The sequence below is a fragment of the Nannobrachium achirus genome, assembly GCF_963921795.1.
Source record: "Nannobrachium achirus genome assembly, chromosome: 14".
In the NCBI taxonomy this organism is placed as follows: Eukaryota; Metazoa; Chordata; class Actinopteri; order Myctophiformes; family Myctophidae; genus Nannobrachium; species Nannobrachium achirus.
In genome coordinates, this window is record NC_137821.1 from 37865186 (window position 1) to 37937274 (window position 72089).

Below are 72089 nucleotides of genomic sequence, written 5' to 3' on the forward strand. Positions count from 1 at the left end.
AATTACATTTTAGTAAAGAAAGAGTGACAAGGGACCCACATCTCAAAAGGCCGGTATGCTCCTAATCTATACACTTTTTCTCCTTTACCCAAACCAGGCTTGAATGGAACATCCACAGTGTGGGTGTCATATCAATTATATTTAATGTTACATTGTACATATCGTCTATGTCGGGTGGAAACATTGCTTGCCCAAAACAATTACCTCTCAGGATTCAAATTCAAAAGTATCAGATCGCCAATCTCCAAACTAGGAGCTTGTGGATCTGGATATTTTGATGCTTTTGTGTGAGGCTGTAGTATGGGGTATTAATTCCCCCCCCCCCCCCCCCCCCCCCCCCCAAAAAAAAAAAGGTTAAAGTTAAAATATGGGGATACAGTACTTTGAGAGGTTTCTGCCCGACAGCAACGATACATTATTTTCGTTCTATAAATTCTGAAATCTGATTTGGTCCTCGTTAAGTCGTTACCACTGTGTCGCATGTAAAAACCCAACCACAAAAAAATGGTGTGAATCCAGGAAATATCGTTGGGGGTGCAGGAGCCGAACCTGTAATATTTGTATGGTCACAGTGTGTTCTCTTTTCTTTTTTTGTGCTTCAAAGTTTTTAAGAGTTCAAAGTTCTGAGTCAGTGGTCCAATTCCACTCTGGAAGTACTTGTACTGTATCGGTGGGGGGGGGGGGGGCGATCGCGCTCCGCATAGCAACAGCACTTTGATTGGCCCGAGGGAGTGGGAGGGGCTGAACTTATTGGCCATGCAATGAACCTTTTAGTCACTTTGTCACTTTATTCACTCTGTTTCATTTATTTTAAGGTTGTGCTTTTCGAGGGAAGTGGAGAGACATCCACCCTTTCACTCTGGTCTCTCCGTCTTTCTCTCTGTTTCGATGAATGAGTAATCTTCGTTGCTCTCCCTTTTTGGCTTAGTCTCTCTCTCTCTCTCTCTCTCTTGCGTCACCCGGATTTAGTTCTATTTCTGTTTGAGACTCCCTTTTTATTGTTCTTCTGCCGTGTAGGGGGAACAAAATCCTCCCTGAAAATGTTCCTCGTCTCTTCACTCTCCCCAATCCCATCCTCACTCTCTCTCTCGCTCACATGTCTTATTTTTTTCTTTGTCACATCTTCCATCTCACATTCTGTCCGTCCTTTTATCCCTTCTATCTCTGTCTCTTCGCTCTATATATCTCTCTGATTCTTTCTTTATCTCTCTATCCTCCCAACTCTTCTCCATTCTCTCTCTAATCTTCACCCTCCATTATTGTCTCTAGTCCTCTGTTTCAGTGTTTCTCAAAGTGGATTCCAGGGACTCGGGGGGTTCCTTGACCCATACAAGGCTGTAGCTCTGACAGTGTACAAATGGAACCAATTTAACCCGTTAGGGTTGTACACTGTCAGAGTTAAGGGGAGACCTTGAAATTTGAAGATTTGAGAAACACTCTGTCACTGTTCTATTAGCCACTCTTCACAGCTCTTTTGTCTTTCTCTCTCTGTGGGTTCCTTTAGGAGTGGTCTAAATTGACCCATACAAGGCTGTAACTCTGACAGTGTACAAATGGAACCAAATTAACCCGTCATTTTGTACACGGTCAGAGTTAAAAGGGGAGACCTTGACATTTGAAAGTTCGAGAAACACTGCCCTATTTGCCACTCTTCACAGCTCTTTTGTCTCTCTCAGACGTCCGTGGCGTTCAAGTGGGTGGAGATCACCGACTGCTCCTCGGACCCCGCCAGCCTTTTCTTCCACCTCTTCTTCACCTCTTTTGTCGTCGTCGCATCCTCGCCTCCTCCTCTTCCTCCCCTACCCCCTCCTCCTTCTCCCCGGTCCTCCCCCGACCCCGCCCCATCCTCCAGTACGGGCTGCGCGCTGTCCATCCACCCTCCTCCGCCTCCCCCACCGACCCCAACCCCACCCCCGCCCACTATCCCTCCACCAACGCCTCCTCCTCTGCTGCACTTGAAGACGTTCCTCACTCTCGCCGCGGCTCCGCCGCCTCCTCCTCCGCTGCGCTTGAACACGCCCCCTCGCTCTAATCCCCCCTCCCCTCCCCCGCCGCCCCCGGCCCGGCAGCGCCGGCGGCCGCTGCCACAACCGCTGCCGCTGCCGCCGGTGCCGCACTTGAAGACGGTGAGGAAGGCGGAGCGGTAGTTGCGGTTCATCCAGCCGTAGAGCAGCGGGTTGGCGAAGGTGGAGCACATGGCGACCACGTGGAAGGCGGTGTAGAGGAGGCGGAAGCCGCGCAGGTCCAGCACGGCGGGGTCGATGTCCGTGGCCAGCTGGAAGGCGTGGAACGGCAGCCAGCTGACGGCGAACACCACCACCATGGTCACCAGCATCTGGTTAGGAAGCAGAGCAAAGATGTGTTTTAACAAGCCAGAGATTGGCCCTTAGTGCTGCGCATAGAGAAAAATCTATATGTGCATACCGGTATGAGCCAGTGTTGGAAGATATTGTTTTACTTAAAGGATAGTTCACCCATTATTTATTAATGAGCATCAAAAACGATCCATTAATTTATGGAATGTCTGTCCGTCTGCCGTCTGTCGTCTGTCTGCACGCTGACATCACTGATACTAGAAAGTGTCGCCACCATGGTAACAGCCGCGTGCTGAAACAATGCCCAAATTTGGAGATCAGTATGCTGACATCACTGATACAAAACAGTGTCGCCACCATGGTAGCAGAAACAATGCCCAAATTTGGAGATGAGAATGCTGACTGACATCACTGACTGACATCACTACAGTGCCCAAATTTGGAGATGACATCACAGACCGGCGGGACACGATAAAAGAGAGTCAGACAGACAGATGGATACAACGCATATTGCACAGCTGTACATCACTAGTTGCGTTTCCATAAAGCTTATTTGAAAATAGGAAGCGAATTATCACTAATTCGCAAAAGGTTTAGACTAATGTTTCCATTAAACTGATACGATTCGTGGGAGACCCAAGGTCCGTCTGACCGACCTGCTGTAAATTACTTCCCGGGGGCTTGCACACAGTGCACAGAGCTATTCGGGCTGATTTATTCAGACCGAATCCGAGATGTGAGCATTGCACGTCTGACTGCTGTGACTCGCTGCACACTCATCTTGTTGCGTCGCGGATGCAACCTGCTGTGAGCTTGTAGATTGGCCAGTTTTGGCACGCAACACGGTGTGATGACGAAGGGTTAGCCAGGATTTACTGATGTGTGATGTGATGGACGAGGCTCACTTGCAAAGTGCACACAACATCGCTGTAAAACAAACATCCAATGCAAGGTACAGTAGTTGGGAACACAGCGACAGCGCTAACAAGTTGGTAGCTAGCTCCCTTCAGCCAAATCGACATTTTAATTCAAAACTTATTCGCTTAGTGTTTCCATTGAACTAATGTGTTTTAAAAAAGTGTTTCCATAAAAAGATGTATGCGCAAAAGCCTTAATGCGCAAAAAACGGCTTCATGGAAACGCAACTACTGGTGACTATTCTGCCCAACGGGCACCGGTCTGGGTTCTCCAACATTACTTCTGAGAATCCTACATTCAATCGCTCAAATACTGTGCACACCCCCGGGCACAGGACTAGGCTAGTATACTTAAAGTAGCAAAAGAAAAAGTACTTATTATACAGAATGTCCCTAGTTTTCGAATGTATAAAATGTACACAAAAATAGTTGGAAAATAGCAGATCTACAAGCTCACGCAATATGCGTCGTCGCTGGAAGAAGAGTATTCCTGCAAAGTGAAGTGTTTTAACGCTTCCAGTGCCAGCCCCTAGATGGCACCATAGAATGCCAGGCTTTCTCCCATAGGCGAGCGCTTTAGCATCCGGGGACTCACGTTGCAGTGACGCGCGTGCTCACGTTCGTGCACGTCATGGAAAGGTCCCGGATGAAAAGGGCTACAGAATAGCTATTAGCATTTTGTCATTTAAAAGATAATTTTTAGGCGATTTCGCCGTAAATAAACCTCGCGCCGCTTCCCTAAAAACACAATCCAGAGATATGGTTTTTCATTGGATTCGGCGACGATTCGCGGCGGCGTTCGCGGCTAACGGCCGGCCGGGGGCGCCCGGATTTGGAACACCCTGCTTGAAAATTTAGGCACAGGCTTCAGAAGGCCTCGGATCATTTTATTCATTTCATTAAAAAAGCCGAACTAATTCGGGATCGGCACACTGGACTACGTTCCGGAAGCGGCGCTGAACATTCGGTGAACATTGGGGGGCTCAAAAATGTATTTTAAACCATTTTTAATGGAATATATCGTCGGACCATGCTAAATGGCTAGCTGGCTAGCGTAGGACGAGCCAGGACCACCCACGACTCTACAAGCAGCTCAGGGTAAGTGAATTAATAAAAAGAAATTTGTATTGGATTGAAATAAAGCCGAACTAGTTCGGGATCGGCACTCAACAAGTTAAAAGCCAATAATAAAAGAACCTTGGTGGTCTTGCGGCGCCGGCGGTGCCGGTCGCTGGACGCCGGGGCCGGGGTGGAGGACGGCCGCGGGGGTCCGCCGCCTCCGCCGCCTCCGGGGACGCTGCTGCTGCTGTTGTTGTTGTTGTGGACGGGGACGGGGAGGGCGTCGGCGGGGCTCACGTGCGCCCGCAGCCAGATGCGAGCGTAGGCGAAGGAGATGATGGCCAGCGGCAGGAAGTACTGCAGGATGAGCATGGTGATGCTGTACACCGTGCCGTCGGTGCTGCTGCCAGGCCAGCTCTCTGTGCACACCTGAAACACAGGGGGGTGTGCTAGGGCATTCACGAGTAGTAATTTTTAGTATTCGAATTATTCGACCTCAAAGTATTCGAATAGTCGAATATTCGACAGGACTGGCCAAACTGTCAAATATTAAGTAAGCAAGAGGCGAACATTGTGAAAATAGCAGATCTACATGTGAGCATGTAGATCGCATGTAGATCGCATGTAGATCGGTTCTGCATATTTATCTGCAGAACCGAGTCACATTAAATGTAATACCTACAATTCCAAGTGCTTGTCAGGGTGGGGGTCCCCCAGTTCAAATATGTTTATTTTGGGGGTCACGGCCTAAAAAGGTTTGAGAAGCCCTGGTATAGAGCATTAACAAATTCATCCACCAGGGGCATTCACAACTCATTCTTATGACTTCCTATCTAGCCAAGCTTTATAAAGTATATATTTTTTTAAAGAGAAAACAATAAAAAATAAGCGATATTCGACTTCGGTGAACAACGTCGAATAGTGACTTTGATATTTGAATATTCGAATATTTGGTGAATGCCTAGGATGTGCAAAGAATGTTAGAGAGGCAGGGTCTGAATTTCTAAAAGGCCTGTTCCTGGTGGAAATATCGACCTCCAAGCTCACAACGCGTCGTGCTGAGAGCTTGGAGGTCGGCTATTTTCGGTGCTTGATGCCACACTGAACTAAGCATAATCAAGTCAATAGTCTACATCAGGGTGGGCAACTTTGATGATGGCGAGGGCCACTATATTTCCACCTTCACTCCAGAGGGCCACATTGCATATTGTTACGTCCTACTTTGTCATTCTAGTAACTGCGATGCGTTTTGAGCTTGTAGATCGGCTAATTTTGCTTCTTTTGAATCGGAATCCTGAATATTTTTTTTATTTTTTTATTGGAATTCTGAATGTAACATTTTGATTTAATTTCAAACGCATTTAGTTATATACTCATGTTAACTTTATGAACCTAAATACAAATACATTGGACATAAAAAAAAAACATTTTAATACTACTATGCTTGGCATTAAGCTACTAATATAGACTAATATAGAGGGAATTAAAGCAGGTAATGTTTGAATTGTAACAGCTGAAATCAATAATATATCAGTATTCCAGTATTAACCTGCAGGCCGCATTAAGTGAAGGACAATTCTAGAAAAAACGCGTGCATACAAACAGAGTAATTAACTTTAAACGCTTGCTCTCTGTGCACACCTGAAACACCCCCTGGAGGGAGGTGGAAAGTGATCAAGGACCCCTTAGCTGAGAGAGAGATGAAGCAGGGACCCCCTCTAAGTGTTGTATACATGCGTTATGCAGATTTTCATCGATTTGTTTAACAGCACTGTCATCAGTCTATGTTGGATTTGCGTTAATGTTTTTTTTTTTTTTTTTTTTAAGACATTTAGTCGATATTGGTAATCGTGACCTTTCACTCTGTACTCGTTTGCTCTTTTGACCTCTACACCAAACCTCTTTGCTGAAAATAGCCGATCTACAAGCTCTCGCGAGGCGTTGAGAGCTTGTAGATCTGCTATTTTTGGCTAAAGTTCTCCTCAGAATAGGGATGCGAAGGTTCAACGTTTTTAATTGAAAATAATTATCCTATCACACAAGGATTTGGCAGTGCCTGTCCCTCTGAGGACCCCATAGGGGTCCCGGACCCCCTGTTGAAGAGCCATGCTGTACATACAAACAGAGCAATTACCTTTAAACGCTTGTAAATGAAAAGTGTAAAATTGTAGAAACGCTGCTAATACAAACAGAGTAATTAACTTTAAACGCTTGGAAATAAAAAAAGTGGACATTGCAGAAACACTGGACATACACACAGAGCAACAGAGCAATTAACTTTAAACACTTTGGAAAAGAAAACGTTAATTGTATAAACACTGTACATAAAAACAGAGCAATTACCAATGTTAATTGAAGAAACACTGTACATAGAAAAAGAGCAATTACCTTTAAACACGTTTGAGAAAAAAACAGCTGCTACTTGTGCACAACGTCGCGAAAGCTTATCCCAAGCTATAACCTTTCCTCAGTGTTTTTTTCCAGAGGGATACCGTAATCATTCCCTGCACGACAAGCATGTGCATGGTCATGGCCACAGACGGTCGTATGGTAGCGCGCTTTCAAAGGATGAAATGGTTAGTAGAGGGCTATGCTTAAAAAAAGATTCTGTACGTCATACTACTGATATACAGTAGCGTAACACGGTAGAACACAACGCTGCCTTTCCTATGCGGCTAACTAATTCTTGTGGTTTTGTAAGTTAGATTTCCCTCAGTTGCAATGTACCGGTAACAGCTCTGTGTACACAGCATCAGTCTTACAGACATTATTTTGTTTTGATTGTATTGTTACACTTCTGCTTTGGCAATGTTAACATATGTTTCCTCATGCTCATAAAGCCCTTTGAAATGATGAATTGAATTGAATTGAATTGAATTGAATTGAATTGAATTGAATTGAATGGACAGATGAAAGGGAGGAGTGGTGTAGCCTTGCATAGCCAAACTATATCACTGCGTGGATAAGAGTCTGGTGCTTCTATCTGGAAGGTTTTCTTCCTTCCAAGGGGTGGGTTAAAAATAAAACAAATGGATCTGGACACAATTGGTTACACCAGACCAATACTGGGCCCTGATTGGTCACCCAAGGAAATGGATACACAATTGAGCGGGGCCAGACCCAAATCGTCTGAATCCAGACTAACTCGCTGTGCGGCTCGAAGTGTCGCGTTGTGAGCTTGTATATCGGCATTTTTTTTAAATGTCAACACAAAAAGGACACGACCCTCTATTTGCTCTGCTGGCTCACAGCTGAAAGTAACAAACTACAAAATGCAGCGTTGCATTAGTTCATGCAGGGCACGGAAGTCACAAAAGCTCAGCTGTAATGAGCTGCCAGTCTGCCGATTGCTTTCAATTAGCCAAGCTTTTCAACACACCAATCATACCTCTTTGGGAACGCATTCTTTTGTGCTTTAACTGTTGAAAAATAGCAGATATACAAGCTCACAGCGTGGCACCGAGTGCCGTGCTGCGAGCTTGTAGATCTGCTATTTTTGACCCGATTCTATAAATGTCTTCTAGATCCTTCTAGGGTTTTTTGGTGCTCAATGTCAGTGGTTCTCAAACTTTATTATGTGAAGGACCCCCAAAATGATATGCATTTGGCCACGGACCTCCATCTCAAAATATTTAGTTCCAGGGACCCCCCAGAAGCAAGATTTGAGTTACAAATGTTCACGACTTTTCAAAAATAGCAGATCTACAAGCTTGAGTGCCGCGCTGTGAGCTTGAATATCTGCTATTTTACGTGAGCAGTGATAGCTGAGTGGTTAGTGTCCACACCTAGGACTCCGGAGGCCCCAGAGGTCGCAGGTACGATCCCCTGCTCCAGCTATCACTGCTCCCCTCTCCCCCGCGCTCCTTGTGAGCAGCACTGGGTTCAGCTGGGTTAAGCTGGAGAAAAAAAGCAGCTGGGTTGGGCTGCGATACTGAATTTCCCTCGCGGGATGATGAAGGTATTCATTATCATTATTTTTCAATAGCTAAAGTATAAAATAATTAAGACCCTTACCTCGGGCCCTAGTAACTCAGTCCCACTTTCCCCCCCCTTGTGACGCCCCTGGCAGCCAGACTCGAGACAAACGCCACCGATTCAGAACCGGACCGGGAGTCACTTGAGAATGGACCCGAGACAGAGACGAGTCCGGGTCGGTCCACAAACTGTCCATCTGATTGTATTCCCTCTCGCCTTCTTAAAGATGTCTTTAGCTCTGTCGGTCCTACAATTTTATCAATCATTAACACATGTCTCATCACAGGTTGCGTCCCAGCTGTCTTCAAACATGCTGTGGTGCAGCCTTTAATTAAAAAAAAAAAATCTGGACCCCTCTGTCTTATCAAATTTTAGACCCATCTCCCAGTTGCCTTTTTTATCGAAGGTCTTAGAAAAGACACAGTTGCAGCAGTTTTTAACCACCCATGGTATTCACCAAAAGTTCCAGTCTGGTTTTAAACCAGGCCACAGTACAGAAACGGCACTTTTAAGAGTTTTTAATGATCTCCTTTTAACTGTAGATGACGGCTGCCCAGCTGTTCTGGTGCTTCTTGACCTGACGGCTGCATTCGACACGGTTGACCATAATATTTTATTATCTCGCCTCGAACAAAGTGTAGGCATCACTGGTACCGCCCTGCAGTGGTTCAAATCCTATTTAACAAACAGGAGTTTTTCCGTGAAGCTTGGGGAATTCTCTTCTAGTAAGGCCCCTCTCACCTGTGGGGTCCCCCAGGGCTCGATCCTGGGACCCATTTTATTTTTACTGTACATTCTGCCCCTAGGAGAAATCATAACAAGACATAATATTTCATTTCATTGCTTCGCTGATGACATTCAAATCTACCTGCCCCTCAAGTCAAAATACAACGACCCAGCTTACAACCCATTACAGTTACTGCAAAACTGCCTGGCAGATATTAAATCATGGATGGCCTCAAACTTCCTTAATCTCAATGACAGTAAAACTGAAATTATCACCTTTGGTCTACACTCTCCTATCCCCCCCCCTGACATCCTTGGTCCCCTTAGTCCATACATTCACTCCTCCGTTAAAAACCTCGGTGTAATTTTTGACACAGCTTTCAAATTGGACAAACAGGTTAGTTCTGTCATCAAAACCAGCTTCTTTCACCTTAGACTTTTAGCAAAAATCAAACCATATTTATCCCATAACGACCTTGAGAAGGTTATCCATGCTTTCATTTCCTCTAGGTTGGACTACTGTAACTCCCTGTATGTCGGTATAGATCAAGCACTACTTAGACGCCTACAGATGGTCCAAAATGCCGCTGCCCGCCTCCTCACCGGCAAAAAGAAACGTGACCATATTACACCAGTCTTAGCTTCACTCCACTGGCTCCCTGTCCGCTTCCGAATTAATTTTAAGATTCTTATGTATGTTTTTAAAATTAGGAATGGGACGGCACCCCCATCACTCGCAGAACTCATTTCCGACTACTCCCAAGCCAGAGCCCTGAGGTCCGCTGACCAGTTACTGTTGACTGAGTTAGCAACAAACAGAACAACTAGGGGTGACCGGGCCTTTGCGGCAGCTGCCCCTAGGCTCTGGAATAACTTGCCTATTCACATCCGAGCTGCCCAGTCAATATCTATTTTTAAATCCCTCTTAAAAACGTATTTCTTCTCCCTGGCTTTTAGCGACACTTGACTTCCTTTATTGGTAACAATGCTTTTTCTTTTTGTGCTTATTTCATTGTATGCTATTGTTTTGTTTTTATTGCACTGTTCGCTCTTTGTTTTTAACTTGTACAGCACTTTGGTTGACTTGTCATGTGAAATGTGCTATATAAATAAAGTTGAGTTGAGTTGAGTTGAGGTCCTCAGGGTATTCCGGGGGTCGGGCTTACCCAACAAGCTCTGAAGTGCAAGTGTCTGTGTGTGTGTGTGTGTACCTGTATAGTGTGTCCTGGTCCCAGGGTGAAGGATCCATACTCTCTAAAGATGGCTAGCGGGCTGGCCAGGATAGCACTCACAACCCAGGTCAGTGCGATCACCCCAAAACACACGTCCTTACGCATCCGCGTCTCCAAGTGGTACACGATACACCTGCAACGCACACACACACACACACACACACACACACACACACACACACACACACACACACACACACACACACACACACACACACACACACACACACACACACACTTGGGCATTAACGACTTGTGATTTTTCCAAGTCGACTTGCTATCAGTAAGCGTTGAGTCGACTTGTTTGATGGTGTAATTACATTGATGGTGGGGGGGGGGGGGTCGGACAAAAACGGACTGAATATGATTTACCTCTGGACTCTGGACATAGTATAGCCTAAAGCGATCCTTTCTCCCTTAATGTACAGCTTTTGTTCAGTTCAGCTTGTCAATCAGTGGGACAGAGTGCATGTAACAGCGGTGTATGTGACTCGCACATAAAAGACAAGTTATTTAATGTTTGGTTGTGCTCGGGTTAGGTGCTCTGAAAAATGTAATGCGTTGTAGATCGGCCATTTTCAGCATGCAATATTCTGTAATATTGTGTAAAATCATTTTATTCAAAGGACCATGATTAAATCAGTGGTTAAGGGTCAAGGTTACACATGAAAAAGTCATGGAAATGTGTGTTAAGACATCGTTATCTCCAATGCCACACTCCCACACAAATACAACATTTTTGCTTGCCTTCACTGCAAAAACTACTTCGAATTAACTAGAAATACCACTGGCATAAAATACATTTAATATAGGGCTAGGTGATACTGATACATAACCGATTGAAGAACTACCACCCAGTGTGTAATAATGCATTCAATATGAACTAGTCAAGGCTTTTAAAATATAATAACAATGCCTTGGATTTCAAATGGCATATTGACTTTATCAAAAACTGTTTACGGTCAAAGAACCATCTGTCTCTCTGACAATGTTAGTTAGACGACGATCAACAAGTCATTTGGACTCATCTCTCTGAATATTAGATGTTCAAAGCCATCACTGATGTAGTTAGAAAAAATAATAACACCCTTCATGCCCCTCCAATGCACACTCATAACTCCAGAACACGCTTTTCAGCGGTGCCTGCCACTTATTGCGGTCCAAGAGTTCACCAGTACATTAGCCACTTAATCCCATTATGGTTGAGGGGGGGCTCTCTCCATTCCGACATGTCGCCACTCCGACAGTGACTTCCATAGAGGTTAAGGTTAGGGTAAGGGTCAAAGGACCATGACTAAATCAACAATTGCTGTCAAAATGAACACTGTTAAGTGGTTAAGGGTCAAGTTACACATGAACAAGTCATGGAAATGTGTGTTAAGACATCGTTATCTCCAATGCCACACTCCCACACAAATACAACATTTTTGCTGTAATTTTTTCCACCAAGAAAGAATTGAAATGATTGACTTGCCTTAACTGCAAAAACTACTTCGAATTAACTAGAAATACCACTGGCATAAAATACATTTAATAAAGGGCTAGGTGATACTGATACGTAACCTATTGAAGAACTACCACCCAATGTAATAATGCATTCAATATGAACTCAATGCCTTGGATTTCAAATGGCATATTGACTTCATCAAAAACTGTTTACAATCAAAGAACCATCTGTCTCTCTGACAATGTTAGTTAGACGACGATCAATAAGTCATTTGGACTCATATCTCTGAATATTAGATGTTCAAAGCCATCACTGATGTAGTTAGAAAAAATAATAACACCCTTCATGCCCCTCCAATGCACACTCATAACTCCAGAACACGCTTTTCAGCAGTGCCTGCCACTTATTGCGGTCCAAGAGTTCACCAGTACATTAGCCACTTAAATCCCATATGGTTGAGCGGGGGGGGGGGGGGGGGGGGGCTCTCTCCATTCCGACATCTCGCCACTCCGACAGTGACTTATTGTCGGAGTGGCAACACTTCCATAGAGGTTAAGGTTAGGGTTAGGGTAAGAGATAGGGTTAGTGACTGTCGGAAAGGAGACGTGTCAGAATGGAGAGATGCACCCGTTGAGCGGAGTCCCACAGGGCTCTGTACCAGGGTTGTGCAGAGAATGTTTGAGAGGCAGGGGCTGAAATGTCTAAAAGGGCCTTTTGGTCGCGTTGTAAGCTTGGAGGTCGGCTATTTTCGGTACTTGATACCACACTAAACTACCCGTAATTGCTGGACTATGAGCCGCACCTGAATATAAGCCGCACCAGCTAAATTTAGAACAAAAAACGAATGTTTACATATATAAGCCGCACCCGACTATAAGCCGCAGGTGTCCTTCCTGCTTCCTGCTAGAGTGCCCCTGGTGGCCGTTAGCTGTAAAAATCTTTATATAAATCCTTGTTAAAGACCATTGTAAAACTAACTAACTGGCCGTTAGCTGTAAAAATCTCTATATAAGCATCACCTTTGTATAAGCCGCAGGGTTCAAAACATGGGAAAAAAGCTGCGGCTTATAGACCGGCAATTACGGTAAGCATAATCAAGTGAATACTGGAGATGTGGCATACGTACAGCATGGATTTCTACACAAGGAGTGCAATACTTTCAACATAAGATGCTGCATTGAAGTTCAGGAGAGTTTGGACAAGGCAATTCTCTTGAATGCTGTTTCAGGTATGGCATGGAAAGAGAGCATTTGCATTTCTTTCTTTAATGGTTCTGGAGAGGGCACTTTTTACAGACGGGTAAAAGGGCAGGGGCTCAAGCCCCCTTTGATGTCTATGTGTGCACGTGCCTGCTCTGTACTAGTGTGTTTTCTGTTATTATGGGGGAACGCTTTCGCTGACAATAGCAGATCGAGCTCACAACGCGTTGCAGCTTGTCAATTTACTATTTTCTCCGCGACTCAAGGTGCTAATGACAAAATCATTTTGCCACGTTTTTGTTAAGATACGTAAATGTCATCTGGGACGACACTAAGGTTTATCGTACACAGTGTGGTTGCCGTTTAGTAAATAAACAGAAGATATGTATGTGTGTGTGTGTGTGTGTATGTGTGTGTGTGTGCGTGTGCGTGTGCGTGTGCGTGCGTGCGTGCGTGCGTGCGTGCGTGTGCGCGTGCATGTGTCTTTTTCCTTTCTGACAACCATGTCAGAAATATCTGTTGTGACTCATTTGCATTTATTTTGCTCACAACCCACGGAATCCCCCATGGCATTTGGAGACTCACTGAAGGCTGATATGTTGACAGACACGTGGCTGGAAAGGATATAGGGGCTGCGCATCAAACACACAGTGAGTTAGGTTGCTGCATTGTAGGCATGTAACAATTTATCGTAAACCGATTAAAATCGTTTCAAACTGGTGACAATTTAAATCGATTAAAGAAATTACCGTGATGCAAACACCAGAGGGCGCATACAAAACAAAGACGAAAATACAGGATCTTTGTAAGAGAATTGAGAGAAAACACAGTATTGGGAAATAAAATACTGGATTTGTGTACAAGAAATAATAGCAAATAAATAATAATGTTTTGTTTAATGTTACTCCAGATATGTCAGAGGAAGGTCTAGATGACTGAAACGTTGTTTACATTTGTCTACATTAAACTTCTCTTTAAAAATGGAGTTGGCTGCTTCTGCCAGACAGCGACGACATAATCGTCTATTTGTGATAACCACCAGTAAGACTCCCTAATCGGGAGATAAGCAACCGTCAGGTCGCATACACAAATTTTAGAAGGCAATGCAATCAGGAGGGAATATGGGAAATGGGACAGATCCATGTTGATGACATGAATTTAGAGATACTGTGTACCGATTTGCATGATTTTAGTCCAAAATCTGTAGGAGCAGTGTCCAAAAATGTGTTTTTAAAAATCGGCCTGATGGTGGCGCTAAATGGGAAAGATCCATGTTGATGACATGACTGTAGACATACTGTGTACCGCTTTGCGTGATTTTAGGGCAAAATCTTTTGCAAGAATCGGTCCCATGGTGGCACTAGAAGAGGGGCATGTGAGAAATGAGGGGTGCAGGTTGTGGTTTGGCAGCCAAGGAGTGTGTGTGTGCAAAGTTTGGCATGGATAGGGGCAACGGTGGCGGAGATATGAGTAGGGGAAAAGTGTGATGTGACGGAGAGACTGACATACTGACTGACAGACAGCCAGTGGAGGTTTTGTTTTTCGCACCTGTCCGTGCGTCCGTCCGTCCGTGTGTGCATGCGTGCGTGTTTGCATGCGTGCCGCGTGCGTGCATGCGTGCGTCCGTCTGTTACCAGCTAATCTCCGGCGCCGTTAGCCCGGTGGCTGCCAAACTGTGCACACACACTCCCTGGATGCCAATTCTGAACCACTACCCCACAGATTCTGTCCAAAAATTACGCAAATCAATAGACAGTATCTCTACAGACATGTGATCAACACAGATCTGTCCGATTTTCCATATTCCATCCTGATTGGCTAAGATTGGTTTCCAAAGTTTGCAGGATTGGTCCGTTTTGAATAAAATGCCTCAAATCATGAACGCAGCGTGCGATTTTGGTGCAATTGTGCACACACATTCCCAATATGCAGAGGAAGAAATTACACTTGAAAACGTTCAAATAAAGCCTCATGATGGCGCTATAACAGGTCAATTTGTGTTTTAACCTATAACTCCACCGATCAGTGTAAAACTTTGTATGCACACTTCCTAGAGGCCAAGGAAAAACCATTGCCCTGCATTTTTCACATCTGCATGTTTGGGTGTTCAACAACAAAAACACAATTGTATCGTCAATCGCAATTATGTGTGTGTCAATTAATCATCATGTGAAATGTCCTGTTGGTGACAGCCCCTACCTGTGTCGGTCGAGGGCGATGACGTTGAGCGTGACGGTGGACACGTGCACGGCCAGGCCCTGGGCGTAGGGCAGCAGGAAGCACAGCACGCCTCCGAACTTCCACTCCCCCAGCAGAGTGTAGACCAGAGTGAAGGGAAGACACAGCGTGTTCACCAGGAGATCAGCTACAGGGAGAGAGAGAGAGAGAGAGAGAGAGAGAGAGTACTATACTATGAACAACAAACCGGGCCCTAAGAGAGCAAACCAAACAGCTCCCTGCATCCTGTCTCGCAGCAATGCGGCGAGTACGCTGGTATGGCCATGTTATCCGCCTGCCCGTGGAACATCCAACACACACCATCTTGGCCTTCAATCCCCAGCAAGCTGGCTGGAGACGACCAAGAGGCGCTCCCCGCACCCGCTGGCTGGATGTGATAGCCCAGGACCTTAATGCATGCAATATGACACTGGCACAAGCTCAACACCTTGCCCACAACAGACCCAGATGGAGAGACCTGGTTGCCATGGTTGGCTCTACGCGCCTTGAAGTGCAAGAGGACTAAGTAAGTAAGTAAGTAGCTCCTACAGTCAGGGCAGGGGGTTCAAATATCATATCAAATACCAGTTCAAATATGTGGGGGGGGGGGGGGGGGGGGGGGGGGGGTCACGGCCTGAAAAGGTTGAGAACCATTGCACAATGAATTGTTCCTCATTTTGACAACCAGTGCTCTAACGTATCAGCTACAGAAACCTGATTTGCAGAGTCAGCTGATGCTTGAGTCTGACATTGAGTCTGACCGATTTACAGGCGAGGGACTTTTGTGCAAGCGTTGGATATTCGACTGTTGAGAAAAACCTTGGCAAACCTAGAATAAAAGTTTAAAGGAGTAGTTCAACCCTAAAAAAATCACACCCGTGTGAAGTGGAGCTGTGTGTGTGTGTGTGTGTGTGTGTGTGTGTGTGTGTGTGTGTGTGTGTGTATGTGTGTGTGTGTGTGTGTGTGTGTGTGGATCATGTGTACCGATTTTTGTGACATTTGAAGAAAATATGTAGGAAAAGGAGCAAAAAGTGTGTTTTGGAGAAAATTCAAGATGGCGGAAAATCTATCATGGCGCAAATGGGCGTGGCCTATATGGGGAGATGCGTCATGACCCAAGGAATCCAGGGAAAAAATATTTTTAATTTTCCGACCTACGGTTCAAGAGTTACAGGCCAAAACGTAAAGTGGGGTGTTATGGCGCCACCATGCGGCCAAATGACACAATTATTTTTTATTTAATCCTTGAAATCATTATGAACCTCCTCTCCAAGTCTTGAAACTCTAGCCCCTATGGTTTGCGAGAGACAAATAATTGAATGTGAGTTTTTGCAATTCCCATTATAAGTCAATGGGGAAAATTTATTCACTAATAAATTAATTTCAATTAAACTATAGAACCTTTCTCTTAGAAAAGTAATAGCCCACGATTCCCGAGTAAGCCGGTCGATTTGACATATGGCGCGAGTGTGTGGTGGCAAAACTGTGGGACTAGTGGCGTGCCGAAGTTTAGGAAGTTCAGGCTACATACACACACACACACACACACAGACAGACCCACACGGCCACGTATAGGGAGCCTGTGCTTCACACAGCTCCAAAAAGAGTCATTTTCTGTCAATTACACACCCCATGAAGCCTTGAATTCATGGAGATGTTTTTGTTTTTGTCACATTCCTGAGAAAAATGATTGAGACTCAGTAGGAGACTCTTTGGCCAAATACACCTTAGTAAACCTTTTCATAAACACTTTATGTTTTCAATCGATAGTTGAAAGTATTTTAATTTATGATTGTAGCACCAGGCCACTAAATATGTTTTATTTCGGGCCATTTGTTTTGTTCAAAGTGCATTTCAACGCAACATTGCTCTGTCACTTTAAGATAATGTTTTCCACAGGTGCTGAACTGTACAGATAGAGTACAACCTATCTTGAGTGTTTTGGGGAAATGTAATTGGTTGGAAAGAGTGATATCTTTTTCCCTGCATGGTAATTGGTTGGGAGTGGAAGAAAGGCGGAACAAGAGGGGAGAGGGAGAAGTGAGTGAGAGAGTGGAGACAGTGTTTTTGGCAGAGACAAAGAAAGGGATGAAAAATGTATGTTGGAAAAGATGAGTGCTTTATACATTTTTAGAGACTAAAGAAGACTGCAATGCAAGTGAGTAGCTGTAGGTAACTGCACAGATACTGTTGAGAAGCAGTCAAACACAGTGGTTTGAGTTTGTGATTACAGTAGCAGTTAGTTAGTCAGTTTAAACAGTCAGCATCCAGTTAGCCAGCCTGGCTAGTTGGCAAAGAGAGACCATCAATACCTCCTAGATCTGCTAGAACGGGCCCAGATAGCGCTCCCGGTGACCAGGTTAAAGCCGGGTAGCAACTCTGGCAACGAGGGAGAAAGGACATTGCTCCATTCAATCCACTAGAGTTAGCTAGCCGCAAATTGCAACACTAGATTTTTTTATACTCGGATGAATCTAGGGTTGCAATACCTCCCATAGGCAGCCAATGCATCAAACAGTTTTTTGCTATCTGATTGTATTAAACGGCATCAAACTCACCAATATTGGGGCTGTATGGAAAGCTTGGAGTATCCTCTTTCTATCTGCAAAGTGTTTGTTTCATGAAAATCCACCGTAGACATGTTAGGAGCTACTTTCTATCAAGAAATTGGCTTCAGGTGATTATTTTTTTCTAAGTGCTGGAGTTTGGAAGCGCTTGTGGGAAGTCACTCAGCGGTCCTGTGTACCAGCTGGTTCTAAATGTCACATAATGCAGGAGGCAGCGGGACGCTGCGTTATAGAAGACGAGCACTTCTGAAGTTCAACACTTAGAAAATAGACCATGTCTGCTCGGATTTCTGGACAGAAAATAAATCATAACAATTCTACGGTGGATTTTTCTGAAACAAACACTTTGCAGATAGCAAGAGTAAATTCCAAGCTTTCCATAGAGCCACAATATTGGTGAGTTTGAAGTCGTTTAATACAATCAGATAGCGAAAAACCGTTTTGATGCATTGGCTGCCTATGGGAGGTATTGCAACCCTAGATTCATCCGATTAAAATAAAATCTAGTGTTGCAATTTGCGGCTAAGAGTTAGCCATCACCAGTCCAGTACTCCCCAAAGCTTGGAGGTGAAAACCATTGAACTCTGATATGGTGAGTACTCACCCTTTATTTTGGCTTCAACCCACAAAGTAATCTTAGCAGTTAAAGGTATATTTTGGGTTAATACGAATCTGGTTTATTTTGGACAATTTTGATATTCTGAAAAAGTTCTTAAAAGGTTTTAAAAGGACACAAGACCTATTTGTGTGAACACAACACCTGTTGCTATTTTACTTATTTTTTTCTTTAAAAGGTAATTTCATTTTATTTTCCTACAAATGTTTGATTTAAAATTCCTATTCTTTTTTTCCCCTCCGATTGTAATTTTTCCTCTTTAGTTTAATAAATTGCCAGACAATAATTGTTGAGGAAGAAGTTGTTATGTGGTTTATTTTTAGGTGCAACTACACCAGTCAAACTCATAGTAAAATGGGTTAAGAGTTAAACTAACTTGAGGTTGGGAATTAAATATGAACACAGGGCGCTACCTATAGTAAAAGGTATAGAAGCGTTACATGATAAAGTAGGCTATGTTTCTAGGCTTTCTACTGGTTCTACTGAGTGAAGTTGCAGCCAATAGCATTCATTTGATTCATTTCCGGTTGCATTTCTGGATGACAGATTTGAAGTGGCCTGTAGGAACCTATGGCATCACTTTGTCCATTTCTTTTTTACAGTCCATGACATACGGTATCGTTTCCAAAGCCCTGTAGTCACGACTGCTATGTCATGTTACATAAACTGAAGCTGAACAGATGTCAACCTGGATAGAGGCCTTGTTCATATCACTGCATACATGCTGCAAGATTTCCTTTGTTGAGAGGTCGGATTGTATTTATATTTTCGCTGCGGGAGACGGTGGCGAAGGTTACAGTAGGTGAACGTTCCGCCGCGCTGTCAGGTTGGAAACGTTATCTCCCGAGAGCTCTCCGTCTCTTCTACTTTCCCTCGTACATACGATCTGAAGCGCAGTTGTTGATGAAGAAGTGATGTGTGTTATACTGTATTGACTGAGCACATGGGGAATTCTGGCAGAAAAGACAGGAATCAGTTTTGCCCTAGATTCAATCTTAAGGGTGTATGTACGTATGTATGGTCATGGCCATGGGGGTAATGTCTTTTTGCAATATTTCGCAGAGAATTCAGGCATGCCAGTCTCTTTGTGAAATAAACATCAAAGCTTTATCGCCTGGGGCCATACCCTAGATTTACACATGTCTGTTTTCATTCTTCCTCTCACACCTATGGTCTACTCTGTAGCAACCCTTCCTTTTCATTCCTACGAGAGATGTCTTGTTGGGATTTAATTATTCCAGACGCTATTCCCCAAGGTTCAGGGTTGCACTTTCTTGCTGCACAGGCACGTGCACACATAGACATCAAAGGGGGCTTGAGCCCCTGCCCTTTTATCCGTCTGTAAAAAAGGTGCCCTCTCCAGACCATGAATGCAGTTTTTACTATGGTGAAAGAAATGCAAATGCACCCTATTCCATGCCATACCTGAAGGCATGCAGCATTCAAGAGAAATGCCTTGTCCAAATTCTCCTGAACTTGAATGCAGCATCTTATGTTGAAAGAATCGCCCTCTCTGTGTAGAAATCAAGCATTGAAAATAGCTGACCTCCAAGCTCACAAGCGCGACGTATTGTGAGCTTGGAGGTCTGCTATTTTCGAAATGTCAGCCCCTGCCTCCCTAACATTCTCTGCACGTCCCTGTTGCTGTATCTTGTACAGGTACATAAGAGTAAAACACATTTTTGTTTGGCTTCCTTCAGAGATATAGGCAGCCTTGGATCGGGCCAACTTGGGTGCAACATTGGGGAAATCATGAACTTGGATGAGACGATTTGGTTGACGAGAGATATTATGTTAGATTTAATATTATAGATTTCCTCACCTCATCTGTATATTACAATCTGTCTGCACATAATTCTACATTCATTCAAACGCTTGAATTGATGTCTGAGCGGAGTTCTGACATGGGAAGGTAGTCTGAGTTCTAATGATCATTAGTTCATAGTGAAAGAAATATTTCTAAAGACTAATCGAACGTTGAATATACTTGTATTTCAATGGACATATTCGGAGTATGTTGGAAATACTTTTTATATACATGATAGTTCACAATGTGAAACAGGTCCAGTTCCCTCACCGTGCCTGTCACTGATGATCAGTTATGGGCCTACATGTCTCCACAATTGGGACGCCAACTGACAGACTTTAATGCAATTTCTTCCGGCCAATTAACTATCCAGTTGTCGGGGCCAGTCGATCTGGAGGGATCTGACCGGGAGAACCGCGGGCCGATGTGTGGCCTTTGCCCCGCGAGCCATTAAGCAACATGCAATGTGTCAAAGCGCGTCGGCTAAAAATAAAAGCATGGGGTCATGCTGACCTCCTTCCTTTGACTCAAACGGCACATTGTCCCATGGTACAATTAGGTTACGGGGTTAATCTAGTTATTCCACCAGAGCCTTCTGTTCTGTTAATGCTTGCTGCCCCCGTCCCCCCTGAGGGACTTGAACCTAAAACCTTCCGGTAGTTGTTCTACCTCCTCTGTGGAGCTCTCCAGGGCCTATAGACAGTACAACACTGCCTTCACACTGCACTAATCTCTCTATCCCTCCCTTCTTCTCTGCCTGAGCCTGTCTTTCGTCACTCTGTCTTTTATCTGTGTAAAAAAAAAACTGTCTGTTGTAATCCTTCTATCTCTCTCACTCTCCCATTACCTCCCTGTTATGTTTGACCCTACACTGACTAGGGCAGTGGAACCACCAGGGGACGCAAGAGGGGGCCAATTTGAAAGGAGAGAAAAGAATCAAAAGTGAAAGTTCCACATCCAGCATCTGTTTTTTTTCCTACAGCAGCGGTTCCATTACTCCGGATCAGGGCTATAGGGTCACCATTATGACATTTTACATGACGATTAATAGTCACTCGAATAATTGTGATTAATGATTTCATTGTGTTTTTGTCTTTGACAATCACATTTCTGTTTGGCTTTGAAGTTGTACATGGCAGATTTGACACTTAACCTAAATATACAAATAAGTGACCCCAAAGTTGCAACAAAACATATTTATTCACATAAAGCATACTGTATGTTGGTTACGTTAAAAGTTACATAGGAATTGCTTATTCATTACAAAATGCTGTGCTTCTGGGAGATATTGCGTATAATCAATGTAGTTTAAGCGCTCCGGAGTTGTTTTTGTACATGTTTGTAAACGCTCATACTGCAAATAGCAGATATATCTTGCCATTACCTTCATAAAACAAACAATACAGCACATGCATTCACGGGCAATGCGTCACACAGATGTCATGGGAAGGACCCATTTTTCCAGGTCTTATTTTTCTATGCATGAATTGTGTGAGCAACCTTGAATTTCCTGTGACCCTGTGTGAGCAACCTTGAATTTCCTGTGACCCCCACTCATGTTTTCCCATTAACCACGTCACCACACTTCCATTACTGTAATTCAACATGTACACAACAACACCATTGTCACAAACATGGTAAACGGTAAATGGTGCATTTGTACAGCACCCTTTATCCAAGGCACTTTACAATGTGCATTCACTGCACAGTGGAAACCACGCAAGGCACCAACCTGCTCTGCGGGAGCAATTAGGAGTTCAGAGTCTTGCTCAAGGACACTTAAAAGCCCCTTTTCGACTGCAGCTTTAGCACCACACCACACTACACCACACCACACCACACCACACCACATAAAAATATCTACATTTTCCATTACACAAAAGTACCCCTATCGGTAAGAAACAAATTGACCCTTTTAACTGTAATTATAATACAATATAAATTAGTATTACATCTATCCTAAATTATAATACACTATAATGGATTATAACTGTGATTATAATACACTATAAAGTATTACTGTATTACTATGATAATTATAATACACTAATAGATTATAATAGTGGTTATAACACAATAGAATCTATTATCATGAATTACAACTATATCCTGGTGGTCTAAATGAAAAGTCAGTGAGTGATCAGTCATTATGAAGTGTTTGGCCCTGTTTGGCCCAGCTCAGAGCTACTCCAGAGTGGATACTTTTTAGTACCACGTTTAGTACCACCTTCACACCACTCTACCCAGGTCCTTGTAGTGGAAAACCTGGCACAAGTGGGCGGTGTGGTGTGGAGTGGTGTGGAGCTGGGCCTGTGGAAAATGGGCTTTATTAGACACTGAAGGTGGTTTGCACATTGGTGTGCTTTTTCATTGCGTTTTGGAAATCCGAAAAATAAAAAAATAAAAAAATGTTTTTCAAGCCGAGGAGAGAGAGAAAGATAGAGAGCAGGGACTTGGTGGCGACAGCTGCTAAAATCGAAAAAAATCAACCCTGGTCCGAAAATAACTAATACAGACCAGTAAGACTCCCTAATCGGGAGATAAGCGACCGTTGGTCGCTTATCTCCACCAGTAAGATGCCTAAGGGAGAAAAGCAAAGGGCGAGGTTGCACCATTTCTTGGTCTTCTGGCCAGTGATGTATATCGGACCATTTAACCATATATGGAATCATCTGGTACCCAAAGATATTCACAGATATGGGCTTAATATTGATGACATAAGGGATCTCCATATATGGGCGTAAAAGGGATTTGGTTCCCCTGGCATCACAGGGATCTCCATATATGGGCATAAAATGGATTTGGTTACCCTGGCAACATGGGGATCTCCATATCTCCATATATGGGCATAAAAGGGATTTGGTTCCCCTGGCATCACAGGGATCTCCATATATGGGCATAAAAGGGATTTGGTTCCCCTGACATTACAGTGATGTCAGTGGCTGGTTCTACAGAGGGGATCTCCATTTATGGGCATAAAAGGGAATGTATGTATGATGATGTCAGATATCATAGACGTCATAGGACTTTCACATAACGAATAACTGAGTAAGCATGTAAACCCGTAAAATCTATATTTGGGCATGGCTGATTTATGACCTCATCATGATGACACGAGCAAACACAGCTGAATTGTATAAATGATCAGTGCAGAAACCAACAGAAGTATTTGACCAAGACTCTTCGATTTAAACATCAACAAAGGTGTGACGTTTGTTGATGGTCACAAAACGTGACGGACGGACGGACGGACGGCCGGTGGAGGTTTTCATAGTAAACTGCTCCCTAACGGTCGCAATAATTAATGATTGAAATTAGGTGAGGTTGATTTTTTTTATTTACATGCTCTTTTTTTCCCCCCTGCACACCAAACCTCTTTGCGACGCATTGCGTTATTGTGTTCTATTGTTCTATATCTGCTATTTTTGGCTAATGTTCCGACCAGAATAGAGACGTGGTGGTTCCAGTGGTTAATGTAAAAAGAAACAAATGAAACCCCTATCACACAAAGATTTGGCAGCCACCCTGCAGTATCTCTGAGGACCCCCAGGGGTCCCGGACCCCCTGTTGAAGACATACTGTACCAATATTACAACTGATGTGTCTAATATTTTTGTATAGTTTGTCTTCAGTTAAAGGACAACTTTAGTTTTTTACAACAAGGGTTCATATTTTAGATTGTAATTAAAGAATATAAAAGATGATTGTTAAAATTATTTCATTTACTTCTTTCTATTGTTTTAGAGATTCTTATTTCAGTGATTGGGGCATGCGTACAAGTGGCTAAATATGTCATTTCACACAGAATAAGTCCATTCCCAAGATACAACGCAACGGGCTAGAAGTGTTACTGTAAATAGCAATGAAGAAACTGCTGGCTTATTGTGTCTAAAAAGACATATTTAGCCACTTACACATGCCCCCATGCGTACGCATGCCCCACATTTTAGCACGGTAAACGTGATAAAACAATAGAACGAAGCAAATGAAAACATTTCAACACTCACTTTTTCATTTTTCTAATTACAATCTAAAATATGAACTCTTGTTGTAAAAAAACAAAGTTGTCCTTTAAAACTGCACAGAATGATGCTCGTTGGAGACTCCCCCGCCAAAAGTAGGCTACCTCAATGTTTTCCCATTAACTCTGTAATGCATTGCAGTATATTACTGACTAACATGTTTTAGTTTACTACATGCAGAAAATAAATGCAACTTTTTGTCACATTTGCCAACTCCCAGTATCATTGGCTGCTACAGTACATCCTACAGATTGTTGCCGAAATAACATTGCCCGTTCTAAAATACAACATGAGTCAATAAACCAAATGCTACCTCATTTCCATCGTCGCCTATACCAGTGTTTCTCAACCTGTGGGTCGGGACCCCCAGGGGGGGGTCTCCAAATTAGTTTGGGGGGGCCCCCAGATGATTAACTTAATGTGCAACATTGTTTTCTCACTCAACAGTAAACCAACAAAGTTTAAGTAGAGGGTATATGCACGTTTCTAAAGTGACAATTTAAGGAATTAATTTAATTTAATACCTCTAAAATGATAAATTAAACATTGGCCAAATTGTCAAATATTAGAGGCAGAAATTGTGAAAATAGCAGATCTAAAATGCTCACAACGCCTCAGCATGTAGATCTGCTATTTTCACAATAGAACCGCGTTATACAAAATGTAATGTCTTAACTCTAAGTGCTCGTAAGGGTGGGGGTCCCCGGTTAAAATATGATTATTTTTGGGGTCGCGGCCTGAAAAGGTTGAGAACCACTGGCCTATATCCTTCTGCATTTGTAATAATGTGTCATTGCTATAATGACAGTATGTTGAAGGGTGTTTATTTCTTCTTTCTAGTTTCTTTTAATATAATTGTTAACTACTGTACCATCTTTCACTGATGAAAGATGTTTTTGTAGTATTCCTTAAAGGAGTACTGTCACTTTAAAAAGTCACCTTAAAATATATGAGTTAATATTTTCATGATGTCATTGTGGGAAAGCGCAATTATAAGCTAATCAAATGAATTGACTGTAGACTACTTACTGTACCGGTCAGCTGTTGTTGGGGGGGGGGGGGGGGGGGGGCAGATTACACTGTGATATGAGTTTCAGACTATTTCAGACCGTTTTCAGAGAGACCACGTGACCTACTGTATCATACTATTATAACTTCGGGCGTGTCAGCGGGCCTTTAAGTATGTGTGCGGGGTGTCTGTTTACGCTTGTGGTAAATTGTAAGGAGCCAACTGAAATGAGTTGCCCAGTGTCGCCATGGCTTTACAGCAAACCCATACAATAGGAATGCTTTCCTCACACGCAGGATTCAACACATAAAAAATGCAAAACCTCAAATGGCAAAAAGTTGTAAGTGTGAAGTTTAGAGGTATATTTAGCTACCTACCATACCCACTAGACACATGCATGCACACACGCATGCACGTGCGCACTGCGCATGCAAGCATGCACGGCACGCACAAACAGAGCAGGCGAAGACACATCGAAGTATGTAAATTGCAGTTCGCAGATTTTAGCAAGACTCCCTATGCTTTCATGACTGCATGTGTGCGCAATGTGCGTGTGTGTGCACGTGCGTGCGTGCATGCGGATGATTGATTTATCCTGTGTGCATCCTTCATCCATCTTTCTTTTTTTTTTTGAAAAGGCACAAACATAACATAACCCCCGTCACTTTCTCTTCCTCAGATTCTCTGCCCTCCACTTTCTTCTCTCTCTCTCCACCCTCCCTTCTTTATCTCTCTCGACACGTCTACGTCCTCTCTCTCTCTCTCTCTCTCTCTCTCTCTCTCTCTCTCTCTCTCTCTCTCTCTCTCTCTCTCTCTCTCTCTCTCCCCCTCCCTCCCCCTCCCTCCCCCTGGTTGTTCTGCATGTCCTCTGTTCTCTCCGTTCTGGAGGCGCGTGGCCAAATGTTATCCGTCAGATAGGAACAGCACATTTCACCTGACAGACGCCTGAATCATCAATCACACACACACACACACACACACACACACACACACACACACACACACACTCACACACGTCAGTGACATCACAGCCCTGGAGGCTGGAAATTATTTTATTTTCCAGGTCAGTTGTGTGTGTGTGTGTGTGTGTGTGTGTGTGTGTGTGTGTGTGTGTGTGTGTGTGTGTGCGCGTGTGCGTGTACTTACCAACAGCCAGGTTTGCGATGAAGAAGTTGGTGACGGTGCGAAGCGTCTTGAACCGATAGATGACGTAGATGACCAGCGAATTACCCAGAACCCCCAGCACTATGATGGTGCAGTATGCCAAGATCAGAACCACCTACAACGGCACACACACACACACACACACACACACACACACACACACACACACACACACACACACACACACACACACACACACACACACACACACACACACACACACACACACACACAAATGTAAGGGGCAAAAGCAAAGCAAAGCAAATGCCATACATACAGCACATGTCATACACAAATGTAGGGTTCTCAACAGGCCTGAAAATTAAGCCCTGGCCATAACTGGGGCGTAACTGGGCCTGGCCCAAACAGTAACCATCATTTTAGGCCGGGAAACCTGAAAAGAACCTAAAAACGAAATTGTCTGTAGGAAGCGCCAGTGGCTGAAGTCATAGCATAGTAAGAGAGCATAATAGTTATGCCCAAAATTGGCCATTGACAGACACGCATCTCACCTTTCAGGCCCGGCCCAGCCCGAAAACATTGCGTCGGTCGAGTAGGATTCAGGCACAATTTAACACATTCCCCGCCATTTAACAATACCTTCGTACTCTCCCCTGCCTCTGTCTCCATAGACTTCCATGTAATTCATAGTGCACGGATCATGCACACCCATGCCTAGATAATGCACCACGTGTCTGCACATTGCTCACAGCTTTCAAACAAAAAAATCCGAATGGAAATCCGTTCAGGCATTCATGAGATAGCAGCCATTATGTTTTCCTAAAATGTAAACAAAGATGGCTGCCATGTTTGAAAGATGGGGTTGCTATGGGGGTTAAACATGCAATTTCGCGATTGCTATCATGCCTACTAAAGGTTTTGGGGTCCAAAAATTTTTTTTTTTTTTTTTCTCTGGATTATCGGGCCTGGCGGGGAAAGACATTGAAATAATCTCGGGACTATCGGGCCTGGCATGCAATGAGAACTAATTTCTGTCTTCGAAGATTTCTTAAAATGTGCCATATAATTTGATTGTGTCTTGTGTTAGTTGACCTGTTTGGTGTTCCTTTCTTTATTCTCTCTTTCCCTATTCTAACACTTGCTGCAGCCGCAACGATGAGATCTCTCACACTTGTTCACACCTCTGTCTCCTCAAGGCTTGCCTGCTGCAACGCACTTCTCCTCGGGATCCCTAAGGGCATCCAGAAGCCCCAGTACATTCAGAGCAGTGCTGCTAGGATCCTGATGGTGCGGAAATATGAACTTATTATGTTTGCAACACTGGCTTTCGGTCTCTGTTTACATTACAGTACAAGGTCTGCCTCCTCACCCATCAGTGCATCCACAGCAACGCCCCCTCCTATCTGAAGGAACTCATCCAACCCCCAACCCCCACCTACTCCCTCCTAGGGATGGGACGATGCGCCATGTTATCGTTTATCGTGATAAAAAACACTCACGATAATCGTATCGCAGAGATTTAATAAACCGTGGTGATATCGTCCTCCGTCATGCACAGGGATCAATTCACCTTTTATTTGCCGAGCTGCATATCCAGTATCACTTAAACCCTCTATAATTGGTAAAAGGTATTTATAATATATGTACTTGATACAGTCTTTTTTTCACTCTCTATCAAATGTCTTTGCCAAAAAATTGCCGATCTACAAGCTCACAACGCGTCACGCTGTGACGCGTTGTGAGCTTGTAGATCGGCAATTTTTTGGCAAATGTTCCACCCAGGATCATTTTGATTATCGCGATGATATCGTAAATCGTTATTTCTTTTGTCACAATAATCGTGATATGAAATGTTCATATCGTCGCGTCCCTGCTCCCTCTGCTCGGGCATTTCAAGCACTCAAAACCAAAATGACGGCCCTTTTGCTCAGCTGCTGCTTGGCTGTGGAATGCCCTCCCCATGGTCAACTGAGAGCACAAGTCCGTTGCCGCTTTTAAAAGGGGACTGACAACCTTTATTTTTAACAAGGCATTTGCCTAGATAGTCTTATCGATGGCTGTGTTTTTAAACTTTTTTTTTAGTTGCCACTGATTTGAATTTGAATGATTTCATTGTTTGTATTAGTATTTAAATGAATTTAAATTATTTTTCTTTTAATGTACATTAGCACTTTGAGATTTGTTTCAAATATAAAGTGTTACAAATAAAATGTATTATTTGTATAATTAGTATTATTATTACTACTACTATTCACAATTAAATATATATATATATATATATATATATATATATATATATATATATATATATATATATATATATATATATATATATATCCACCTGTTTCCGCGGGAGTTTACTGGAGATTATTTGGACCTGTTTGCACCACACTTCCGGTTTAACAGCAGACATACAAGCATACAATTACCCAATCTTTTACACCTGTAATTGTGTGATTCTTTTGTCTGTGTTGGTATGAACCATGTGTCCTGCGATGACTGTGGCCTCAACCTGCTCCCCTGTCATTTAGAAGATCTAAAGAGACAGAGGCACATGAGGGGGCTGAACGGCAACGTAATGGAGCAATGCAAGACAAATGAATGCCAAGTGAACGCATGTCTCCAAATCTGAGTCAAGTCAGTGAAGCCATTGAGTTGAACATGTCTTATAACGCCATGCATAATGCAACACTTTTCTGCTAGCCGGCTATAGCTCGGCGTGTTCTTATGGCCACTGCCTTAAATACATTATTCATCACACTACAGTTACATGTACAGTAAGTGAAACAGCCCAGGCCTTGATAAAGTAGCCTACAAGTCAGAGCCTTGCGCTGGACTTTTCCCCCTCAGTTGTAACTTCTGGTCCCTCAGTTGAAGTTTTATGGAAAGTTTTATGGACATAGCAAAAATCTATATAAAAACATTGGTACATAATTATAATTGTCATAGAGATGATAGTATTGAAACACATTTGTTCCTTAAACAAGTCTCCCTATAAAATATCTGTAGCTACCTGGGCAGGAATTTCATGGAGGCCATGAAGGCCATGGCTGTCTTTGCCCCTCAGTTTGGCATTGTGCCCCTCAAATAAATGGCATGACCTGAGGCCACAGAGGCCTTAATGCCCCAGCTGACTGTACCACTTTCCCCTCTGTCTCTTTCTTGTCATGTAGACACCAGTGTATTGTGTTGAGATTCAGAAATCTTAACTCCCCCGAGTCCCCATCTTTAAACCAATCCAGTGACTTTGATTGATTCAGGGCTGAACATAGATCAGATTGTAAATTCCTTCAATGGACTAAAATCTTGTTTTATTTGATGGCCTTCCTGCCCTGGCATTTGGCCTTTGTGCAATCAAAAAATGGACAACGCCAAAGACCAAGTGATCATGCCCCTAAAATGATGAAATTCCAGGCCTGGTAGCTACTGTACAAACACATTGCACTGTTATTTCAGGACCATGGACAGTGCAGCTTGTTGTGCATTGTCAGATTCTAGCCTCATATCCAGTGTTGCCATGTCTGCTTATTATAAGCGACATCTGGTGGTTGAGGGTTGTGTGGTTTTATTTTTGGGTTTGTTTCTGGAGTGTAGTTAGTTGCTGATTTGGGGCTTGTTTCATAATGTTTTTAAACCATACATTTCTATGTCAAGGACTCCCTAAATGTAAGATTTGAGTTTTTTTATTTATTTTGAAAAATATTCAACAATTTCAAGCTTAGCTTGATATAAAGCTCACAAGGTGTCACGTCATGTGAGCTTGTAGATCAGCTATGTTCTGCTATACCAGTAAGAATCCCTAATCGGGAGGTAAGCAACTGCCAGGTCGCATACACAAACTTTAGAAGGCAATGGTATGCATGACTTGTTGATGACATGACTTTAGTGATACTGTGTACCGCTTTGCGTGATTTAGGGCAAAATCTGTAGGAGTAGTGTCCAAAAATGTGTTTTGCAAGAATCGGCCTCATGGTGGCGCTAGAAGAGGGCAGAAATGTGAGAAATGAGGGGTTGTGGTTTGGTAGCCAATGAGTGTGTGTGCAAAGTTTGGCATGGATCGGGGCAACGGTGGCAGAGATATGAGTAGGGGAAAGGTGTGATGCGACGGACAGACTGACTGACTGACAGACAGCCGCAGGAGGTTTTGATAGTAACTGCAAACTGACGGTCGCAATAAAGTGCTCATGTGGCCTACAGTATAGTGGCTTCTTCTGGGCTTGTTTTCATAGACATGGTTGCTTATTTCTCTCGCAAAATCTGGCAACGCTGCTCGTACCATGTTATTCAGTTCATGTTCATGCAGCTCTTCTTCAGCACACTGGACAGTGTCACTGGGGAGATGAATGCATGAGTTAGTGAACAGAACAGCCAGCCGGTTGAGGCAACGTGTGCCCTTGACCAAGACAGTCCTCACTGTTTGTAGGTACAGTAGCATTATTGTGTCTTTCATTCTGAAGATGACTTTTTTTAGTTGGAATTTAGTTGGAATTTAGTTGGACAAAATATTTAGGAGCAGTGTCCATAAATGTGTTTAGCAAAAATCTGCCTCATGGTGGCGCTAGAAGACGACCATGTGAGAAATCAGGGCTGGAGGTTGTGTGTGTGCAAAGTTTGGCATGGGGCAACGGTGCCGGAGATAAGAGTAGGGCCAAAAGTGTGACGGTTGCAATCAACACTGCAATGTAGAAATACTCTATTACAAGTAAAAGCCCGGAATTCAAAATGTACTTGAGTAAAAGTACAAAAGTATTGGCATCAAAATGTACTTAAAGTACCAAAAGTACTCATTATGCTAAAATGTCCCATTTCAAGTTTTCAAATGTGTATAAATCTTTTGAAAATAGCCGATCTACAAGCTCACAATGCATCGCATCACGACACATTGTGAGCTTGTAGATCGGCTATTTTCAAATGGCCGAAATGTATATGAGGCTGAAGTAGTTGATGTATGTTTTGTAGTAATAATCTAAATCTATAAAGTAACTATTAGGTTTTCAAATAGATGTAGTGGAGTAAAAGTACAATATTGGGATAGTGGAGTAGAAGTAAAATTATTAGAAATTGGAAATACTCAAGTCAAATACAAATACCTAAAAATTGTACTTAAAGGAGGACTTTGTCACTTTTCAACCCATCTTTATATAATAGGTCCTCACTAATGTTCATAATAAAATAGCACCATTTATTTCTACTCGGTCCAAGTCTTGTGACATCATCATTTTCCACAAAAAAAATCATCAATATTTTTGAAAAAAATATTTAGATTTGTATTATCGCGAGAACAATGGCTTCCACTTTAACATTGCAACTTTTCAGGAGTAGAAAGCTTGCATTTTCTATTAGCTTGGATTCCCAATCGATGATGTCACAAGACGATGGGTTTCTGATCTGCCCACAGCCCTCCTCTGAGAAGAAAAAAAAAAAGCTAGTTTTTAGTCAGGACCAATTATATGAAGATAGGTTGAAAAGTGGCAAAGTCCTCCTTTAAAGGAGTAGTTCACCCCCAAAATGACTTTTTTTCTATTGATTACTCATGCCATGGAGAGTAGAGTTCAATAATATTTTTTGGTTTTTGTCACATTCCTAAGACAAAGATTTGATTTGAGTAAATTTACCCTCATTGATTCCGGATGGTGACCCGTTTCGAAACGGGTCACCATCCGAAATGAATGGGGGTAAATTTATTGTTATCACATTTATGTCTTAGGAATGTGACAAAAAACTAAAAATATTATTGAACTCTACTCTCCATGGCATGAGAAAAAAAGGCATTTTGGGGGTGAACTACTCCTTTAAGTACAGCACTTGAGTAAACGTACTTAGTTACTTTACACCAGTGCTTTTTACTGAGTGGAATGGCCTGCAAATGTGCCGCTGGTTGGGCCATCCTGCAGCACTACCTAGGGCGTTAATCCGCCATACTAATCATGCTTGCTGCGCTGAAACGTGCAGTGACTTTGGGGCATCCGCAGTGATGTGTGAGAACACATTTTGAACACTAACCAGTCCGCAGTCCGCACAGATGAAGCACTCTGCACCCAGGAAAAGCTACATGGATCGAACTGCCGTTTGAAGGGGATATTTCAAGAACTCTAATGCAGGGGTAACCCAAACCTTTTTGGATCAGGGCACCCCTATGAAGATTTTTTTTTTCATCCAAGGCACCCCTACATTATATTCATAAAAACGTTGAGATAATAGCCATTTTGGTTAGAATTGACTGAAAATATGTTTGTACTTCAAGTTTAAAATGATACTAAATATTTTTTTAAGTGTCCAAATATTATTTACTGGCTTCAGCCACTGCTGTGCAATACATGTATCATTCATCCGTCAATCAATCAATCTATCTGTCCTTACCTGTACTCCCAGTAGTTTGATGGGGTCTTCGATCCCTGGAAACTCCCCCAGGGGCCCCGCACTGGGGCCATAGTCCTGGAAACCAGGGTCGCTGGGGTCATCGCCGGATGGGGAGTAGTCCTGTGTGGTGTTGGCTTGAGAGACAGCTTCCATGTCCAATCATATGTCTTGTACATTCAGCGCCATTTTCTGCACACACAGCCTGGCGAGAGAGAGGACATGAGCGTCAGGTGGACAGACTCAAATTGGAGAACATACATTATACATTATACATACATACAGGCTACTGAACTGCTAATGAACCTGATTGGAAGAATTACCATGTTTATATAACGGTAGCTTAAAGAGCTATACTCCAACAAAGTCACCCAAAAAGAATGCTGCATGTCGTATTCTCTCTCTCTCTCTCTCTCTCTCTCTCTCTCTCTCTCTCTCTCTCTCTCTCTCTCTCTCTCTCTCTCTCACACACGTGTGCGCGCAAATGTATTTTTCTTGTGCATGCACTTGACAAGAGAGAGACAAAAATAGAGGGAGAAAAAGGGAGAAAGGAAATATAGGCCTAGGCACTTCAACATTTGCAAGTTGAAGTGCTATGCAAATGGTATAGCTAAATAAACTATCTCTGCTCCTCGCCTTGATGTGTCTGTCATCGTCCGGTTTAGTGACAGCCTACATTTGCTGTTGTTTGTCTATCCTACTGTATGTTGTTCATCACATAGGCTGGATATAGAGGGTATGCGCGTGACAACATCATCATACCCGGAAGTTTAGCGGGAACGCCCACTGAGTGGCAAATAACTACCTTCTGGCCTTGACACCCCATACAACCAAACAGAAAGTCCTATCTGAATGCATTAAACACGTTTTAAACTCACTTTGCCACTCACTTTGCCACTCGATTTGCCATTCACTTTATGCATGCGCATACCCTCTATTGCCGTGGAAGCGGCAATCATTCACGGCTCCGTCAAGTTGAAAACCCCAGTTTTAGGATTCTGTTGCAAGTGTTCGCAAGCGCATGGTGGCAAGTTGCAAGGCCCAGAGAGGGCTTCAAAGCTCTGCAGACTACATTAGAAGGTTTAAAGCTCTATTCAAAGTTAGACATCTCCACTGACTCAAAGACATGTTTCCCAGTCAAAGATAAAGTTTTCCAGTCAAAGTTAATGATATACCTGTACAGTCAGAAGTTGAATATCTTGTCAAAGTTAAAAAAAATCTTCCGCCAAAGAACACGTAATCCAGTCAAAGTTTCCCAGTCAAAGATAAAGTGTTCCAGTCAGAGTTAATGATGTTCCTGTACAGTCATAATTTAATATCTAGACTGTACAGGTAGAAGAAAAAATGTATCTTTTCTTCCCCATTTGAACTTGCTGTGGAAGAATCGCCAAAGGGAAAATAGTTAAATTATTACCACTGACCCCTAGGGAGTCCTTAGAGATACTGTGAAAGGGGGGGGGGGGGCACTTCTGGGGGGAACACTAGCTGAAAATAGCAGATCTACCAGCTGGCGAAGAGGTTTGGTGTAAATGCAGGGAAAAAGGAGTAGACCAAATACAGAGGCAAAGGTCTTTTGAGGGTATTGAAGTATTGAGGGTTTAAGTTGTTAAATGTCTGAAAACACATTTAAAGGGATATTTCACTTTCAAAAAACTTTTGGTCATTTTATCGTCTAATCAGGCTTTTATGAACACCCTGAACAGCTTTTAATTTTCTTGATTCAATATTTAGATATTTGATGTAAATGTTATCAGGCCTTCCCCGTCCAGGGCCCCTCCCCATACACACCCATTGTAACTTCAATCTCCATTTTAACCATGATAGATTCATTAAAAACACCCATTATTATTTCATTCATTTTTAATAATTATTTGGGAAAATGGAAAACATTAAATACAAATAAATTAACACATCGGCTGCCCAAAAGGTGGCGCCAGAGCCCCAGCTAAGTGCCCAAAGCCACTCTATTGACCTCCATAGAAGAATACAAGGCCCTGTTGCGTCAATGCATGCGTCATGACCAGGGCAGGAAATTCACGGCGGCCACGACGGCCATGGCCGTCGTTGCCCCTCTCTTTGGCCGTGTGCCCCTCGAAAAATGACATGCCCAAACGGCCACAGTGGCCGTGGTGCCCCGGCGCCCACAGCAGTCCATTAACTGCTTTTTACCGTTTTTTCCTCTGCGCGATTTTCCAGTCATTACGGTAACAGCAGTGCGTGGTTGGCTGAGCTCCTTACATGACCAGTAGTAGATTCCATTTACGCTCGTAGTAGCATAGAGTAGCAGCCGCCGCATAGTGGAGCCGCCGGAGTCCCGCGACAAAGTGTTTATACAACACAAAAACATCACCGGGCTAAACGGGAGTTACATAATGCAGCCTGTTGAATAAATCCGAATGTGCGAACGAATGCTTTCAAACGGAGCTCTGCTGAGCTCAGAACAACCAAAATGCAGCACTAAGGAAACCAAAAGCTATTCTTTCCCCAAGAGGCTGAGCTGTCAGAAAGTACATTATTGTTGAGAAAGGATCACTCCGCGAACGGGAGGGAGGAGTTTGTGTGCGTGTGTGCGTGTGTGCGTGCGTGCACAACACATGGCCAGTGGTGGAAAAAAAAACTTAAATTTAAAAGTATCAATAGCCTACTGCAATGTAGAAATACTCCGGTTGCAAGTAAAAGTCCTCAAATTCAAAATATACTTGAGTAAAAGTACAAAAGTATTGGTATCAAAATGTACTTAAAGTACCAAAAGTAAAAGTACAAAATGTTTGAAAATAGCAGATCTACAAGCTCACAACGCATAGTTATGCGACACATCTTGAGCTTGTAGATCTGCTATTTTTTTCTATAAGCTTGGTTATTTTCAAATAGCCTAAATAGGGCTAAAGTGGTTCATGTATGTTTAATAATATTATAATTTATATATGCAAAGTAACTGGTAACTAAAGGTTTCAAATAATTGTAGTGGAGTAAAAGTACAATATTTGGATCCGAGTAGAAGTAAGTGTTAGAAATACTCAAAATTACAATAAACAATTAAGTACAATACTTAAGTAAATGTACTTAGTTACTTTACACCACTGCACATGGCAAAACAGAAATAAACAGGTTCTTGATATTTATTTAATTGAAAGGTATTACATTAAACCTTAACGTTTAAGCTAAATTAACTATGACTGTGGCGTGGACTTAAAATCATTGTTTTAATGATGGCCTTCCTGCCCTGGCACTTGGCCTTTGTGCCCTCAAAGATTTGACAACACCAAAGGCCAATTGGCCTTGCCCCTAAACTGACGAAATTCCAGGCCTGGTCATGACGTCACTTGGTCAGATGAGCGCAGACAGGATGTTATTGTGTAACTTACTGTATGGGCCAGTGTTGATCATAGCTGTTCATTGCCGATCAAAATTTGGACATTTTGCCGCACGCGGCCACAGTTTTAGCCATAAAACAAACATCAGAGATAAAGGGCGTTAAAGATGGGGAAATGCATTGGAGTATACAGAGAAAAACGGCCGCGCGATGCTCTCAGCGTCGACTCGAAGCGACTAGCGGCTAATGGGCTACATCCAGGCGCAGCCCCAACGTAACGGTGAGATTTAAAGTTAATACTGTATATACAGTAAACACGTCAACGCGTCGTGGGCCTCCTGGGACATCAAAGAGATTGTCGTGTAGACACCTCGTGGGCACCCGCTGTGTTAAACAATTATTATAAAAAATAAATGAAAAAGGTTTTCGAAAAAACACGGCCTGCTCACGTATTAGGAGGGTAGTATGAAGTGTTTTTAATGAATCTATCATGGTGCCACGGAGCTCTACCACACATAATGGGTGTCTATGTGGAGGATCACTGGAGGAGGAGGGCCTGATAACATTTACATCAAATATCTAAATATTGAATGAAGAAAATTAAAAACTGTTCAGGGTGTTCATAAAAGCCTGATTAGATGATAAATTGACCAAAAGTTTTTTTGAAAGTGAAATATCCCTTTAACATGAATCCAATATGTACTGTATAGTGGGGGCAGGAACCCACTTTGTGTCTCTCTCAGCTAAGGGGTCCTTGGCCAGATAAACGTTAAAAGTTAAAAAGTTGTGTCCCTGCTTTAGAGACACAACTATTTGACACCCTTCTTAAATTTCATTAAAGGTAAGGTATGTGATTTAATTTAATTAAAATAATATCAAAATGGGTATATGTAGTACTAGTTACTATAGAGTGGGGCCTTCCTCCAATCATGGTTCGAGTGGGGTGTGCGTAAGGTCCACCCCCACTCGATCATGATTGGTATTATCAAAATTATGTTATATTAAGTGACAAATGCGGAATATTCTTGAAACATTTTAACAACACAATCTGGTACTGGCACAAAAGGTTTTCAGATGGGGGACATGCAGACAAATACATATTAATTTGGGGGTCCTTGAACCACTGGTTTAAACTACATTCAGGGAACACGCCCAAATAATCAACTATACACTTTAAAAACAAGGCCCCCCAAAAAAGGCACGCCACAACTACCAATATTAACTAGAAAGATGCATTTATGGATGCCGTTTTTGTATTTTCCCATTCAAGTCAACTGGGTTATTTTATAGAGTTACTTTTAGTCAATGAGGAAGAGGCAAAAACGTTTTAGCGTAACTTTTAGTCAATGAGGAAACAGTAAAAATGACACGTGAAGCTCGACCAACCGACTGACCCTTACATGGTAACCTTTAACCAATGACGAGGCAACAAAAACTACTTTTGACTTGTTGTGGGCATACATCACCATACAATACATCATACATAACATTTAGCCAATGAAGAAAGAGATAAAAACTTCAGGCAATACACTAATAATATTTCTGAGTGATCCAGGCTGTCAGCCACTCCTACATTGAATACCAGCACCGACACATCAAATAGTGTAGTACCGCTTACTCACACTGGGTGTGATTTTCTAATAAAGAATCATAAAACATGTGAAAAAAATGTGAGGAGTCCTTTCAGACATCCTCATCCTACGATAAATCATCCTACAGTATCATATATCTCCACACATCACTAGTATTGGATCGGTTTGTAGACAGTCATCTATACTATACTTCACTGGTATTGATCAGTATGTCCAGTCTTCTGTATCTTCTTCTTGATGACTCCAATCAGCGTGAACTTCTTCTTCTTGCGGTCCAGCAGTCGGTCCAGCTCGTCCGTCAGCTCCCTCACCTCATTCCTCAGCTCGTTGATCTCCGTGTCCTTGGCCTTGATGTTCTTCCTGAACTTGAACAGCGTCTCGTCCTTCTCTGCCACGTCCTCCCTCAGTCTCTTGTTGTTGGCCGTGTTCTTCTCCAGGGTTTCCTCCTTCTCCCGCAGCGTCCTCCGCTGCTCCTGCATCTCCAGCCTGGTGGACTCCAGCTCGTGGTCCAGGTCCTGGCCTCGGCTCTGGGCTGTGAGCAGATGTTCGGCGATGGCCTTCTGCTCCGAGAACAGCTCCTCCCTCTCCTTGTTCCAGGCTCGGTCCCAGGAGGCCATCTGGTTCATCTGCTCCTCCGCCATGGCCTTCTTCTCGGCCCCCCACAGGCGCTCCTGGCCGACCCACTCTCCCTTCATGCTGTCCAGCTCGCACTCCAGCTTCATCTTCTCATCGGCGGCCTCCGCCAGGTCCTTGCGGTTGGAGACCAGGGAGCCCTGCACCTGCTGGAACTTTGTCCTGGTGCTTTTCAGCTTCTCCTCCATGTCCTTGACCTTCTGCACCAGGGTGTTGAACTTCTGCGTCAGTGCCTGGTGCTCCCTGGACTGCTGCTGCTTCTCCCTGACCAGCTGCTCGCTCGCCTCCATCTCCTCCTTGACGTGCTGGAACTCGTCGGTCAGCTGCCCGAAGTGGTCCTGGAAGTCTCGTGCAAAGCGCTTCTGCTCGCCGACCATGGAGTTCAGCTTAACCTGCAGGGCGTCTATCTGCCTCCGGAGCCTCTCCTTCTCCTCGCGGGCCTCGGAGCCCACCAGTCCCTTCCACTGCTTCTCCAGGTCCTTGTGGTTCAGGAGCAGAGACTCCTTGATGGCGTTGAAGCCGCTCATGGTGGTGTCCAGTGCCTCCTTCATGGCCCGCATCTCCTGTCTCTCCTCCTTCAACTGTGCATTCTTCACCAGAATCTGGTTCACCTGCGCCGCCGTCTGCCGAGCCGCCGCGAGCTCCTGAGACAGCTTCTGCTTCTCTGCCGTCAGCTCGGGAAGCTGCGGTCTGTTCCTCTGTGCCTGCTGAGGCGAGGCCGCTTCCGCGCTCTTCGGAGTCTCGTTCTCGAAGTACCCTGTACCCGGGTACCGGTGCCGAGGAGGAGCCCGGTACCGTCCGAGCGCCCCCGGGTGCCGTCCGACCACGGACACCGCGTCCAACCTGTCTCTTGGACTCCACCCAGCGGAGATCTGCTCGTTGCCTCCCTCGCCCATCTCCCTCGTTAGAGAGTCGCCGCTGAGCTTGGAGGAAGAGCACTGGCGGGCAACGCTGGGCCCGTAGGTGGTGGTGAAATGCTGCACGCGGTACTTAAACATCTGCTTGGCGCGCATGATCTGCCTGCGGTCTTTCTTCTGCGATTTCTTGTCTGTCGCTCGCTTGTCTGACATCTGCTGCTTGCTGTCCATGGTCACCATGGTCTCTGGCGTTGCCTCGTTGTGTAGGACGTAAAGACGTGGAAGCTTGAGTCTGAAAAAGCAGTGATTCGGACCTAACACACTCGTTCATATATGGAGAACTCCGGTACTTAGTGACGCCAACGCCCAAATTAGGACAACAACCACACCCACCTCTGTGCTGATTGGCTGCTGCCTCGGGAAAACCCAATGCCGCGGTTTATGAGGTCAGGACGTTGGAGCTGTTGTTTTCTTTTTGTGTTAATGTTCGCACTGCACTCAACTGCCCAAAGGTGTTGTCAGTAGAATAAACACAATATACTGTCTTAAACATGTAGTGTACTGTCTTAACCCATAAGCTCCATTCGAGTAAGATGCCCTAAGGTCAGCTATATTGTGATGGCATTGTGATGTCAGACAGTGAGTGACAGACAGACATGCAGACAGACAATTCATTTATATTAATTAAACTCTAATAACATACTGTATCTCTTAGCAAAATAGCACGCATGCGTGTCCCCATGAAGCCGGTCGATTTGACATATGGCTCAAGTGCGTGCCACCAAAACTGTGGGAGGAATAATGTGTCAAAATAAGGTTTACTTAGGAGACGATGGAAGATGGAATAAAGTACTATAGTCTGGAGGGGCAACCACACTAACTAGCGAAATTTACAGACAAACAAGCCCAAGGTCGCTTATAATAAGCAGACATGGTCTGCTTATTATGTGCTTATTATATTACAAACATTATATGGTCTGCTACTCAGGTCTGTGCGACTATACGCTATGTTTGTGAGGCAGGCAGCCACGTTCAGCAAAACCTTATGGTGTAAAATTCAAATGCAGCGAACAGTGGGTAACAATATAATTACTATATGCCTGTTGTGAATAAAAGAGTATTGTGTTGTCTTTGTCTTTTAATTGAATTTTATTTTGCGTGCTGTCATCTTGGTGGTCTATTTTCCTTTTCATTTGAGAAAGAAATGAAAAGCAGCGAAGTGCAAATAGTACAGACCACTGACTGTGTGTGTGTGTGTGTGTGTGTGCTGTGACAACATGCTGAGACAACAGAGGCCAGCTGCACTGTTATGTATGTATGATTATACAGTATATGCATGGTTATGTTTGTTCTTTCTCATTTAAAGAGAGCAGACATTTTTTCCCCTTTCTTCTACTGTAGATTCACTCTTCCTATCTCCCTTCTGATACCTCCCTCTCTGTTCAGCCGTTTCTGCCGTTATCATCCCGTTACTTGGGCTCTTATCAGCACATTGTAATGGGCCAGGACTCAGGAGGGCCATGCTCTGCCTACTGAGTCGGTCAGAGTGCTAATATTGACTATCTCCCCAGTGGGAGGCGAACCCGGGTCTTGGTTATAGTAGCCACCCTGCTCTACTCACTGAGCTACCAAGCGGCTGACCAAACACTCTTTTTTGTGCTTTTATCTTTGACAACGTGGGTCTTATGCCTAAACCTAGCCCCAACCCTAACCCTAACCTTAACCTCAGTAAAACTATGCCTAACCCCAACCCTAACCCTAACCCTAACCTTAACCTTAACCTCAGTAAAACTATGCCTAAACCTAACCCTAACCTTAACCTCAGTAAAACTAAGCCTAAACCTAACCCTAACCTTAACCTCAGTAAAACTATGCTTAAACCTAAAGCAAACCCTAACCTCCATCATGGATCCTGTAGAGTGAGCTGTAGCGTTGGGTGGCTGGGGAACACAAGGTTATGAATGAATACTTTATGGTTCCTATCGCTAGTTAAAAATTGCCTTTCAATCACGATGATATGCGTTTTGTGAAAATAAGGTCCCATTTATGTTAAAATTGATGATAAAGTTGTGGGGGGCGTGGCCAACTAAACTGATACCAGCCGGCTGTGTTCTTCTTCGTGTGCTGTATTTCGGGAGGCTCCGACCACATTCTCCCATGTATCCCTGCGGTTGCACGTGACCGTTGGCAGCCAATGGCCTCCTCTGGTTGCATTTCAATCTATGATGGCAACCCCCATGCCAAGGACCCATATTGTGTCATTTGCGCTGCATAGAAACCAATGGCTTCGCTTTGTCCATATCTTTTATACAGTCTATGGTTCTCCTCCCCCCACCCCCCTCTGCTCCTCTGCTCCTCTGCTCAGCGCAGAGAACGCTGCTGCGTCATGACGTCAACACATTCGGTGCGACGCTCTCTGCACTCTGATTGGTTAGGGAAATTCTACACTTCTTCCAACAGTGATCATAAAGCGATCGCCCAGGCTTCTTTTTCTTTTGATCGCCAAAAGAAGCCTGGGTTTCCGAGGCTAGCCATTGTATGACATGATAACGTCAGAAGTGGTTGCAGCGTTTCTCCCTTTCCCTGTGTGTGTGTGTGTGTGTGTGTGTGTGTGTGTGTGTGTGTGTGTGTGTGTGTGTGTGTGTGTGTGTGTGTGTGTGTGTGTGTGTGTGTGTGTGTGTGTGTGTGTGTGTGTGTGTGTGTGTGTGTGTGTGTGTGTGTGTGTGTGTGTGTGTGTGTGTGTGTGTGTGTGTGTGTGTGTGCGTGCGTGCGTGCGTGCGTGCGTGCGTGCGTGCGTGCGTGCGTGCGTGCGTGCGTGCGTGCGTGCGTGCGTGCGTGCGTGCGTGCGTGCGTAATAGGTTCTTTGTGTGCTAACAGTCTGGCCGCCTGCCTAAAATACACTCTCACTTCCCAAATGGCCCATTTTGACTTTTTGGGACAAATGTGAGCAAACTTCAAGTGTTTGACTTCCAATCATCTGGCCGTCTAAAGCGGACTTGAGCCACACGAGGCACCGCAGGGCGAGTCGCAGCGCTGAACGTTGCGAAGTCTGTTTCAGCCGACTCAGCTCTGTTGGAGTTACTGTATGTCCCTATAGCATACATGGGCAACTGGCTGCACGGGGGCCACATGCGGCCCCCACCTTCACTTTATGTGGCCTGCAGGTTAATATCGGAATACTGATATATTATTGATTTCAGCTGTTACAATTATAAACATGCAAACATGACCCGCTTTAATTACTTCATTCTATACTACTACTTGTTTATGTCCATTGCAAGTTAACATATAAATCTATTTGAAATTAAATAAAAATGCAAATTTCCAGGATTCAAATTTAAAAATAGCTAAAAAAAAATATTTAGGATTCCAACTCAAAAATAGCAGATCTACAAGCTCAAAATGTGTCGCGCTGTGACGCGTTTTGAGTTTGTAGATGATCGGCTACTTTTGCTATGTTTGACTGTGTATAGCGCAAAGTGGCGAAAATATAGTGGCCCTCTCCATCATCAAAGTTGCCCACCCCTGCCCTATAGGGACAGAATGGTATCTCATATCCCCTTAGTCAACATGCATGTGCGAGAGCTCTGTTGCCGTGAATGCTGTTACTTTGCTGAATCTTCCTAATAAATGTTCAACACTTCAACCTGACCTGGATATTAATATTTTCCATTGCACATCCTGGCCAGCCCATCCACTTCACCACCACCACCATTCAGTTCCAGGAGCTGCACAATATTACAGGCACACGAAACCTAACGTCCATGTTCATTTTGGCCATGTCGGAATAGGCAAACCTTTAGTGTAAATGGGCGGACATTCAGCTAAAATAGCATACAGCAGGGGTCTTCAACAGGGGGTCCTCAGAGTCACTACAGGGGGTCCTCCAATTCCTTGTGTGATAGAAACTTTTTTTTCCTCCTTTTTTATATTAACCACTTGAACCCTAGCATCCATATTCTGAGAACTTTCGCCAAAAATAGCAGATCTACAAGCTCACAACGCCTGGCAAAGAGCTTTGGTGCGGAGGGGAAAAAGAGCAGACTAAGTACAGAGTGAAAGGTCAAGGTTCTTATGTTAAGTATCGACGGTTCAAATGCATCTGAAAACACAAATTGACATGATTCCAAAATACACTGATGATTGTGCTGTCAAACGATGAAATCTATTAACAGGTTGTGGGGGTCCCTGCTTCATCTCTCTCTCAGCTAAGGGGTCCTTGAACTGAAAACGTTGAAGACCCCTGGCATACAGTATCTATGAGCTCACAACTTGTGGCAACGCGTCAACTGGTTCACTGGCGTGAGCTTGTAGATTGGCACTTTCTAACGAATCAATTTGGTGTAGAGGGACAAAGGAGGGGGACGAGTATAGCCGCCTGGCAGACCCATGCAATTTTAAGTGGTTAAGCCCTGCATACTAGCGAAAATATCAGATCTCAAGGTTCACAAGCTCACAAGCTACAAGAAGCTCACAAGCTACAAGAGAGCTACACGGGAGCTTGCAGATTTGTTAGATTTGTCTGTTATTTTCGGCAAAGAGATTTGGTAGAGAGACAAAAAGTAAGGGGATAATTAATTATAGACCCCTGGGAGACCCCAGTTAACATTAATACACTTTGTGCGGCGCCGCGAGCTTTCGCATCTGCTATTGTTGAACAGTGTTTGAAACTGTTGAATAATTTAGCATGTTTAAACACAAATCCTCTCTTCTGGGTGTCCTTGGCAAAAAAGAAAAAAAAAAGAAATTTGGTCCGCGGCCAAATATATATCAATATTTGTGGGGTCCTTGACACCAACAAGTTTGAGAACTAGAATCGCCCTCAGGTCTTTGAGTGGTTAAGAGCTATACTTTGAGGGGGCACGGTGGCACAGTGGTTAGCGCTTCGCCTCACAGCTAGAAGGTCCTGGGTTTGATTCCAGCCGGGGGATGCTGTGGGTGCTGGGGGCGTGTTTCTCCCTCCGCGTCATCAGCGCCCACACCCTAGGTGGGGTCGGCGATAGGGCCTTTCTGTGTGGAGTTTGCATGTTCTCCCCGTGTCTCCTAGGGTTGATACCCTCACAAAAACATGCAGTAATCCTGGTCTCAATAATGCCTCCCCCTGGCCAGCCGGGGCGCTTGATGGAGGGGAAAGGAACTGGTTGGAATAACGTGTTCCTTCCACGCGCTACGTCCATCCCGGGGAAATCCCCCCTGTCAGGTGAAAAGAAACAACTTGGACTACTCATGCATTGAAGGAAGCATGAGTTCAGTCCGTTGTCTCCCCAGGCGCGGCAGAGGGAGAGCAGAGCCCAGGATTACATAGGCAATTGGCACTGGGTGAAAATGGGTTGCAAAATCGTGGGATAAAAATTATAGAAAAAAAAAAAAGAGAGCTATACTTTGTCGTACAACGAATAGCGACATCCGATCTCCAAGCACACAAGCAAAGATGTTTGCCCAAATATACAGTAGGTAGGGCAGGGTTAATGTGGTTATATCATACCTTTAGACTACAGTGTCTCCTGTGTCTGTGTTCTGCGTGTGGATTCGCCTTGGACTCTGGAACACTCCTGGCTGATACAAAGCCAGCAGGCAGACCTAAGCTGGTCTCTAGCGGTGGAAAATGTACTCAGATTTTTTTTTTTTTGTGAAGTAAAAGTATCAATACTGCACTAGAAATGCTCCCGTAATACAAGTAAAAGTCCGGAATTCAAAATGTACTTGAGTAAAAGTATGGAAGTGTTGGTATCAAAATGTACAAAATGTTTGAAAATAGCAGATCTACAAGCGGTATCAAAATGTACAAAATGTTTGAAAATAGCAGATCTACAAGCGCGCGATGCGACGCGTTGTGAGCTTGAAGATCGTCTATTTTCAAATAGTCTTAGGTATAAAATAGGGCTAAAGTGGTTCATGTATGTTTTATAATATACATTTATATATTCAAAGTAACTAGTCACTAAAGTTTTCAAATAATAGTAAAAGTAGAATATTTGGATCCAATATGTAGTGGAGTAGATGTAAAAGTATTGGAAATTGGAAATACTCAAGTAAAGTACAAATACCTCAAGATTGTACTTGAGTACATTACCATAGTTACTTTCCACCGCTGCTGCTGGTCTCATTTGAACTATACTTCATGTCCATGTCTCTCATTGCCAGGTGGCAAAATCTCACACCCAGCTGCAGCTGTTTGCCTCGCTTCTTAACAACATCACACGCTCGCAGACACGTGCGCGCACGCACACACCAATACAGGCAAGGCAGCTGTGTCCGACTTTCCACCATATCCCCTGTGATGTAAGCCAGTTAAATGACCTTGGGGCATATTTAGACCACACGCACACGCACGCACGCACGCACGCACGCACGCACGCACGCACGCACACACACACACACACACACACACACACACACACACACACACACACACTGCACACACACACACGATACAACACACACACGATACAACACAACATAATATAGTACATTAACATAACACGAAAGACAATTTGCATGCATGCCAAATTTTTGCTGCGGATGTCACATGAATGCCAACATTTACAAACACACACACACAAAAGAAATTACACAACAACCCCCTGACAGTGTAACACGCATGCGTACACACGAAAGCACACACAATTGAACGAACATGTGCGTGCACGCGTACAGATCCATACAAACAAACAATACAAATCCACGCGGTAATCTTGTTAAGCGAGTGAACAAGCATGCACGGACATGTGCACACTCACATACACACGCACACAGACAAACACACACGCACGCACGCACGCACACACACACGCACGCACGCACGCACACACGCACGCACGCACGCACGCAAGCACGCACGCACACGGGTGTCAAAAGGATGGGAAAGGTGGGACTGAGTTACTATAGGGCCCAATGTGGAGGGGCCTTAATTATTTTATACTTTAGCTATTGAAAAATAGCAGATATACAAGCTCACAGCGCGGCACCGAGTGCAGCGATGCGAGCTTGTAGATCTGCAAAGTTGTGAAAATGTGTGCAAATCTTTGAATATATGTATTTTTTAAGCAAACATTTGTAACTCAAATGTTGCTTCTGGGGGGGGGGGGGGGGGGGTCCCTGGAACTAAATATTTTGAGATGGGGCTCCGAGGCCAAATACATATGATTTTGGGCGTCCTTCACATGAAAAAGTTTGAGCACCACTGATATAGAAACAGGTTTTTCAAAAAACCTTAGAAAGATTTGAAATATTCAAATTTTCAAAAATAGCAGATCTACCAGCTCAGCTGTGAGCTTGTATAGCTGCTATTTTTTAATAACCTGACTGCGCCAGATGGTGGCAGCAGTGCGTATGCCTGCATACCACTCTGCTTTTACCATCTGGGATTGCTCGGGGAGAGTTGATAACACTCGTAAAGTCCCGGGACGGACAAATCAGCGGCAGCTACGGGCGGGCTCTGAGCGGCTCTGAGCCAATAGAGTCTGATTGCAGACCACGTGGAAACCCAGGAGGCGGATTCTGGGTGTAACGTCATGCAGACAGGCCAATATGAGTGGTTGGAGTTGGCACTCCCAGACTGTGATAGAGACAGCCCCATCCAATCACCTGCTAAAGAATTTGAAAAAAATGGCCCGTCCCTTACATCGGTTCTGCCCGAGCAATCTCAGATGGTAATAGCAGAGCGGTATGCAGGCATACGCACTGCTGCCACCATCTGGCGCAGTCAGGTTAATTTTTCAATAGATAAAGCACTTTAGCCCACAGTGAATCCTTGTACCCAGGACCCAGAATTTGGTGTGACACCCCTGCACGCACAAACACACGCACACGCGCGCATGCGCACTGACCGAGCAGCGAGCGTGCTGATTGGCTGAGCGAGGGGGCCTCAACGCATCCTCCCACCTGGAGAGGATGTGACAGTTTTAGTAAGACTTCCAGCTGCCTGGTGACAAAGCAGCAGGATTAGAGGATTACAGCACACTTGACACGGTGTGCCTCGCATCAAGTCATGTCAAGGCTGAGCGTTTAACTCTGATGGCGTGTGTACAGACCAAGCCCCCAGAACCCTGGGGGCGCCCTGAAACCAAATGGACATGGTGGCCGTTTTGAGGTACTGCAGTTGGGGCCACTAACCACATGAACGCGCATAGGCTTCTTTGTATTGACGCGCGTTCATACCGGAAGAGCTCGTTCATGAATTTGAGCCCCAGCGCGTCCATGAACACAAACTATGACGAAAAATGCGCCACAGTGGCCCCACTACGTCACGGTTTTACTACGCGGAAGGAGGGGTGAAAACGCCTCGTGCGCTGGGTGAGCAACTCAATGCAAGCGGACGGGCGGGGATATCTGGTGTCCTCTCTATTCTTATTATAACTCTATGGTACAGACGTTTACAAACGAAAAAGAAAATAGATCTACAGGCTCACAATGCATCACATCTCAATGCATTTTGTGTCACACAAGAATTAGGATATTCATTTGTGACCGGCTCTTTTTACATATTATCCAAGTACAGAATCCAAGCTTTCATATGATGTATCATTTGTTAAAATTGGAGCATATTTGAAGAAGTTATGAAGAAAAATAAATACATGAATGAAAAGTTGAAATGAGGTTTCTGCCCAACAGCAGTGCTATGCATGGTTACACATGGTTGTTTTATGTATTATGGTTGTTCTATACTGTATGTCTCATGCCTCTGGCCATGGCGGTCTCCGGCAGAGGCATAATTAGAGTCAGTGTGTGGCTCGGGGCATGCTGGGTAGTCCTCCTCCGTCCATTGGGACTTTACAATGTTATGTGCAGCTGAACAGTGTACTTGTGCTGATTGAAAGAAAGCATGATGACAACAGAATCATTTATGACAACTTTGTGATTTGATTATTATTATTATTATTGCTCCAGCCAGGCTTTTATTTTGTCAAAACGGGACTCAGCTGTTTTAGAGGTTAACTAACTAGTAAGACGCCTCAGGGCGCGCCACAGTGATGTGGACATCAGGGATCTCCATATATGGTCATAAAAGGGATTTGTTCCCCCAGGCATCACAGGGATCTCCATATCTCCATATATGGGCATAAAAGGGATTTGTTTCCCCTGCCATCACAGGGATCTCCATATAAGGGATTTGCTCCACCTGGCATCACCGCGATCTCTCTAACAGGGCATTATTAATATTGATGACATCAGGGAACTCCATATATGGTCATAAAAGGGATTCTGTTAGTGTGACATCACAGTGAAGCCAGAGCGTGATGTCAGAGCAGCAACCCATTCTGGTAGAGTGGTTCCTCTGACATCACAGTGACATCAGAGCATGATGACATCATGATGACACATTTTTACGGTCTATGGGTTTGCCCATAGACCGCGTATACACGTCTACACGTTTACACGGAGACAAGCTGTGTGTGGCGTTGCTCATGGTAAACTGATTCTGTCTCAATTACATCGGTGTTGTTATACTTATAATGTATACTTGTGTGTCGTGTGATGGTCAATCGCCGGAAAAAAACAGGTCTACAATCTCACAAGAATTATACATATCGTTGTTGTCGGGTGGAAACCTCGTATCTCAAAGTTTCAAATGTGTACGTTCTTTCGCAAAGTAAAGCCCTGCTTCATCATACAAGGCCGTCGCACAAAAGTAGTGAAAACAGCAGATCTACAAGAACCAACGCCTCACGCTGCGAGGCGTTGTGTGCTTGTAGATCGGCTGTTTTCACTAGTTTAGTTCTTTTTCTAAATGATAAATGCAAAACGAACGGTTTTGGACATACAAGGTTTTCACCCGACAACGACAATATATAAATCAGGCAAATCAATGTCTGTATTTATTTTCTGGGGAACAAAATAGAGTATAAAACAAAGAGAGTCTGAGCAGTCTGTTACTCTACACTACAGCAACAACCAAATGGAATCTAAGCTCCCTCCTTAGGGAGCAGCATTGAAAAATGGTGTAATGTAAGCGATTTGGGCATATTCCCTCAATGAGCAAGTAAGCAGAATGGATTTGCTAATGAAGTGCTGATATGGCACATGGTAAATGGAGGGTCTTTAAAAGTGCTACAATAGCTCTGATGCTGAGTGTAGAAGAGATGAGTGTACTCAGTGTAGCAGCTGAAAGCCTTGTGGAAATAAATCAAAGGACATGCAAATCAAAGGACATGCTTCAAGGGGAGAACCACCCATTTTCAATATTGAACTGCTGTATGTCTTTAAAGCCATAGAACTAGCCGATAAACATCTGTGGCTATCGCTGTTGTATCCTATGATATGTATGTAAATACTGTTCAAAGCACCAACAGTAAAATGCTGTGGTTGTACTGGGCAGTTCCCAGTGAACAAAACAGTTTGTTGTGATCAAGTTAAAGGGCCAGACCACTTTGGTAGAGGTTTGGGTTGTGTAGTTATAACTTGCCATGATGTAACTTGTGTAAAAAAAAAAAAAAAAAAGTTCTCCATTGATATATCTGTATCTGTCTGTCTGTCGGCGTCCATTTTATGTCCATATATGGAGATCACTGCAGATATAGTTCTGGGTCCATTTTATGCCCATATGCCCATATATGGAGATATCTGTCTATTTGCGTCCATTTTATGCCCATATATGGAGATCTCTGTATCTGTCTGTCTGTGTCCCTTTATGCCCGTATATGGAGATATCTGTTTATCTGCGTCCATTTTATGCCCATATATGAGATCTCTGTCGCTTTTTGTTTGTTTCTTCTTTAAGCAGAATACACAGCCTGCTTATTTATGCCCATATATGGAGATCTCTGTATCTGTCTGTCTGTGTCCCTTTATGCCCGTATATGGAGATATCTGTTTATCTGCGTCCATTTTATGCCCATATATGAGATCTCTGTCGCTTTTTGTTTGTTTCTTCTTTAAGCAGAATACACAGCCTGCTTAAATCTGCATCATTCAAGTCATCCTCCCAGTCCCACGCTTTGTCGCTTGTCTTATGTTTGTCTTTGTCTCTTTTATTTTCTTTTTTGGAGCGGACCCCATGAATGCCCCACCCTTTAATGCAAACCCCAATATACCTGTTGTCATAGGACCCGTTTTGACCATCTGTTAGCCTTTGTCCCCACTCTTTAATGCAAACCCCAATATACCTGTTGTCATAGGACCCGTTTTGACCATCTGTTTGCCTTTGTCCCCTTATGCCCATATATGGAGATCTCTGCACACACAGTATCGGTTGCGGAAAACTCTGATGCCCATATATGGAGATCTCTGTATCTGTCTGTCTGTGTCCCTTTATGCCCGTATATGGAGATATCTGTTTATCTGCGTCCATTTTATGCCCATATATGAGATCTCTGTCGCTTTTTGTTTGTTTCTTCTTTAAGCAGAATACACAGCCTGCTTATTTATGCCCATATATGGAGATCTCTGTATCTGTCTGTCTGTGTCCCTTTATGCCCGTATATGGAGATATCTGTTTATCTGCGTCCATTTTATGCCCATATATGAGATCTCTGTCGCTTTTTGTTTGTTTCTTCTTTAAGCAGAATACACAGCCTGCTTAAATCTGCATCATTCAAGTCATCCTCCCAGTCCCACGCTTTGTCGCTTGTCTTATGTTTGTCTTTGTCTCTTTTATTTTATTTTTTGGAGCGGACCCCATGAATGCCCCACCCTTTAATGCAAACCCCAATATACCTGTTGTCATAGGACCCGTTTTGACCATCTGTTAGCCTTTGTCCCCACTCTTTAATGCAAACTCCAATATACCTGTTGTCATAGGACCCGTTTTGACCATCTGTTTGCCTTTGTCCCCTTATGCCCATATATGGAGATCTCTGCACACACAGTACCGGTTGCGGAAAACTCTGATGTCAGACATCAGCTCCCCATTCGGGGATTCATTTTATGCCCATATCTGGAGAACGCGCGTGCCGGTGGGAAGAACGGTTCTCGAGATTCACATACATACATACACATTCACAGAGATTTTTTGTTGACTCATGCGGCGTACGTGATGTCAGAGCCTTTTATGAAGTGATGTCACAATGAGTCAGCGATTGTGCCGATTTCCTCAGGAACAGCCTGATGTCAGCTCAGCCTGATGACAGCCAACAATCAGCTCCGCGTAAGGAGATTCCGAACGTTTCGCTCAAGGGGAGAACCACCCATTTTCAATATTGAACTGCTGTATGTCTTTAAAGCCATAGAACTAGCCGATAAACATCTGTGGCTATCGCTGTTGTATCCTATGATATGTATGTAAATACTGTTCAAAGCACCAACAGTAAAATGCTGTGGTTGTACTGGGCAGTTCCCAGTGAACAAAACAGTTTGTTGTGATCAAGTTAAAGGGCCAGACCACTTTGGTAGAGGTTTGGGTTGTGTAGTTATAACTTGCCATGATGTAACTTGTGTAAAAAAAAAAAAAAAAAAGTTCTCCATTGACTAGATATTGCCAATTTAAAATACTAGAAGCTGCGGGCGGCCCAGCGTCTAGTCGGCGACCTGGCCAACTCGGGAACGATGTAAATAGGGAATGAATGCCCCGCCCTTTAATGCAAACCCCATTATACCTGTTGTCATAGGACCCGTTTTGACCATCTGTTTGCCTGTGACCATTTATGCCCATATATGGAGATATCTGTATCTGTCTGTCTGTCGGCGTCCATTTTATGTCCATATATGGAGATCACTGCAGATATAGTTCTGGGTCCATTTTATGCCCATATGCCCATATATGGAGATATCTGTCTATTTGCGTCCATTTTATGCCCATATATGGAGATCTCTGTATCTGTCTGTCTGTGTCCCTTTATGCCCGTATATGGAGATATCTGTTTATCTGCGTCCATTTTATGCCCATATATGAGATCTCTGTCGCTTTTTGTTTGTTTCTTCTTTAAGCAGAATACACAGCCTGCTTATTTATGCCCATATATGGAGATCTCTGTATCTGTCTGTCTGTGTCCCTTTATGCCCGTATATGGAGATATCTGTTTATCTGCGTCCATTTTATGCCCATATATGAGATCTCTGTCGCTTTTTGTTTGTTTCTTCTTTAAGCAGAATACACAGCCTGCTTAAATCTGCATCATTCAAGTCATCCTCCCAGTCCCACGCTTTGTCGCTTGTCTTATGTTTGTCTTTGTCTCTTTTATTTTCTTTTTTGGAGCGGACCCCATGAATGCCCCACCCTTTAATGCAAACCCCAATATACCTGTTGTCATAGGACCCGTTTTGACCATCTGTTAGCCTTTGTCCCCACTCTTTAATGCAAACCCCAATATACCTGTTGTCATAGGACCCGTTTTGACCATCTGTTTGCCTTTGTCCCCTTATGCCCATATATGGAGATCTCTGCACACACAGTATCGGTTGCGGAAAACTCTGATGCCCATATATGGAGATCTCTGTATCTGTCTGTCTGTGTCCCTTTATGCCCGTATATGGAGATATCTGTTTATCTGCGTCCATTTTATGCCCATATATGAGATCTCTGTCGCTTTTTGTTTGTTTCTTCTTTAAGCAGAATACACAGCCTGCTTATTTATGCCCATATATGGAGATCTCTGTATCTGTCTGTCTGTGTCCCTTTATGCCCGTATATGGAGATATCTGTTTATCTGCGTCCATTTTATGCCCATATATGAGATCTCTGTCGCTTTTTGTTTGTTTCTTCTTTAAGCAGAATACACAGCCTGCTTAAATCTGCATCATTCAAGTCATCCTCCCAGTCCCACGCTTTGTCGCTTGTCTTATGTTTGTCTTTGTCTCTTTTATTTTATTTTTTGGAGCGGACCCCATGAATGCCCCACCCTTTAATGCAAACCCCAATATACCTGTTGTCATAGGACCCGTTTTGACCATCTGTTAGCCTTTGTCCCCACTCTTTAATGCAAACTCCAATATACCTGTTGTCATAGGACCCGTTTTGACCATCTGTTTGCCTTTGTCCCCTTATGCCCATATATGGAGATCTCTGCACACACAGTACCGGTTGCGGAAAACTCTGATGTCAGACATCAGCTCCCCATTCGGGGATTCATTTTATGCCCATATCTGGAGAACGCGCGTGCCGGTGGGAAGAACGGTTCTCGAGATTCACATACATACATACACATTCACAGAGATTTTTTGTTGACTCATGCGGCGTACGTGATGTCAGAGCCTTTTATGAAGTGATGTCACAATGAGTCAGCGATTGTGCCGATTTCCTCAGGAACAGCCTGATGTCAGCTCAGCCTGATGACAGCCAACAATCAGCTCCGCGTAAGGAGATTCCGAACGTTTCGCTCAAGGGGAGAACCACCCATTTTCAATATTGAACTGCTGTATGTCTTTAAAGCCATAGAACTAGCCGATAAACATCTGTGGCTATCGCTGTTGTATCCTATGATATGTATGTAAATACTGTTCAAAGCACCAACAGTAAAATGCTGTGGTTGTACTGGGCAGTTCCCAGTGAACAAGACAGTTTGTTGTGATCAAGTTAAAGGGCCAGACCACTTTGGTAGAGGTTTGGGTTGTGTAGTTATAACTTGCCATGATGTAACTTGTGTAAAAAAAAAAAAAAAAGTTCTCCATTGACTAGATATTGCCAATTTAAAATACTAGAAGCTGCGGGCGGCCCAGCGTCTAGTCGGCGACCTGGCCAACTCGGGAACGATGTAAATAGGGAATGAATGCCCCGCCCTTTAATGCAAACCCCATTATACCTGTTGTCATAGGACCCGTTTTGACCATCTGTTTGCCTGTGACCATTTATGCCCATATATGGAGATATCTGTATCTGTCTGTCTGTCGGCGTCCATTTTATGTCCATATATGGAGATCACTGCAGATATAGTTCTGGGTCCATTTTATGCCCATATGCCCATATATGGAGATATCTGTCTATTTGCGTCCATTTTATGCCCATATATGGAGATCTCTGTATCTGTCTGTCTGTGTCCCTTTATGCCCGTATATGGAGATATCTGTTTATCTGCGTCCATTTTATGCCCATATATGAGATCTCTGTCGCTTTTTGTTTGTTTCTTCTTTAAGCAGAATACACAGCCTGCTTATTTATGCCCATATATGGAGATCTCTGTATCTGTCTGTCTGTGTCCCTTTATGCCCGTATATGGAGATATCTGTTTATCTGCGTCCATTTTATGCCCATATATGAGATCTCTGTCGCTTTTTGTTTGTTTCTTCTTTAAGCAGAATACACAGCCTGCTTAAATCTGCATCATTCAAGTCATCCTCCCAGTCCCACGCTTTGTCGCTTGTCTTATGTTTGTCTTTGTCTCTTTTATTTTCTTTTTTGGAGCGGACCCCATGAATGCCCCACCCTTTAATGCAAACCCCAATATACCTGTTGTCATAGGACCCGTTTTGACCATCTGTTAGCCTTTGTCCCCACTCTTTAATGCAAACCCCAATATACCTGTTGTCATAGGACCCGTTTTGACCATCTGTTTGCCTTTGTCCCCTTATGCCCATATATGGAGATCTCTGCACACACAGTATCGGTTGCGGAAAACTCTGATGCCCATATATGGAGATCTCTGTATCTGTCTGTCTGTGTCCCTTTATGCCCGTATATGGAGATATCTGTTTATCTGCGTCCATTTTATGCCCATATATGAGATCTCTGTCGCTTTTTGTTTGTTTCTTCTTTAAGCAGAATACACAGCCTGCTTATTTATGCCCATATATGGAGATCTCTGTATCTGTCTGTCTGTGTCCCTTTATGCCCGTATATGGAGATATCTGTTTATCTGCGTCCATTTTATGCCCATATATGAGATCTCTGTCGCTTTTTGTTTGTTTCTTCTTTAAGCAGAATACACAGCCTGCTTAAATCTGCATCATTCAAGTCATCCTCCCAGTCCCACGCTTTGTCGCTTGTCTTATGTTTGTCTTTGTCTCTTTTATTTTCTTTTTTGGAGCGGACCCCATGAATGCCCCACCCTTTAATGCAAACCCCAATATACCTGTTGTCATAGGACCCGTTTTGACCATCTGTTAGCCTTTGTCCCCACTCTTTAATGCAAACCCCAATATACCTGTTGTCATAGGACCCGTTTTGACCATCTGTTTGCCTTTGTCCCCTTATGCCCATATATGGAGATCTCTGCACACACAGTACCGGTTGCGGAAAACTCTGATGCCCATATATGGAGATCTCTGTATCTGTCTGTCTGTGTCCCTTTATGCCCGTATATGGAGATATCTGTTTATCTGCGTCCATTTTATGCCCATATATGAGATCTCTGTCGCTTTTTGTTTGTTTCTTCTTTAAGCAGAATACACAGCCTGCTTATTTATGCCCATATATGGAGATCTCTGTATCTGTCTGTCTGTGTCCCTTTATGCCCGTATATGGAGATATCTGTTTATCTGCGTCCATTTTATGCCCATATATGAGATCTCTGTCGCTTTTTGTTTGTTTCTTCTTTAAGCAGAATACACAGCCTGCTTAAATCTGCATCATTCAAGTCATCCTCCCAGTCCCACGCTTTGTCGCTTGTCTTATGTTTGTCTTTGTCTCTTTTATTTTCTTTTTTGGAGCGGACCCCATGAATGCCCCACCCTTTAATGCAAACCCCAATATACCTGTTGTCATAGGACCCGTTTTGACCATCTGTTAGCCTTTGTCCCCACTCTTTAATGCAAACTCCAATATACCTGTTGTCATAGGACCCGTTTTGACCATCTGTTTGCCTTTGTCCCCTTATGCCCATATATGGAGATCTCTGCACACACAGTACCGGTTGCGGAAAACTCTGATGTCAGACATCAGCTCCCCATTCGGGGATTCATTTTATGCCCATATCTGGAGAACGCGCGTGCCGGTGGGAAGAACGGTTCTCGAGATTCACATACATACATACACATTCACAGAGATTTTTTGTTGACTCATGCGGCGTACGTGATGTCAGAGCCTTTTATGAATTGATGTCACAATGAGTCAGCGATTGTGCCGATTTCCTCAGGAACAGCCTGATGTCAGCTCAGCCTGATGACAGCCAACAATCAGCTCCGCGTAAGGAGATTCCGAACGTTTCGCGCCGCTTCGGGAAAACCGCATGCCGAGTCGGGCCGAGGCCCGGCACTGCACTCCGCGCCGCGGCGGGGAACGCGCGTGCCGAATCTGAAGCCGGTGGGACGAACGGTTCTCGAGATACGCGGATTACATACACACAGAGATTTGTCGCATTTATTGCGACCGTAAGGTCGCAGTTTAGTATGAAAACCTCCACCGGCCGTCCGTCGGTCACACGTGCGGTCGACCGCACGTCACACGTGCGGTCGACGTGTGATGAGGTCACGATGAGTCATCTATGCCCAAATATAGATTTCTAGGTCAGATGGCCCATAGAGTTTGTGATGTCAAACCTAGCAACCCAATATAAACAAACCTGATGTCAGACCCAGTGATGTCATTACGTGCGCGTCCCGCGTCAAATACGCGTTCATGTCGCCCAGAGACGCATTCACGTCTTGTTTCTGGGGTCCCGGGGACGCGCCTCCATTATTAATCCATAATTTACCGCATCGCGGTAAAAGAAAAACATTAGCGATTAGCGAATCGCAAAGGCCGCGATGTTCTGCTAAGTAGACTTCCCAAGCAATATGGAGACGTTTAAATTTTTGAAATCCCTTCATAATTGACTACGCAATGATCAAATCAAACCGTGGTGTCTGTCTTTGCTTCCTATTAAACCTGCGGAGAGGAGAGGAGCCAACTGTCTGTCTAACAGCACGTACAAGTTTATTTCCGTTCCAACAGAGTAGGTTCCAACGGAGTAGGCCTACTCCATAGCTACAGGTAGTGAATGTTCTTGTAATCATTATAAATATAATGTCCTTAAATCCTTGTGCATTGATTAAAAGCTGCCGTTTGTCATAAGCTGAAAGTGAAAGTGATTTCTGTGCAACGGTGGCTGCCCCTCCTCTTTCCCCCGCACACACAACTTTTGGTGTGTGTCTTAGGGTGCTTTTTTTTGCCTTGATGAAACTTAAGCAAGGCAGCGACATGCGGTACTTTCTTCCTTGACAATAATGAGAGGCAGACAATACCATTACTGACATTTTGCTGAATATAAAAACGTTTTATATTGCTAATAGCAAAGTAAAAGGGAATCTTTTGGAAACTTAATGGGTCTGTTACTCGGTGAACAAATGGAACCAAATGGACCTGTTCCATTTGTAGGCCTACTCTAGTTTTTTAAAATGTAATATAAATTGGGGTCCCAGTGATATAAATATAATTAAATGCGTGTCTGTAGCCTAGTGTATTTAGAAATCCTAGTTCTAAGTTCAAACATTAGCCAAATTGTAAAATAAATATAAGAAATAGGCAAACATTTTGAAAATAGCCGATCTACAAGCTCAGTCTTTAGACGGCCTTAATAACCTATTGTGGTGTGTAAAATAGCCTATAGAAAAAAGTTAATAATAATAATAATAATGGTAATAATAAGGGTAGTAATAATAATAATAATACATAAAAAAGTATCGAAAACGGTATCGAAAAAGGTATCGTATCGATTCCCAGGTATCGAAAAAGGTATCGTATCGATTCAGAGGTGAACGATACCCATCTCCGCGGCGTTGAATTTTTTTGGGACCCATAAAATATCCCTGGGACTCATCCGAAAAACTCTTCTGGGGTCCCGGGACTCATTACATTAAAAACCTATTAACATCACTGCAGACCTGAAGTATCCTTTTATACCCATATATGGAGATACAGAGATCTCCATATATGGGCATATTAGAAAGCCCATATATGGGCATATACGGATGACATCAGGGATATCCATATATGGGCATAAAAGGGACAAGGGCTTACAATTAAGAGATCTCCATATATGGGCATATCAGAAAGCCCATATATGTTCATATACTGATGACATCAGGAATATCCATATATGGGCATAAAAGGGACAAGGACTTACAGTTAAGAGATCTCCATATATGGGCATAAAGGGACAAGGACTGTTACAGTAGATATAGAGATGTCCATATATGGGCATAAATGAACAAGGACTGACAAACACTGAGATCTCCATATAACCTATGGGAATATAAGGGACGAGGACTGTCAGCTTGTAGACCTATTTTCTAAATATTGTTGTACATTAAAAACTTGAAATGGGTCGTTCTGCATAGTACTTGGGATTTGTTGATGTAAATGTTCACATAGAGTGTAATAATTGGTAAAACAAACTTTTGGCCTATTTGTGGAGATAAGCGACCAACGGTCGCTTATCTCCCGATTAGGGAGTCTTACTGGTAGATAGATGTACATTGCCGTTCCAGGAGGCTCGATGTATATAATGGGAATATATACCATAGCACGGTAACTACAACACAACCCAAACCCTTACCAAAGTGGTCTTGCCTGTTAAGTGTACTGTATGTATTACCAAGTACTTTAACTCACCCAGGATTTCCTAACCATTAGCAGTACTGGCCCCAGCCATGCTCTGGTGCCCAGGCACCTTAGAGGCTCCAGCTCTAAGGTCAGCCTTAAGTATATGGACACAAACTCGAATGCTATGTCCACACAGGGAGGAAAATGTCAACTCCACACAGAAAGGCACCAGGGATTTGGACCCAGTGGTAACCACTGAGCAACCATGCTGTTCTCAACCTGGGGGGTCACGGCCTGAAAAGGTTGTGAACCACTGCTGTAGAAGACTGCGGTTTTACTGGGCATAGATTTATACTCATCGATACTTCATTGGCTGCTGCTGGTCATTGGAGTCATGTGTCAACCCCGCTGCCATATTGGCAGGGGCAAACCGTGGCCTCCTAATGTATGTATATGTCATCAATTCCCAAAAGTTCCCAAACCTGTTGTTTTGGGGAGCACTGGTTTCAGTTTGTTCAACCTCTTCTTGTGTTTTGGCTAGTGAGGCGCACCATATCGAGACATCATATTTCATCGTGCAACAGTATTGAGCGCTGAGAACAGCTGACATACAAGCTCACAACCGTGTCACCGTTGTGCGCTTGGAGGTCTGCTATTCTCGTCCGCTCTCTTGCGCACAACATCTTCGAGCATAAATTAGGCTTGGCGGGCTGCAGCTGTGCAAGCAAGAGCATGCTCCGATACCGTGATCATAGAGCGCTCAATCCGGGTGGGGTTTTGAGGACAACTGCTTTGAATTGCTATTAGTGCTTACACACAACAGAAACCAAGGATTATATTTCAAGAACGAGAGTCGAGAGATCACAGTACAAATCCTAAGCAAACTGCATCTGGAAGTTTGATGGTATGCATTTTAACATGTGAGTGCAATGACCACTTTTCTTATGCATCTTATGAGCGACAGGGTTCATTTGGTGCCGACCTACGCGTGCATACTGGTGACGTTGTCTAATGAATTTCCAAACGCCATATGTTTGTATGTTACCCCTGCCAATACAGCGGCGATGTACTGTATTAAGTTAGACGTATGATCCAGTGGTCAATGTGACGTCTACAGTATATGGGCAGTTACCCAGAGTACACAGCAGAATTCTGCTGTAAAGAAGAAAAAAAAAACACTGATTACATTCCTGATTAAATCAAAACATCTATTAAAATGCAGCGCAATTACGTCTCGGGGACACGGCGGTGTAAAGATGAAACTGTTCACGCTGTGACTCAATGTGCTCATTAAAAGGTCTGAACAGATTTACACACGCATACGCACACGCACACACACTTGTGTACATAATTTTAATTGAATGTTATAGACAGGAGGTATTTGATTATTACCTAGAGCAGCAAATCACCCCAACATGAGGACAACTAACCAGTGATCCTGCTGATAAACTGATGTACTCACATGTTTTGCTTATCAATGCTGTAATGTTGATATATACACTGCTACACGTACTGTGGAAGTCCTGTCCATGCTGGCCATTGGGAAAAGCAGGACAACTCCCGAACGGCCGGTTCATTCCCGGCCGGTCCAGGCTGCCATTAGGAAAAAATTAAAAGTAAAATGTCTGCCTTCGTTCCATTTTGGGGGCTGGGTGGCCAACAAAGTAAATTGTCTCTGTCGGGCAGAAACCCTGTATCTCCAAGTTTCAAATTTGTACACATCGTCTGTTTTCACTAGTTTAAATCATTTTTAAAATGATAAATATAAAACAAATGGTTTTGGACATACAAAGTTTCCACCCGACAACGACGAAATATAACTCATGTAATTGGCCCACTGGCTTGTCACTTGTCATGATCTGAAATGGCAAATCTTTGAGTAGCAGCAGCGCTATAGAGAGAGATCTCTCTCTATAGCGCGCAATGAGGGCCTCTCCAACTCTTTTTCCCGGGCTGAATCAGGGGCCCAGCATGTCCCCGAGTCCTGTATTCAAAATGTACTATAAGTTACAGCATAGAACATTGTAAATACCAAGTACAGTACTTTAGTACATGGCTTAGTTACTTAAAGGACAACTCCGCACTAAATAACATCTACAGTAGGCTCATTCCCCTGCTTATATTGATCCCAAATCACTGTCCATGGGGTCTATTAGACAGAAATATCCCTGTTGTACAGCTTCCCCATGCAGGCCTTCATACTGTAGCATAGAATGCAGCCCATAAGCCTATCGCTACTTTGTTGTGTTCAAAAGTAGTTTTATTTTTCTTCATGAATCTGTTATTACAGTAGTTGTCATTGGCATGGACAGCCCACGCACGTGTGCAAGCATGCACACACACACACACACACACACACACACACACACACACACACACACACACACACACACACACACACACACACACACACACAGTGTAATGTTCCTGCACTCATATAATGTGACAAAATCCACCCATCTTGCACAGCCTAGGAGAATGAAACTAACCCGAAGAGAAGGCTGCGAATAAAATGTTGTGTTTAACCACTCACTCCCCATACTGTATATACTATGTCATATATGATATGAATATATTATGTATTCATATACTGTACCGGTATAATGATTCATGCATTATGTACAGTTCACCCCACTACAGGGTGTGGTTAATTTGTTTGCATGTTTTCATGAGGATTCACAAGGATTTGACTGGAGCTTTCATGTCAGTTGTGGGTGAAACTTGAGGCTGTACTGACAAACGGATGCTGTGTTTCTGTGTGCTGTGCTGTGGCTCATTAGTTGGTCAAATCAAAGACACAAACAAACAGTTTTTGGAGACAAAAAAATCCCCACAAACAATACTTCAAGAGGCAGCACATGTACAGATGAACACAGAAATGCATCTCTCTCTCATGCATTTGCCAATTTTTGCAACGAAAAACACAGAAGGAAATATAGGAATAAACACTGCACAGACGAGTGTGTGAGCTGTCAGTGTCACTTTCCCTGCCAAAACACATGTTACACATACACACATTACCAGAGACCGAGCTAGCCCTCAATTTATAATACTAGTGCTGTGGTCCCTGAAGTGGGTCCTTCAGGGTTGCTTGAAGTTGATCCAAATGGACCATCATAGGTCTTTAACCCTGAGAGTGTAGTAATGGGACCAATTTGATGGGTGTGTGAGCTGTCAGTGTCACTTTCCCTGCCCTAAACCGAAAAGTCTCCCCTACAAGCATGCAGCATCACAGATTATGAATGCACAGATTATGAGATGTGTCACAGTCACTTTCACAGTGTCTCTTCAAAGACAGCGATTCACACAGAGACAGCAAACGGCAACAAGTAAATGCTATACTTACACAACTCTTACCCCCTCCCCCACCTCCTCCCCTTTTCTGTCATCCATCCATCCATTCACCCATTTTCAACCGCTTATCCGGAATCGGGTCTCGGGGGTAACAGTTTCCAGAGTTCCCTATCCTGAGCAACTTCCTTCACTCCTTCCGGGAGTATACTGAGGGGTTCCCAAGCCAGTTTGGAGATATAATCCTGCCATCTGGTATTTGGTCTGCCACGGGGTCTCCTCCCAGCAGTTATGTCTCTCTCACCATATACCTCTCTCTCTTTTTTAATTCTATCATCCCTTTCTCTTTCTCCCCCCCCACACATGTATTACACAATATATTACCGGTACATGTAATATAATCTGCTATGTCCCTGCTTTCTTGAATTGTACTCATTTTTAATCGGCTAATTCCTTTGACGAGCTTGCCTTGATACATTCACGGCAATAACACATATTGGATAGAAATTGAATTGCCCGAGAATGGGGGCGTGAGAGAGAGAATGAGGAATGATAAAATAAAAAAAAAGAGAGAGGTATAGGGAGAGACATAACTGTTGGCGACAGAGAAGGGGAGGAGTGAGGGAGGGATAAAAACCCATGTCCCCTCGTGCCTAATTAATATTTGACAATTAATAATGAATTGTCTTCCTTAATTAAAAATGTATCGCGGACCGGATGACTGCCTGAATTCCTTAGCAGCCTTGTCAGCATTCACGATTCCACGCTCGCAACAGATCATGAACAACGCAGGGTTCGGTGCCTTTAATAACGCCGAAAACAACACTTTGAAAAGTTATCTGCCACTTTGAGCGACAATTATGTGTTGCTGTTTTATGAGCGAAAGCATTCGTTCGGCTAAGAACTTCATCTCATTGGCATTCTAGGGTGAGATCGAATACATTTAATACATTTTGTATAAAAAAAATGAATGTACTGTAGATAGTTAGAGCAGAGAGAAAACCCATAACTAACATTATGATTAAAGGTTTTACACAACAGAAGTAAAAGTAGAGTCGATATAATAAGTCTACACAGTATTAGTCAATGTGTTTGCCCTGCTCAAAAGAATAATTTCAGATGTATTTTAAGCTGAAGACAGAGTGCCTTCTTATTGATTTCTTTCCATGCTTCTCTGGTTATTGATCAAGCTAGACTTCCTAGACCTTTCACTTGTTACATTTTAAATATATATATATTTTTGTTATCCTGCTCCTTGCTGTAACTCAGTTGATCTGCCCTAATCTTCATTTACGCTTTATCGATTCACTCTTAATCTCCACTGAACAATTTGCACCTCAGTAGAAGTTGTACTCTTTATGTCAGCAATCACTTTTAATGGGCAGGTTTTTCAACAGATGGATAGCTTTGCAACAAAACTATACTTTATTTATTAGTCTGCACATACTCACATTTTACAACACTGAGTGAACAGAAACAGTGTTCCAGACACTTTGAAAGTACCCATAACTCACCAAACATTGCAAATATGGCCATGAAGCAGCAAGTTACAATTTACAATTTAAGGCCTGTCCATAGTACCAGCTCCGAAATGTTTGGTGAGTTGGACTTTTCCGACGTGCAAATTTCCGAACTCTCATTCGGTGTAATGCTTTTCAGAAGTCGCGAGTGACGTCATTTTGTAGTCGAACCGGACCTTTTGACCGAAGAGGGCGGTTTCGGTCAAAGTATGGACAGGCCTTTAGGCATCGCTCTTAATCCAGAGCAACTGACCACACATAGATCCCCTCCCGCTGTTACAGTAAAACAGTTCAGAAATGTTTTGCATCCTTCCCAGGGTTCATTGCCATGCTGGCTTGTGGTGGACATTTTTTTGACATTTCTTTTAATTTTTGCTATGGACATACAAATATTACCAGAGACAGAGCTAGCCCTCAATTTATAATTGCGACCGTAAGGTTGCAGTTTAGTATTGCGACCGTAAGGTTGCAGTTTAGTATGAAAACCTCCACCGGCCGTCCGTCCGTCCGTCCGTCCGTCCGTCACACACGTCACACCTTTGCCCTGCTCAATGTATACGTGTAACGCCTGATACTGAGGTGATGTGTCACTGTGACATCACAGATACTGAGGTGATGTGTCACTGTGACATCACAGGTGAGGTCAGATACTCAGAGCAGGTATCTCCATATATGGGCATAAAATGGATTCTGTTAGGGTCATCACACCACATGTGTACACAAACCTTTGTGTACGTTGCTGTGGCAACAGTCTGTTGTTGCTGGTCTGTTAGTGTACGTTAGCAACCACCTTAGCAACCATGGTTTTACCCTAGCAACCAACTGTTTACCCTAGCAACCACCTGTTTACCATAGCAACCATGTTTTTTTTACCCTAGCAACCAACTGTTTACCATAGCAACCAGATACGCAGAGCAGGGATCTCCATATATGGGCATAAACAGGTGACATCACACTGATGTCAGATACTCAGAGCAGGGATTTCTCCATAATATATGGGCATAAAAGGGATTCTGTTAGGGATCTCCATATATGGGCATAAAAGGGATTCTGTTAGGGATCTCCATATATGGGCATACAAGGGATTCTGTTAGGGATCTCCATATATGGGCATACAAGGGATTCTGTTAGGGATCTCCATATATGGGCATAAAAGGGATTCTGTTAGGGATCTCCATATATGGGCATAAAAGGGATTCTGTTAGGGATCTCCATATATGGGCATAAAAGGGATTCTGTTAGGGATCTCCATATATGGGCATAAAAGGGATTCTGTTAGGGATCTCCATATATGGGCATAAAAGGGATTCTGTTAGCTGTTAGTGATCTCCATATATGGGCATACAAGGGATTCTGTTAGGGATCTCCATATATGGGCATAAAAGGGATTCTGTTAGGGATCTCCATATATGGGCATAAAAGGGATTCTGTTAGGGATCTCCATATATGGGCATAAAAGGGATTCTGTTAGGGATCTCCATATATGGGCATAAAAGGGATTCTGTTAGCTGTTAGTGATCTCCATATATGGGCATAAAAGGGATGCTGTTAGGGATCTCCATATATGGGCATAAAAGGGATTCTGTTAGGGATCTCCATATATGGGCATGAAAGGGATTCTGTTAGGGATCTCCATATATGGGCATAAAAGGGATTGTATCCCAGATGATGCCCTGTTAGGAGATCCACACTAACAGAATCCATATATGGTCCTACCGACAGCTGCTATAAGCCAACCCTGGCGATAAGGTCTGAGTCGAAGAAATGCTTCTTTCCTGGCAAGAATTGCCCCTTTATACTGTAGGGCTCGTTTGTGTATTGTATGACATCACGCCACATCATCGGCTGAGGACTGTGTGATGTCATCATATCTCCATATATGGAGACATAAGTTGCTCATGCCCAAATATGGGCTGGTGAGGTCAGACTTAGTGTGATGCGTAGGTTATCTCCATATATGGAGATTCAACTTCAATGAGTAACCATGGCAAACTGTCAACTGCCCGTATGTCTTGATAATTGGTAAAACAAACTTTTGGCCTATTTGTGGAGATAAGCGACCAACGGTCGCTTATCTCCCGATTAGGGAGTCTTACTGGTAGTAAATCAGTGTCTGAAGAAATTCAGAACAAAACATTCAGTAATTGTATCTTATGATCAACAGTATGTACAAAAATTAAATAAAATATTTGCCACGGACAAGGACAAGTCTTGCCATGGACACATTTGTCATGTGTATGGACATATTGATGACCACTGATCCTTCCTATTCAATTTAATTCAAAGGAGCTTTATTGGCATGAGAAGTCATATGTTGACATTGCCAAAGCAAGTGTTGAAATATAATAAAAACAAATGGGGGAACGGCTACTATTTATTACATGTTGTACTCTTCCCAAGATGTTTGTCAAATGGTGTTGTGTGCCAAGACACAAAACTTTCAACGTGTTGCCGTTGGTTACTCAGTGGCGCGGAACACAAAATCAGACATTCCTATGACTATCAGGAGCAGTGGGCGTTATTGGCACAGACAGCACCAGTGGAGGAGTAAGGGACCAGTGTTACGATGACCCCTAGCTCCCACGCGGTCTGTGGTCATGAGTGTCTTAGTCAAAGATGAGATACTTTGACACTGTTAAAGCTTGGAGGGAGCTTCGAACCAGCAGGTACCTTGCGATGTCCAGGCGCTCTACTGTACATGCTCAGCTACAGTACACACCGCCTACACGTGCTGGCGCCTCATTATGAACTGCACTTTTTGGTCAGCATGTCATGTTATGTAAGTATGACATGCTTTATGAGGGGTCCAAGGTGTGACACGGTTTCACACTATTGATTCTGTTCTCATTATTCTAAGTTCCTCATTATTTTTTGCAACACATCGTGCACTTACATGAAGGGATGTTCCCTCAATATTTCTTCTTCTTCTTCTACTTCTTCATGTTTTTACCCCTTTTTCTCCCCAATTGGGGAAAGATTTTCTTTTTTTTTGGGTGGCACCAGCAAACCATGCCCACAGCTATGCCCTATTAGAGGCCATAGACTAGTATGTGATGGTTGCCTATTGTGACCCAGTGAAAATGACTTCTGATTACATTTCTCTCCTAAAAGTGTTTCTGCAGCAAAGAATGTGGATTTCAAATTTCAACCCACTACTCAGAAACATATGATTGACCTCAAAGGTGACGCATCTACTGTATAATCAGGTTTCCATTTTCACAATTATCTCAAAATTGGCCATCAAGTCAAAGCATTTTGAGGGATTACTGTAACAAAGCAACTTTGACTCTGGACACGTCAGAGCCTGTGGAGACATTCGCTGAACTTTGACTGCTTCGTCATAATCGTACATGTTGTAACTTGTACCAGACGTCTTTTTCTTTGACAAAGACTGAACTCTTGGTATAGAAATGACCTGATTCTGCCATTAAAACTGGGAAAGCATATCGGTGTCATTTAAACCCACAACATCAAATAAGTGCACGGACGGGGAGACAGTAATTGTTGGAATAATTTCAAATGGTGGGCGTCTTTGCCCTCGAGTGCCTTATAAATCTTATTATTTTGCCCCCCTGTTGACTTAACTGCCTTTGATCACAGAGTGCTGCACAGCAGGGGTTCCACTGAGCAGTAAAAAAACACAGCAGGATTCCTCCATGAACAGCTCCTTTTTTCTTATAAATTATTCCTGTGTCCACAAGCAATAATCATGACAAGTAGACATAGTAAGTCACATCAAGACATAGTAGGTCTTAACTCATAATTGTCTTCAGTTATTAGTGTGGTTGCCCAACATGGCAACACACTTCAGTACTAGTGTGACTTTATTATTTCTCTCTAGATAAACTTTTGGCCAATGAGAAAGCAGCATTCTCGGTGACGTCACCTTTATAGAGTAACCGACTTTGGCCTAAAATCACGCAAATTGGATGGCAAATACAACCTCCGCCCCAGATTTCTCACATGCCCCTCTTCTAGCGCCACCATCAGGCTGATTTTTTACACTGCTCCTACAGATCTTGCCCTAAAATCATGCAAAGCTGTACACAGTATCTCTAAAGTCATGTTTTTCAAATGGTGGGCGTCTAGCAGTTTTATAATGGCCCATTTCCTATATTCACTCCTGATTGCCTTAGCCTGATTTCAGACAAGCAGTCCACTCAGAGAGTGGGCGGGTCTATTGGCTGGAGACAGGCAATGATTGCCTACCATTGCCTTCTAAAGTTTGTGTATGCAACCTGACGGTCGCGTATCTCCTGATTAGGGAGGGACATATTGTAGCAAAGCTGAGAGGTAGACAGTGTGGGAATGACAGACAGAAGGACGGTTGTGAGGGAGACAGCATAGGAGAGAGAGTAGGAAGGTTGAAAGGAAGATGGCATAGGAGAGACGGACAGCAGCAAAGATGTGAGGGAGACAGTGTAGGTGAGACTGACAGTAGGACAGCTGAGAGACAAGACAGCGTAGGAGAGACAGACAGTAGGACAGCTGAGAGACATACAGCGTAGGAGAGACAGACAGTAGGACAGCTGAAAGGAGAAGGTTCCATATTGTCGTTGTCGGAAAATTGTATGTCCAAAACTGTTTGTTTTGTATTTATCATTTTAAAAATGAGTTAATGACGAGTGTTTTTCTGTCAAGCAAAGCTTCTTGGAACAAATTTCCTCTGATTTGACTTGCCGCTGGTACCTTTAGATGTTTTCTCGTGTTTCCGGAGAACTTCCTGCTGTAGTTATAAGCTGCTTTCCTCAGATAACTAGAAGGAAAACATATATATATCGTCGTTGTCGGGCGGAAACCTTGTATGTCCAAGACCGTTCGTTTTGAATTCATCGTTTTAAAAATGAACTAAACAAGTGAAAATAGCCGACCTACATGCACACAACGCGGTGTGCATGTAGATCGGCTGTTTTCACTACTTTTGTGCGACAGCCTTGTATGATGAAGCAGGGCTTTGCTTGGTGAAAAAAATTAAACTTGAAACTTGGAGATACAAGGTTTCTGCCCGACAGTGACGATATTATTTATTTGTACTTCACCCTGAAGTAAATTTGCTTTAGTCGCACACTTTAAGTTATTAGTTTAGCTTTAACTTACTATAACAACCGTAGAACAGCTTCTCAAACTACACGCCTATAAACGTCAGGGGGACGTGAAGAACATGTCAGGTATAAGTGTACAGAGAGAAACCCTTTAATTGCCTTCATTCGATAGGGAGTTTGACACCTAAGAGCTTGTATCATCGGCATGGCAAAAGAGTGTGTGCAGTGGTCTTGTGCACCCCCCCACTGCTGTGTGAGTTGACCCCAATACAGGATGAAACACGAAGGGAGTGGCTCCCTGTGCATACATGTACAGTATGTAATATTATACATATATTATATGAAATAAATGTCAGGGCATTTACATATTCATGTGGCTGGCCCCGCTGTCTCCCATGTATGCCCAGTGCTAATGAGAGAGGAGGCAGGGGGGATTCTACACTATATGTCTCTCTCTAACCAGCGGCCCCACAGCCGCTCTGGAAGTCTAGTTATATTTACCGCTCTCCTGTTCGTGGTTCACCCCAAGAGACAGCAGGCAGTCAGGCATGAAAGGTAGGGCGTAACCCAGTTCATTATGGGTTCTCTACTTGTGGGCAGCCAACAGGAGATGGCGTTTGTAGTTTCCCACAGTAAAATCCTCAGTGTCGTTTTTTTCTTTCAAATAGGGTCAATTTGGTTACATCTCTGACTTAACCCATTAACACCTGAGGTCGATTCTAAAAATTCTTTCTAAACCCTATAACGGTTTTCTGGAAAAATGTATATGTATATATGGTGCTATATCAGTGGTGCTCAAACCTTTTCCTGTCAAGGACCCCCAAAATGATATCTATTTGGCCCCGGACTCGTCTGATTCCAGGCTAGCCGCGGCCCCCCAAAAGTAAAGATTTGAGTTAAATGTTCGCTTTAACACTTTTTTTTTTACAAGATCACTCACAACGTCAAACCCTTTGTTGCAATGCAAATGCCTGCCACACAAACCTGTGTTGTTAAACCCTTTCCCTGCAAACCCAAAACATGGCTGTGCGCTAATAATGCTAGGAAATATTAATATTTTAATGTGATCAATTGTCTGAGTTTGACCAGAGAGATGATAATCTACCCCCAAAAACACCAATAGAGCGCGCCATCGTAACACTGAAAACATTACAGGTCTCTGTGTGAAGCTGTGTGAAGAGCTCCTCCTCTATGGGTTTTATAATGGCGCCGCACCGGAGTACACAACGGGCGGATCTAGACGATTTGAATCTCCCTCGTTTGCAATCTTTATGCTTTTCTGACCTGAGGCCGATTCTACAAATGTCTAGGATAGTCCTCTAAATCCGTTTTCTGATAATATGAGTGGTGCTCAAACTTTTCCAGGTCAAGGACCCCAAAATGTGTATGTATTTGGCCGCCGACCCCCCATCTCAAAATATTTTGTTCCAGGGACCCCAGGAAGCAGATAGTTGTGGGCTCGCCTGAAAGGCGAGAACACTATGTTATCCTCATCATTTATATAGTCCGCCGCAGACAGTTCAAAGGCGAAAACACAATGGTTTCGTCATTATTTCTGCTGCATATCGTGTTACGTTTGCCAATGAGGCGCAATTGGTGGGAAAAAATCTGGGAGTGGTGTTAGCTGGAGTTTGAGCTTCACATGACAGTTAGCACGCTGCAGAATATAGTCACAAGCGAGCCCACACTGTTTTCGTAGGAACAGTTCTCTTTACACACATTTTCAAAAAATTGCAGAGCTTGTATATCTGCTATTTTTTAATAGCCAAAGTATAAAATTTATATTTTAACGGGTTAAGTCACAGAGCTGTCTCTTGGCCCAGCACGCAGCACAGGAAGGTATGGGTTCTTGAACTGAGAAGGAAATAATAGAGAATGAAAGAAAAGGACAAAAAGAAAGTGTGCAGTCACTTGTCTCTTCAAGCACGAGAAGTGCCAGAAACAGGGTCAGCCAAAACCCAGTAGAGCAGGATAGTGTGAGAAAATGGAGTGATGAATAAATAAAGTCCCTAAATGGGGAGACAGGGAGGGAGGGATGGAGGTCTGGAAGGAAATAGGTAAAAAGAGAGAGAAAGAGAGTGTTGTCGCTGTCGGGCAGAAACCTTGTATCTCCGTTTTAACTTTTCATGTTTTTTTCGTAAATTAACGCTAGGCCTGTCACAGTTATTACATAATCGTCTAATCGCAATTATGACATAATTGCAATTATTTTGTCATAATCGTCATAATCGTTTCTTCAAAAATAGTGGAAATAGCAGATCTACAAGCTGAAAACACGTCGTGATGTGAGATCGGCTATTTCCACTATCAATGTTCTTTTTAAAGTATAAAGTTGTCAAATATGTCAACTTTATTTCTTATGTCATTTCTTTGTATATGTGTCACATCTGCCATGTGCAACTTCAAAGCCTACAAGCCAAACAGAAATGTAATTGTCGACGACAATTAAATCCTTAATCGCAATTATTTGAGTGACAATTAATCGTCATGTAAAATGTCATAATCGTGATCGTGACAGCCCTAATTAACAACCTACTCGATCACACCACGGTGTAACACAAATCATCAAAAGTAGCAGATTGACAAGGTCGAAACGTTTCAAGCTTGTCAATCTGCTACTTTTGAATGTGAAACCTGAAAAACTGTTCTGGACATGCAAGGTTTCCACAAGACAGAGACGGTAAGAGAGAAAGAGAAAGAAGTGTAATTGGAAGGGGTGATAAATAAAGAAAGAGAGTGAGAAAGCATTAGAGGGGGGGGGGGGGGGGCAGTGAGTGAGAGAGTGAGAGAGACCTAGTACAGTATGTACAGTAGATATAAACATCATCATGAAAAATGCATGATCAATTTAAGTATGACATGCTCACTCACAGACACACAGCAACCAAGGTGAGTCCCCTAGGTGCATTGCACATGGGCAGTCTTATGTCCCAAAGCAATCAAACCCTTAACCTCGTTTGGGTTAGCCTGAGAGAATCCAGCAGAGGATCAAGGATCGAGGGGGGTTATTTATCAGGCTGCAGAACTGCTGGTGTGGCGTGGTCCACGAGAACATTGCTGCAATGTCAGCAATATGGTAAATAATCATAGGAATGAAATTAAAGGAAATAAAATGAAAGAGGAGCACTGTGCTTTTCCGAGCACAGGTCTCCGCCAGGTCAGGTTGTGGCCTCCTGGTGGCGCTATAATAGTCCAATGTGAAAAGGGTGCCATGCAGTGGTGCAACGGTGATTCAATGTTTGGGGGGTCGCGAACGTCGCTCAACACCTACTATACAGGTCTATCAATATGCATATAGGTTCGTTTCTTTGTTAAAACAGTTGTCGAGGTGTGAACTTGGGGGGGTGCGAGACCGGCTCAGAAAAGATATGGGTCGTCGGGGGCGCGCGACCCAAGACTACGGCAACACTGGTGCCATGTCTTCTTCGGCGTTTCATGGCAATCTGCTGCTGCATTAGTGATTTTCCTTTAATCATGATTGCGCATGTTTCACTTTATTTATTAGTTGGTGTTCTTTTGTAATTTACTCTTGTTTAATTTATAATTTATCATATAATTATAATTTTTCTTGTCTGGGTGAAAGAAAAGACAAATCGTCGGCAGTTACGGGAAGTAATCTGATTACATTTGGACGGTGGTGCGTTCATGGAGCCTCGAAAATAAGGTAAAAACACTGAAAACCCCTAGCCGAATCTACAAAATGAATTAATTATATACCTGGCAGTGCATAAGAATAAACATAAATAGAAAAGAGTTTTCTGCTCGACAGCAATGATATCACAGCCCACGTACAGATCAACATATTGGCCTACATCTGGCCTACATCTTGGCACAAAGCAATCAAAGTTTGTTATGCACCCAGGGTCACAAGTTTCGACTTGGGACGCTTAATGAAATTAACTCATAAATAGCAAAATAGCA

At 43.4% G+C, this 72089-nt stretch overlaps 1 protein-coding gene across 1 annotated transcript; it reads right to left on the reverse strand.

The window, feature by feature from the left end:
• Positions 1-1672: 1672 nt before the first annotated feature.
• On the reverse strand, positions 1673-32746 carry LOC308298017 (neuropeptide Y receptor type 2-like; the record flags this gene model as incomplete). The annotated part of the gene is made up of 6 exons (XM_080741581.1): positions 1673-2335; positions 4430-4720; positions 10204-10357; positions 15070-15235; positions 26255-26387; positions 32594-32746. The coding sequence occupies 6 exons, from the start codon at positions 32744-32746 to the stop codon at positions 1673-1675; spliced, it is 1560 nt and encodes a 519-aa protein (XP_080597707.1).
• Positions 32747-72089: the final 39343 nt, after the last annotated feature.